Source organism: Papaver somniferum, chromosome 8, assembly GCF_003573695.1.
Source record: "Papaver somniferum cultivar HN1 chromosome 8, ASM357369v1, whole genome shotgun sequence".
Lineage (NCBI taxonomy): Eukaryota > Viridiplantae > Streptophyta > Magnoliopsida > Ranunculales > Papaveraceae > Papaver > Papaver somniferum.
The window spans coordinates 922027-993733 of record NC_039365.1 but is presented as its reverse complement, the minus strand read 5'-3'; the positions used below and the strand labels follow the sequence as shown (position 1 = coordinate 993733).

Below are 71707 nucleotides of genomic sequence, written 5' to 3'. Positions count from 1 at the left end.
TTTTGGATTTGTTTGGACACGACCATACTAGGGCTTGGCGTCGGGCCAAAGGTTTCCATGTGTTAGCTGGTAACCTTTGACGGCTAAGATATGCATCTTATATGGAAATGCGACAGTTGATCTTCGCAAGCCTTTGTTTTGGTAGCCGAATAGGGAAGGACGGCATGGTATGGCGCGGCAAGGTGGTTGGCATGCCATTGGCACATGTCACATGACTGGCATGCCTTAGCGCGGTTAGGGCGTGGCCAAAACAAAGGTTTTAGCGTTGGGACAAAGGTTACCATGCGTTGGTTGGCGACCTTGGACGACTAAGATTTGCATCTGAGATGGAAGTATGGTCGTTGATCGTCGCCAGCCTTTGTTTGGGTAACCGCATAGGGAAGGCCGGGAAGGTATGGCGCGACAAGGTGGCTGGCATGCCATTGGCACATGTGGCATGGCCGGAATGACTTGGCGCGGTTTGGGTGTGACCAAAACTAGGGTTTTGGCGTTGGGCCAAAGGTTACCATGTGTTGGTTGGTGACCTTGGACGGCTGAGATTTGCATCTAAGATGGAAGGAAGGCCGTTTATTGTCGCACGCCTTCGTTTTGGTAGCCGTGAAGGGAACGTCGGCATGGTATGGCGTGGCAAGGTGGTTGGCATGCCATTGGAACATGTGGCATGGCATGCCTTGGCGCGGTTTGGCGTGGCCAAAACTAGGGTTTGGCGTTGGGCCAAAGGTTACCATGCGTTGGTTGGTGACCTTGGACGGTTAAGATTTGCATCTAAGATGGAAGGGTGGCTATTGATTGTCGCACGCCTTCGTTTTGGCAGCCGTGAGGGAAGGCCGGCATGGTATGGTTTAGGCGCGGCAAGGTGGCTGGCACGGCATGCCATTGGCACATGTGGCATGGTTGGCATGCCTTGGCGCGGTTTAGGCATGGCCAAAACTAGGGTTTTGGCGTTGGGCCAAAGGTTACCATGCGTTGGCTGGCGACCTTGGACGGATAAGATCTGCATCTCAGATGGAAGGGTGGTCGTTGATTGTTGCAACCCTTCGTTTTCGCAGCCAGCGGCATGTAGCGGGGCCGGCATGGCTTTGGCATGGAATCGTGGCTGGCATGGTTTTCCATTGGCACGGTGGCGCGGCTGACATGGTTGGAATGCCTTGGCGCGGAGGTATGGCTGGCACGGCATGTCATTGGCACATGTGGTGCGGCTGGAATGGTTGGCATTCCTTGGCGCAGAGACGTGGCTGGCATGGTTTACCATTGGCACGGTGGCGCGGCTGGCATGGTTGGCATGCTTTGGCGCAGAGACGTGGCTGGCATGGCTTGCCATTGACACGGTGGTGCGGCTGGCATGGTTGGCATGCCTTGACGCGGAGACGTGGCTGGCATGGTTTTCCATTGGCACGGTGGTGCGGATAGCATGGTTGACATGCCTTGGCGCAGAGATGTGGCTGGCACGGCTTTCCATTGGCGCGGTGGTGCGGCTGGCATGGTTGGCATGCTTTGGCGCGGAGACGTCGATGGCATGGTTTGCCATTGGCACGGTGGTGCGGCTGGCATGGTTGGCATGACTTGGCGCGGATATGTGGCTGGAACGGCAGCGCGGCTGGCATGGTCGGCATGCTTTGGCACGGAGACGTGGCTGGAATGGTTTTCCATTGGCACGGTGGTGTGGCTGGCATGGTTGGCATGCCTTGGTGCGGAGATGTGGATGGCACGGCATGCCATTGGCACATGCGGCTGGCATGGTTGGCATGCCTTTGCGCGGAGACGTGGCTGGCATGGTTTGCCATTGACACAGTGGTGTAAGAATTTAGGGTTTGGTGTACGAAGGTGATGTCGGTCAATACTAAGGGTTCTAACGTGGAACATGACACATATATATGTGAAAAAAAAAGATACCCTGGTAATTCTTACGTAGGCGTGTTGAATGATTCGATAAATGCGATAGTGGTCCTAGTGATGTCATGTCAGATGTAAGGTTTTACGATTTTAACCCTAAGCTAAAAACCACCATCAACAGTAGCACTTTGATTGATTTTTATGTTATCACCATGATTTTCTATTTTTCCCAATATATACTTACCGAGGGAATACTCAAAAGAATAATGAAATTAAAAGTATATACTTGCCTCTTATTCTTTTGTGTGTTTCCGAGGTAGGGTGCACAGTTAATCGATACCTCCCCAGTGGTGCCTCGACCTTGCTAAATCCTTCACGAAGTATCTCGTCGCATCTTATCTTGTATTTCGTCTGCATCTCTCACGTTGTCTTCATCATCGGATTTCTTATTTCGTTTGCCCTTTCCTTTGCCTCTTGTCTTTCCCTTCGCTGTTGTTCTTGTTGAGCATTAGCTGATCAAGACGAAGCCACACAAGTTGGACTATAGCTTTGCCTTTATCACTTCATTGTGACCTCACAAGCTTTGAATCTCGCCAGATTTTTCATGTACCTTCTTTTCTTTTGGAATCCATGAAGCATCTCACCGTATTTAGTTCTTATTCACTTTCTGACTGTTATGTGTTACTTTATACAAGGTCTTAGTGCGCCTCCTAGTTAAGGTCTTATTTTGCCTCATCCTTTTTGAAGGATTTTATTCGAAGAAGTCTCAGGCGCTTATTACTCATTCAAATAACAATCCATCAACCTCGTCTTAACATTTGTTTTGACCCCATCTCGCGACAATGCGACAGGTCTAGCCATTCCCATGAATGTTAGTCCCATGGCATTGCCGTCTTTTTGGGTCACACAGCTCCCTAATCTGGAGGGTGTCATCCCTTTATAGTCCCCCTGATTTCCCCTTCAAGGAGGTTAACCCTAATATGCATGTTGGTCTCCTCCCATCTAGTTATTACGATAGTCAGTTGTTTTCGTGACTTCTTATCACCTTCGCCGATATGGCTTGGGGTTACGAAGTCACACCCTAAGTGAGGTTTCATTGGGATCGAGTGCATCGTAGCCAATACTTTCCATACGGACATGGACGGTAACGCTCCAGACGTCCCAGGCACCCGCAGCTCAACCGAATACGTCGGCACCTTAGTCATATTTCTGCACCCCATACTGAAGGCCATCATAAAAGGGACCCTTAGCAGATAGGTATTATCATTTTCCCTAGATTATCTTTCTGAGAGTTGTTCACCACATGCGTTAGGTCTTGACGCTTGCACTTTCATGCGAACTAGGGTGCATGCCGTGGATTCTCATCCTTCCTAGGGCGAAGGTTTTAAGTTTCTCTAGAAACTTCTTATTTCATGAATCTTATTTGAACTCCTAATGTGAAGTCTTACCTTGCTCTTGTGAAATTCATATTCGTGATACGATTTATCAAAATTCATAAAAATTTCATTGCTATCTTTTTGAAATTTGATATATTATCAATTATATTGATAGGCTGAATTAAGTACATCCATATGGTTTCTATCATTCTTCCTTATCAGTATTCTTCTTCCATGTGAATGTGATCAGACTGATATATTTTCAATTCCTGCATCTTTACTTCGTTTTTGATCTTCAACAACGTCGTGAATAATGGCTGCCTAGTTGACAACGCGTAGATGAATGAGCGCACTAAATCTTCCTATGAAATCCTTCCTTTTAGTTCTCTGCAGATCGCGTCCCATCTCGCCACTAGACTTCGCAGATTTTCATTTTCTCTTTGCCTTAACGAAAACAGTGCTGCTATTTCTGGTTTGCATGGTTCGCTTCTTGCGTATTTGTTCATTAGTTTGGGTTGCATCCCGGTTGGCTTTTATATTATTTGAGTATTGTTTCCTCTCCTGCCGTCCATACTCTTTTTCTCTGAATTCCTTCCTGCTATTCTCTATGGCTCTCTTTAAGTCTTATCGTTCGTTTTATTCCCCTCGTCCCTTGTTATCTCGCCGATAGTCGCGACTTCCTTCAGCTATCCCTTTTAGAGCATATTCTCCTCTTCGCGCACTACTCCCCTCTCGCTTCCTTTTTAAATGATTGTTCTTAATTATAAGCTTCTAATTTTGTCTTTCCAACCTTATGTGTTCCCTCACTAAGTCTTTTTTCTTTCTTCTTTATTGATAGAGTTCCTCCTTCTATCGCTTCATTTCTTCTTCCTCGTAAGCCTTTTTCCCTTTACCTAGAGGATCATGCAATTCAACGCTTTCATCAGCCTCTTGTTTCAACGCCTTTTTACGCTTAGAAGTGTTTATCTTTGCTCCTCCTCGCGGGGCTCGTTTTTCTTTAATGGTAGGGGTTTCTTTGTCACTTCTCGATGCCTCGCTTCCTTCAGCCGTTTTTCCTTTCTTTGCTTTTCCAATTTGCTTTACCTCAGCTTGACCTCCCTTTTCTGGAGTCATCTCAAGTTCCTTCTCACCATCACTCGTCATTTTTTCCCTTTGTGTTGCGTCCAACTCTTCACATTTCTCGATTGTTAATACCATCAGTTGCTCCGCTCTTCTTTCTTCGCAGGCCTTCTTCCTTTGCTCAATTTTCTTTCTTTGTTTCTCCTCATAGTTATGGACATCCTTCTTGATGCAATCTTGCGTGTTCCGTAGGTCTCCTCTTATCTCGCCAATCTCACTTGGCATGGGAAATCGTATTGCCTGATGATATGTAGATGCAATCCCTTTTATCCCGTGTATCTATGGTCTCCCTATGAGAGCATTGTAAGGTGAGTCTATGTATATCACCCATACTGTGACTTTCGTTTCCAACTCGCCAGCGAAAGTTTTTACAACTAGTTCTCCTTTCGGCTTAGATGCAACTCCATTAAATCCATATATGTTGTACGTCTATGGCACGAGATCTGAGTCCTTGTACCCCATGGTTCTAAAGGTATGGTAAAAGAGTATATAGACCGAGCTCCCCGTATCTACCAGGATCCTGTCAATTGCCCATATTTTCTTCTTTTCATCTTGATCTTCTTCCCACTTTGAATATTTCCCAAAATTCAGGGTTAAAACCAATGGGTTTGTGTGAGAAATTTCCTCCTTAGGGTGCATCCTTTGTTGAGAACGTTATTTCTCTTTTCTGCCATTCCTCTAATGGTTCTCTTGTTGTAACGCTGAATATCTCGTTGCCTTCGAAGTCCCTCTTATGTACTCTTTTAAGTATGTTGTCATGTAAATTTTGGATGCTCTTCGCTGCATGTATTATCGTCTTACAATTCGGCTTTTGTGTTCCCCGATCTATTTCAATTCGGTATATCTGCTGATTGTCACGAAGTGGTGGGGGTGGTGGAGGCACATAGCCTTCCACAAAATGTGCGAGTTTTCCCTGTTCTATCAGATGAAGTATAATTCGTCAAATGTTTCAACAGTCCTTTGTGTGGTGCCCATGAAAACGATGGTATCTGCAGAACTCATGACTCCTGGTCCCTGGGGGTGGCTCTCTTCCCAAATTTGGGGGTGGTGGGATCTCTTCTGTTAATACTATTTCCTCATATACCTTTTCCACAGTCATGTTAAGCCTTGGGAGCTTCAAATCTTCGAAATCTGGTGCATTTGGTCTCCTCTCTCCAAATCTAGGTCCTTGATTATTCCTTTGTTGATACCCTGTATTGTAACTTCGTGGCTCGTAATTCCTTCGTCTTGACTCCTTATACCTTTGTTGATTGATCCATTCTTGATCTCCACTTGTTACGGCTACAAGCTTCGCTAGGAATGGAGTTGAAGGCTCTCCCTTTTCATGTTTCGAATCATTCTCCACGACATGCACTGTCCTTGTTAATAGCCTTGAATTTCCTTATTTAGGTGGAATCGATGCCACTTCGCTAACTTGCCTATGCTTTTCTTCCAAGTCTATGTACTCCTCTTGGTACTCTCTCAATTAATTCATCGTCGAAGAGTTTCGAATAATGAATATTTGAGTGTACAGCAGGTCAGTTGGGATTAAAGCGTTCACGAAAGCTAAGATGAAATTTTTCTCGTCAACTCTCCATGCAAGCTCGCTGCATACCGTTCTCCACCTCGTCACTAATCCTCGCAGGCTTTCTGTGGGTATCCTTCTCAAATTGAATAGAGTCTCAATTCCTGGCCTCAACATGTTGTTAGTTATATAAGTGGTCAGGAATATCCTTTGTAAGTCTTTGAATGACGAAATCGATCTTTCTGGTAGCCCGTCAAACCAGGCCAACGCTTCCCCGGCCAAGCTCGCGGGGAAGTATCGACAAAGTACCATATCATTTCGTCCCCATTGCATCAACGAAAGGGTGTATTGTTTCAAGTGATGCACAACACTTTCAGATCCGCTGAATATGCTTGGTACCGTTGGTAGCACGCATTTCGCAGGGATGTCCGCGTACATTATCTCATAGGTAAATGGAGATTTATCGGCCTCTTCTACTGCCTCTGCCAGCTGCACTTTGCTGCCTCTTCGCGAATTGTTTATCAGTGTTCTCATATCTCGCAGCTCATCCAAGACTTCCTGTTTCAGGTTCCCTCCGTTTCTCTTCCAAGGTCTCCTCTCATCACACTGAGCCTTCCTTCACCATGTCTCCTTTCTTCCTCATCCTTCCGGTTGAATTTGAGTTGTCTTTCATCTTCTCTTCTCCTCTCATTTATCTTCGCCTTTGATCTTCCCAACTTGATATTTCCAATGCTCTTCTTAGTCTTCTCTCTTCACTGTTTTCTCTTCGTCGCTTCCTTATTTGCTCTCCTCCGTCGTCCTCGCGGGTGTATCTCCTTCGTCGTAACTCTTCTTCTCCTGATGATATCACGTTCACCTCCGAATCTGTGGCGTCAACTGCCGCTTCTTCGTTCAGTTGACGATTCTGCAATATTAACCTGGCATTTTGCCTCGTCAATCGGGCATGCTGTAGATACCGTTGAAATCGGTTAGGATCTCTAAATATCCAAAATGGGAATCACGTGGAAAATTATTAATAAGGGAAGCCGCCACCCAACTTAGGGAGTTGGGACCCAAAATAAGCACTTGTCCTATATTCAGAAAAATGTCCGGAAATCAAGTTATGGGCTAGGAAGGTGTGAGGCACCCAGCCCGTCCAACCCGAAAATTGACCTCTACTTCATAATTGGGATTTTAGGGTTTAAGCGCAAAAATATACAAAAAAAAAAAATCAATTTCTATCACCTGGAAAATAGCAAAATATTAGATACCCTCAATTGAATAAATAAATCAATAATAAAGGAAAAATTGTTATTATTACCAATAAATAAATAAATTATTATTATTAACTACCAATTATTATTCTCAAATCTCTATTCTCATGAATCGGGAATCAAAGATATCAATACCTTGGATGCTATAAAAGAATGTACTAGTTCGGATTACTGACGACCACTACTAGCAAGGTCTCTTGATATTGTTGATTTCTCAAATGGTTAGTTAGCACCTCAAATATATATATCCAAACAAGCCAACTGATAATATTTTACTAATTAAATAGATCAATTTCTCTATTGAGCACCATGACGTCCATCAAGCATTAAACAAATATAATATTGCTATATATTATGAATGGATCAAAGCAGTTATCAACTAATGAACACAGTGAACACCAAGAGCTTGCTTTATCAGACGAAAAATAATCAATAGTTCGTACACAATTGTTCGCTCGGAATCACTTCAAAAAAACTAAAGGAAACTGTGTTTAGCCAAACCTGTTTTCGCAGATAAATGATTATTATGTTACTTAGCTTAATACAAGAAATCCAACAACGTTGCAGCAACATCGTGCCGTAAACACCGTCGACCCTTAAATTATTTATCCAAACTTCTTTTCTTTTCTGAAATTTTTTTCCTAGATTTCTACCCCAAATTTTCCCCCTTTTAAACTCACGACTTAGCTAGCTATTTATAGTTTCTCTCCATCAATTTCGACCCTCGGATTAAATGATTAAAAATCCGATGGTCCAAAACAAAAACCTAAATATCATTTTCCATTTAAAAAAAATATTATTCTCATATTATTAAAATTATCCGATAATATTATCAAATTCCAAACAAAACTAGGCATAAAAACCCAACGTGACCAAACTTATGGTACAAAAACCCCACTCAAATATTGGGATCCATTAAAACTCCATTGTAAACAAAATTGATATAAAAACTCCCGATTTTTAAAAATTGATACAAAAACTCCAAATTTAAATGTTGGCTTCATCAAATTTTTTACTTTGGTTTCATCATAAAATTTGATGAAGCCAACATTTAAATTTGGGGTTTTTGTGTTAATTTTATTTTGATGGGGTTTTTGTGTTACTTTTGTTTTGATGAGTTTTTTGTGGAAGGCTGGTGACACCTTTAGGGTTATAACTCGCGGACCGAATTCCAAAAGATTTTGTTTAAGCCTAGGATTTTAGTTAAATGAAAAGACTTGGGAGCAAAGCTAGAAATGGTGTCGACATTTTGTACTCATTTTATAGTCGGGTGGACAGTCTAATTTTGGTATAAGAAACGAATGGGACTTAGGGCACTAATGGGTGTACTGTTCGGGTGGACTTAGTTGGCATATAAGTGTAGCTGCCTAGTGCTATTTTTGATCGGTGGGCACCTATGCCAAAGTTGACACGTTTATTAAAGGTGGAAACTAAAGTGCATATGTCCAAGTGCGTCACTAGGATAGCATAGAACGGGCTGATTTGATAGTGGACTCTGGCTCACCAAATGTAGTTATTTTGGGCTCGCAACATACTTAATATCAAGGACCACTTCGGATACGATCCTGCCGCATACTAAGGTGACCCTGTAAAATTGGGGTGTCTACAGCTGCCCTCTTTGGCTGAGGTTTGCGTGCAACTGAATGCCAAAGACATACACACCAATTTTCCACATTTAAAATGTTGGATTCATTGTTCATAAATTATCCAGAATGATACTAGAAAGTTCATCCGAATTATTTTTAAATATTTTGATTTTGTACCAATACACATCGTCATGATAGAGATAATGACGAGGTGGTACTTGTGCTATACCAACTATTATGAAAACAGGTTGTGCTTTATTGCACTAATTCTTCTAACCACATGCTACGTCATCACATCGATTGCATTGTCCGAATAGCGTCTCTTCAATCTTTAAGACTTTGCTCAAATATTTTCATCATCTCTTGTCCTTTCAACGATCCATAATTTTCCCCGAGCATTCTTGATTGCCACAATATTTATGTAGAAAGTAAACCTCACTTTCCCTTCGAGCTCTGCGTCCAAAGTCTAGAGAAACCCTGTAATTGATGACCTTGCAAAGGAGCTATTAGTAGCACATCTTCCTAATAAATAGTAAGCAATCCAAAGTATTATTATTATTTTTTATTTTTTTATATTTAAATAAGAAAACAAATCCTAGAAAATAATTTTGAAAAACAAAATACTCAATACATACAAAGGTTTAGGAACCCTGACCTGCCACGTGTCTGATGCCACCAAATTATTACCGTTCCCATCCAAATTTTCAAATCTGTCAATCCTCCCAGCTATCTCCTAGCTATAATTAACTTCAACAATTGGCTTGAAACTGCAAAAACGATTCACGATCTTGCTGCTTTCCAGGGATGACGTTTGATGCTTCAAATCTTCAATTTTCTCCATTCAACTCTTCTTTTTCTCAATCTCTTTTAAGTGCTACTCAATTTTCCCAAGTTGCTATTTAATAACTTTTTTTTTCTTTTCTCTTTTTTGTTTCTTTTTCTTTTCTTTTCTCTTTTTTTAATTTTTTTTTTTGAATTTCATTTTTTTTAATCTATCTGTTTGGATTGGACGTCCGTTGCACATAGAACTTTAAGAGATGACATACAAGACTAGCGATGACATACAAGTGGACTGACATATCTCTCTAATATTAAAAGACTTTCAACACAGCAAACAAAGTAATAAACGACTGAAATACTCTAATGACATGGGCCCAGTATGATGATGGCGGTGCCCTTTTTGACTGAAAATAAAAAAAAAATTGATTGATTGACTGACTGAAGGGGCCAAACATGGTGATGAATCTGCCCCAATATTTATTTATTTTTTGACCAGGGCTTGACATGCTGACGACTTTGCCCCTAGTTTTTTTTTTCTAATTAAAGGGGCCAAACATAACGAGGACTCTGCCCCTAATTATTTCTATCTAATTTTCTTGAGAGAAAGATTGGACTTCTAAAAAATTCTCCTTAAGTTTTATAAGCGTTCGCCGTCTAAGATTTGAGAACTTACCTAGGTATGGTATTTCTTGGGTCGAGTAACACTTGCGGGGCCTGGATCATGTTAGCTGCCCCGATCAAATGGTTGAACAATTCTTCTATTCTTTATGATTCTTGGATCTTCTCGAAATTTTGCTTGCCTCATTTTCTTGAACCCTATGTCTGAGAAATCATTCATTACCTTCTGATTAATTGTATTCTTGAACCTTATAGTCGGAAAATCATTCATCATCTTCTCATTAGTAGCTTTCTTGAACCTAATGCTGGGAAAATCATTCATTGCCTTATGATTAATTGTTTTCTTGAACCTTCTGCTGGGAAAATCATTCATTGTCTTTTGATTAATTGTTTCCTCGAACCTTCTGCTCGGAATATTATTTATTGTCTTCTGATTAATTGTTTCTTTCTTGAATCTTCTGCTGGGAAAATCATTCACTTCCTTCTGATTAATTGTTTTCTTGAACTTTATGCTGGGAATATCATTCTTAGCCTTCAAATTATTTGCTCCATCATTTTTCAAATTTAATAACACGTCCTTGTAAGAAACCGTTTTCTTTGGTGGAGGATTCGTCGTCTTGCCTTTATATGGTGGAAAAATCTCATCTTCATGTGTTTTGAATCTCTCTTCCTTATTATCATTGGTCTTCCACATACATTATGGTCTTAACTGCAATGGTTTCTCTTCAATTAAATTCACTACTTTTGTCTTCTGTATTGGCATATTCTTGCACTGTATCAACAGTTTGGTCGTATTCATCTTCTTTTTTTGAGGTGCCCTTAAAGGTTGATTTTCCTTGTTCTGATTGACAAACTTTACTTCTATACCCGGTTCAGGTTTTTCTTTTTGGTGGTTCCACAGTTCCCATGGCTTGCTAGTGTTCTCAAACACTTTATTTATACCAAATATTTTGTTCTCTAAAACATTTTTCCTACAAACAAAATCTTTTTGGTTTTTTAGTTTTTCATTTTCTTTTTGGATTTTTTGAAATATTAGAAATAAAAGACGACTTATTTACAAATTCAAGTGATGTACTCTTAACCGGTATGATTGATTCAACAGAGTGAGTTAGATACTTACCTGACTCAGCCTCGATTTTTCTTACCACTTTTTGTTCATCCTTTTGTCTTGTAGACTTCAACCTGGGTGATGGTTGTGTAGGAGTGATAGCTAAGGAATTAAACCTAAAACTATGGTTATATTTACACCTGCAAGTGCACAGGATCTAAAGTAGAAAGTGAATAAGCAGGGGTTTGTCCACAGGGACTGGGAGGGAGCTATTGTTGTTTTCCTAAATTTCCTAACTAATTTCCTAAACTAAGTGACAGTGGGAATGAAGGTGTGATTCTAGGGTTAAGATTTCCCCTTCACCTAGCTAGTTCACCTAGGTTAAGTTTTTGTCATATGGCTAGTTAACTAACCTTACAGCCTTAGCTAACCCCTAGTATTGGCTGTCTGTTTAAGGCACAGACAATCACAGGTCAACTAGGCAGTGGATTACTAACTAATATAGTTGATTAACCCCTTAGAACCACCACTGACCCCTAGCATTAGTGGTCTTCTTACAGCACCACTAATCACAAGTCAGTTGGGCTTTTAGGAATCTAACTAGCCTAAGCGATTTTGAGTTCAACAAAAACTAACCTAATGGCTAACCATCATGGCTTAAGGGTCCTCTTACCCTAGTGGTGGATTTAGAACATAAATAACATTTGAAGATAACAATAGAATGAATTAGGCAGTAATTGAACTTGGAATTGAAAGTGAAACAAAGAACCGAACATAAAAAAACTACACAGTTGGGGAACTGGCTAGTCCAATTCTCCCAATTTGACACTGGCTAGTCCAGCATGAGTCTTTACATCACACCCACAGTCCCAATTTATACCCACAGACCCCATTTCCCCAAAATACAGAAAATTAGGTAAATTTGGTTTACCTAATTTTGATGAGATACTCACTCCATCTCGTCGACCCACTCTTCTTCTGCTTCTCCTGGGTCATCTCCTGCTCCAATTGCTGCTCTAACATCAACTTATATCTTCAATTTCTCACCTAGGGTTTCAGTGATGAGAGATGAGAAATTGAGGAGATTAGTTGATGAAAAAGAGGTAAAACGTGATAGTGATGATGGGTTTTTGGTTATAGGTAGAGTAGAGTGATTTGGTGGCATAGGGAGTGGTGGTAGCGATGGGCAGAGCAGGTGTAGAAGGTGGTGGTGGTCTGCAACAGGGTATGGAGGAGAAGAGGTCGAGTGATTTTGGGTTAGGGGGCATTTGGCTAGGGGTATAGGGTGTTCGATACTTGGGTGCTAGGCGGGTGCAGCGAGGTTTGATGATCTGCGACAAGGAGCGATGGATGGGAAGATGGTAGGTGGATCTGACGGCGATGCGGAGGCAGGCGATGAGCGACCGTCGGATGAAGAGATACAACGAAACGAACGGTACTTGATGGAGTTAGGTACTGTAGTGTAAGGCGGAGATATCAAACTTCGATGCACAGCAAGGGAGCGACCGTCGGATGCTTCTGAGAACTGATCTGACGGCTGAAGACGCAAGCGGGTATGGATTTGGGTTTTAGGCTTTTGGGTATAGAATATGGGTTTGGGAAATGAGTTTGGGAGATAAGTTGGGCTTGGGATAATTCTGAGCCCATTTCTTCTTTAAGAACAATTTCTTCCTCTTCAAGCCCACTTCTAGCCTTTTGGTCTTGTGCACAACATTCTTCGCGGCTTCCTTGTGTAATTCCTCCCGGCTTTTCACCACTCTTCAGCTCTTTTCCGCTCCGCAAGTTATCCAGACTTTATTTATTACCTAAAAATGCAAAATTAAGTAAGAAAAATATTTATTCTTGAAAACAATGAAAATACAGAATATGGGATAAAATGTAGAATTAATGCACAAAAGATGAGTTAAATGCCAAGAAAAATATATAGAAATATGCACTTTTTAGCACTCATCAAATACCCCCAAACCTGAATTTTACTTGTCCTCAAGTAAAACAAAACTAAGGAAATCCTACCTATACCACTGTCGCTGGTCTCTCGAATGCATTTAGCGTATGCACTAAGCCTTTTAAACCACTAAGTGTCCCTAGTGGACGAGTTGAAGTCTCGTGAAGGTTTGCTTAGAACGTACCTACAAAGTTCTAGGTCAAAATATAAGCTCAGATTCCATCAAATGTGACATGTGCAAAACAGTTTAAGCTCACAGCAAAATGGAGATGTCAATCTAGCTATCAAAGGCACAATCCTAGCACTGATAACAAAAAAAGACATGTGATAAGAGTGTAAAGTGTATCTACACATGTGTAAAGAAAGATCTGAAGTTATGACTACTAATCACCAAGAGATAGTTTCTCAGGCTAAGAACTGAGGTCGAAATCTAGCTAGCTGTCCGGACTTTACGAGAATTGTGAATGAGTTGGAGGTATTTCACAATTACTCGCGTTGTACATCAATGGCATACACCCTCCTTGCTTATTACAATGAAACAACAAAATGACTCTTTACATGACTCGTATTTACATTGACTACTCTCTTTTATTTTTGGAACAAGAGAGATGGAATTGATAATACTTGATTTTTTTTTTTTTTTTTTTTTTTTTTTTTTTGAACAAGGAACACTTTTGATACATAACAAAAGAAACAAAAGATTACATGACACTTTGCAAGAGGTAGCCCTTTTTGATGCACCCAGTTAAATTCGATGGTTGTCTTTCTTAATGTAACCTCCACCTTCTATCCCAACCAACCAAAGAACAAGCTAGTCAAGTTTCGTTCAGTATTCTAAAGTGATTGGCAATCGTAACTTCCTATCAAACACCTTGAAGATCGAGGCCATACATGTATTGGTAGATCGTGCGCGTGCAAATTTCTTATCACTATGTGAATTGTGCTAGAATCAGGGTGCCTAAATATCTAGACTAAGACTCCTAATAAAATACATATTTGCACAAGAGTCAACATTTCAAGGTAAATGAGCTCCATTTTTATGATTTTTTCAATTTTTAATTTTTTTTTTGATTTCAATTTTTTGGAATTTTTTTTTCAAAAGAGGAGTTCGTTTTCAATTATGGCAAATTATCAGTATCTACTCTATACCCCCAAACCTAAACTAAACATTGTCCTCAATGTTTCAAAATATGGAAAGAATTAAAATGCAACATATGGAAAGGGACATGCTGAGTAGAGTAAAAGGAGAGAGAATACCCGATTTCGGCGAAAGCAGAATTAAAACTCCGTTATTCAAGGCAAAAAATCCAACATATTTCAGCCGAGATCATATTGGATTAGCAAAATATATACAAAAGGAACAAAAGGGTTTTTAAGAAATTTTATCTACTGGATTATATACAAAAAAATTCACCATACACTAACAATCTAAAGAGTTGAGGATCAACCCAAAAGACAAAGTGTAAAGGTTTCAACAGCTTCACACAATAATAATATGGTAGGCATGCAAGTGAAGCTGTGAAACAAAATGAGCTACCCCCAAACCTGGATTTTACAGAAGATATAATTTTGAAAACAAAATCTCGCAGTTTCGGGGGTTCATCATGCAAAAGGTCTAGCTCAAAGTGAACTGTGCTAGGGACGGGCAAACATGCAATTTCCAACTGTGGTTCCTCAAAGTATTATATTGAAGCAAAATGGTCCAAGAGGACTTGGGAAGCACACAGTTCCAAACCTAGATTAGGCATTCTCAGAAAATTGGTTTTACAATATTGGTACAACCAAATCTAGGTTGGGTGGAAGGCCATCAGATTGTGACTCATGTAGGAGATAGGCACATCATTATTAATCAAATCAAAATCTCCTAAATCATCTACACATGTCACATCATGCTCACAATCATCAATCAAATTAGCAAGTTCACACTCAGAATCATCAACATCATCAACAGATTTGTCCTCATGCATCGGCAATTCAATGGAAATACCACAATGTGACCTAGGTAGAGAATCAGACACATCACTTATATTTTCATGCATAATAACATTAGTGTCTACAGAAGATTCAACTATTCCTATGTCATGCTCATCTTCACAGAATAATTGTACGAATCCCATGTCAATATCAAAATCATATGAATTACAATGAGTATTAGAAAAAACAACATTCACGAAGGTCGAGGGCGAGAAGCCATGTGTTATTGAACCAACAGGTTCCACAATATTTTCATGTTCTTCTAACACATCATCATAATCATCATAATCATCATCATGGTAGCATGCATATTGGTCCTCATTAAAAGTGGTGGTGTCGTTAGTCGATTCACGTTCCTCTAAATTAGGTTCATATTCAACATCATTTACATGAATGGGACTAGACACCTCATTAGGGACAACATACATTTCCTCATGAATTTCCTCCTTTTGTAGGTGAAGCAAAATCTGATCTAAATATGCCTGAATTCGTGATGTAGATCTATCGAAGTTTTGCTCACTGAGTCTGAAAGCTTCTGTGGTGGAGTCTAAATTCATGGGAGTACAAAATTCTTCATGTTCAAATTGTGGTGATTGGTACATGTGTGCATGGTCATTAGGGTTTATAAAAGATTGATCGCAACCCTCAAAGGATTGATTATGGTCCCAATGACTACCATTCTCACAATTTATGGGCATTTCATACCTTGGATTTTCTCTAGATTGCCTAAAATTATGCAAAATATGACAATTCTCAACAGGGTGGTCTAAACTACCACATGCGGGACATGCATAGATTTCAGGTTGCCTAAGAAAATTAGATGTGACAGATTCCTCATGTGATTGCATTTCTAAAGCTGCGATTCGAGCTTCTAATTGATCCACAAGCGATGATTGTGTGAGTGAGGCATTAGAAAAATGTTCATTTTCACGTTGTGGCAAACGATGCATGTGCGAATAGTCAGTAGGGTTCATGTATTGAAGCTCGGGACTTTGAAAATGTCCATAATAATTCCTATAACTATTGACATCATGGTCTATGGGAGGTTCATAACGTGAAGTTTGTCCACACGCAAGTTCTCTAAGGGATTTGTTGTATTCCCCAACTGTAGAAAAAGATCTAGACATGATTGGGCTCAAAGGCTAAGTAAAGAGTTTACAAAGCTCAAAATTTGGTTTTTAAGGGATTGGACTTTTTGGAAAAATTTGGTTTTGTTGGGAAAAATTTGGTTTTGGCGGGAGACATTTGGTTTTGATGGGAAAAAGAAAAATTTTGGTTTTTAGGGAAAGATTTGGAAAACTTTTTGGTTTTTATGGGAGAATTTTGGTTTTGTCGGGATAAGGAGGAAGAAGAAAAATTTGGTTGTTAATGTGGGAGCAAAATAAAATTTGGTTTTAGAATTTGGGAGCAAGTAAAGTAATTTTTTTTTTTTTTTTTTAACTTAGCCTAGCATAAGTTGGGCTTGGGATAATTCTGAGCCCATTTCTTCTTTAAGAACAATTTCTTCCTCTTCAAGCCCACTTCTAGCCTTTTGGTCTTGTGCACAACATTCTTCGCGGCTTCCTTGTGTAATTCCTCCCGGCTTTTCACCACTCTTCAGCTCTTTTCCACTCCGCAAGTTATCCAGACTTTATTTATTACCTAAAAATGCAAAATTAAGTAAGAAAAATATTTATTCTTGAAAACAATGAAAATACAGAATATGGGATAAAATGTAGAATTAATGCACAAAAGATGAGTTAAATGCCAAGAAAAATATATAGAAATATGCACTTTTTAGCACTCATCAAGGAGGCATTGTATTTTTATCCCTGAGATGAGGTGGCTTGTAAATGTTTTTGGTTCTTGCTACATTTTGAACTTCATCACCACCCTCACTTTTGAAAGGATCCACCCACCTAGATGAAGATTTATTCGTTGGATGTACCGGATCAGGCAAGATATCTGAGAGGTAGACTGGACTCGCGGGTGGTTGAACGGGATAAGACAAGATCTATGAAATATGAAAAGGCCTAATGGGTGCCTCCCGCTTTGGTAGAAGGTCAGAGATATGCACCGGCTTTGCTAGGAACCAGTTGGAATTTGGCACGTTCCTCGGTTGCTCCACTCCATAATAATCTGCCATTAATTCAGAAAAAATAACAGGACGATTAGTTGTTGAATTAAATGAGTTCACATTTTGTACCTGATCCGTGAAGAGTTCACTGATGTGGACAGGATGATTCACCGCAGTTTCTTGCTTGTAGATTGAGTCGGCTAAATTGGTTTCATTTTCGGCCAAGACAAAATTGATCATGGGTTTGCCCATGGTATGGCCCTACGGGTGATGCATTCAGCTGCTTTCTTTCTACAAAATTCCTTTATGGACGTCCATATCTTCCCTGATTCCAACTATGGCTCTGCCCCTGGTATGGCCCTACGGGTGATGCAATGACTGATGCAACTGGCTCATTATTCACCTGATTTTCATCTGTAAATGTGTCCCTTCCGTAATTATTTCCATTAGAGTCCTCCGGGTTGGTCAACCTTGTCATTCTTCATGTGTCCAATGTATTTTCAATCTGTGAACCCGCCTTCCATAAAGAGTGTAACGTTGGATGGTAAGATGATATCAGCCGAGTTCCAATATTCATGGTTCAAACAATTCATTATAACATCTACCATCTCTTCTTATGTTAATTTCTCATCGAGCTCTAACGACTTAGTCCTCCAACGTGGAAAGAATTTTGTAAATGCCTCGTTGGGTTCTTGTCTGACCGCCTCTAAGTGTTTGTGAGTAAACTGAATTTCAGTGACCAACATAAACCGTCTCACAAACATATTAACCATATCCTGCCAAGTCGACACTAAACTTGATTTTGTCTTCATCAACCACTTCAATGCCGGTCCGGTCAAACTTCTTTGGAACAATTGCAGTAACAAACCATCACAAATACTCAATGGTTTTAAGTACCCAACATACATACGAATATGGGATTTCGGGCACCCAGTTCCATCATATCTATCCATATCCAGAAATTTGAAGCTATGAGGTAAACGAATATCGGGATAAGGATATAGTCCACCTATATCTACTGTACTCTCATCAATTTTCTGTAAGGTCCTTTCAACCTCTTTGAGCCTCCGTGATAATTGTCGTTCATGTGCAGTGGTTTCTCCAAATTCCACAAAATTTTCCTCTTTTACCTTTTCATTATTATGGTTACTAGTTGGTCACCCGTGCGATGCACGGGTATTTTCATTGCTTATGGAAAATTGAATGTTCTTTTTATATAGTCATCATCAAAATTATTTTGATAAGGGTTTTCGTATTACTTCATTCTTTTTTCTTTTTTTTGAAGTATCTATCAATTTGTGGGAGTATCCTGGAGTAACAATCAAATAATCCTAATAAGTGTGCAAAAAATAAGTGTGCAAAAAAAACCAAAGTAATCCCAATAAGTGTGCCAAAAAAAAAATGAACCAAAAAGGGCCAAAATTATTTGTAGTAATAAAATTTTATTATTTTTTTAGTTGTATTCTTATCAAATCTAAGAATACCATTCTTACCAAATGGAAGATGATTAAAGTTGTTTTGGTTAGATAAATAAAACCATACCATTCTTATCAAATCGAAGATTCACATCCCTTTCACCTATGGTTTCTTTGCGGTCTTTGTATGTTTCTTCGTTTTTTTCTCTTTTGTTGTGAAGTTTTTCAAGGTAGAGGTAAATATACTTTGCCTTTTCATATTGTAAAGTCTTTCATGTTCTTGTTTTTGTGAATTTGTTGTTTTTAGCCATTTTTTGTTCTTTTTGATTACCGCGTGTAGGTAGTGATACTCGTTTAAGAAAATTTTCTTACTTCATCATGTGGATTTTTTTGGGCTAAAGGAAGTAAAATCGATCATAGATTACCGCGTGTAGGTAGTGATACTTATATACATAGAGTATAATTAGGGTTGTAATTATTATTTTTTATTTTCCATATTTTGTTTCCATATTTTATCTAAATTATGGGTTTATTATGAAGATATCTTATTTTGTTTCCACATTGTTATCCAAATTGAGAAACCCTAATTCTTATTTAGGGTAAGTAAGCCATTTTTTTTGGCATGAAATTCTATTTGGAAAATGTAGCTATTGAAATTTACAACAACAAATATCTAAATTAATATGGTAATAATGCCATACCATGTAAAGGACGATGGGAAGATTGATAACCCTACGATGGGTAGCCTTCGTTGGACCATTTCTTCATTAGCCCGTACTTTCCACGGTTAGTGCTCCCAATTTCCATGATCGGCCTCAAAACCTTTTACTGCACAATCCCAGCTGCCCCGGCTAAATGCCATTTCATGATACAACACCAACTTAATGGTATATGAAATGCTGACACCCCGAATGAAATCCATGTCATTGCCCATACTTTAATTTGATCTTGTAAAAATCTTTGCATCGGAAAATTTAATGCATACATAAACAATTGGGTATCACAGCTGGCTGCAATATTTATATTTTGACTTATCAATGACAGTAATGGTGTTGCAAATATAGAGATTAAGGTTAGTGGTACTGCTGTTCCAAGTAAAATCAGCCCTGATCTTTGTAAGTAAATCCCTAACATTCTTATTTTCCCTGCTCCTTACGCTTGTCCACATAATGTTTCCAAGGCTGTTTCCATCCCTGGCTGCGTACAACTAAGTGGGCCAAGGTATAATCTCTACCATCCGTGTTTTCTGATTGATCAACAGCAAGAGAGACCAAAAAAGGGAAGGGAAAAGGCTTGAAGTTGATATGAAGCTTTGAAAAACCAACAGAAAGTTGTTCTTTAACTTTGAGTTTCATAACAGAGATGTCTCAGCCATTAGCCGTGAATGGAGAAACCTGAATTAAACCTCCTAGCTTTGCACCAATAGTTTGAAAAAAAGGAACCCCTTGGATCAATGCCCAAGACCCAGAAGAAACCTCATTATTGGACTGAGTATAGAGATTTTCTTTAGAAGACCAGTTTACAAATTTAAAGGCATAAGAGTTGTAGGACCCAGAAGAAACCTCATTATTAATCAAAATCTTATCTAAACAAATTTATTCCTAATGAGGTTGCAATTACTGCATTGAGAAACTCATTCTCAGTGGACATAAATATATAGGACTTTGTCCGGGAAGTAATCACTGCTTGAGCTCTTCCGTTAATGGTACTTAAAATGTTTCTCAAATACTGATTTTCTTCCATACCTGTGGTTCAATAAATAGTATGCTATTAATATGATTAACTCATGCGGAAACTTTAAAACATATCATGCTTATTAAACGATCGACTATATACTATAAGCCATTGATATGATTACATCATGTGAAAGGAAAGTAAGCCATTAACATGATTAACTCTCTCAAAACTTCAAAACACATCATCTTATTAAAAGAACGATTATATATTGTATGCAATTGATATTGATATGATTAAATCATGTGAAAAGAAGGTACATCTAAACAGATCGATCATGCTTATTAAACGATCAAGAAGGTAAATCTCACAAGAAAATGACTAACCTTGTGTTGTATTTAGAGAACGAAATTAATTTTGAAAAACCTGTAAGGAACTTATACATAAGATGTATCACTCATGTCCTACTTATATATAGTATAATTTTTGAAACAGGGTTATATATGGTTTATTCTATACATGGAATAGTTATTTATACTTTTCTAGAAATAAATAAAACTGAATTTGTAATTTTGCCATAAGAATTTCAATAAATATTTTATATGCATTTATTTTCCTAGCAATAGATATTTTTAGTATATATACCTAATATGTTAAGAGGAAGTAATTATATTATCCTATATATGTAAATTACGTGAGCAACACCTACTAAAAAAAGTTTTTTTTGTCTTTTTTCTTTTTGAGAAAGCAAGATATTCTGGATGATCTATACTTAAATTTTTTTATTTTTTTATTTTTGAAAAAGACAAGATATTTTGGATGGACAGATATGTGTAAATTATGTGGGCAATACCTAGAGGAAAAAAGAAATTGTTTGGTATTAAGAAAATTTTCAATTTTTTGCGACGTAACCGATTAAGTTAGGTTATCCAAATTTATGACCAAAAACGAACTTAATGATTAGTGATTAGTATGATTAGTAATGATTAGTTACCAGTGAGAAGTTCGGTTACAAAAATTTGAAATTTTTCCTTGCGATCAAACCGAACTATATATTTGGTGTGACCATTAAATAGTTCGGTTACAAAATAATTTAAAACTTTTTATAATCAAATCGAACTTAAAGTTCGGTTAAGAAACATTTTTCGCGACGTAACCGAACTAAAGTTCGATTGGGAAATGTTATTTGCGACGTAACCGAATAGTTAGGAAATATTTGTTGCGACGTTTTCGGTTAGGAATTTTTTTTGCGACGTAACCGAACTATTGTTCGGTTGGGAAATGTTTTCTGTGCAGTTCGGTTTGGGAAATGTTTTATGTGACGTAACCTAACTGACCAGTTCGGTTGGGAAATGTTTTTTTACAACGTAACCGAACTGATGTTCGGTTGGGAGTTATTTTTGCGAAATCGCCAAACTGTTCTTCATGTTCATCATTTCCATTAGGTTCGGTTAGTTCGACAAAGTTTTTTACATAATTCCTAGCCGAACTTTTCTCTGCAACTTCCATTTTCAACTCATTTTGATGATACTCATTTTTTCAACCAAAAACGAATGACAAATAATGAGTTTGTGAGAATACCTTTGTTAATGATTTAAATTAAGTTATATATATATATATAATGGTGGTGGTGGTGGGCGGAGTTGGTAGTGGTGGGCGGAAGTGATGGTTATATATAGGTGGTTATTAGGTTAATTTTAAATTAAATTAGGTTAAGAGTAGATTGGTCATTTCCACAATTTAGGACACTCTTATAATTATAGGAAAGGTGGCCTAATAAGACCATGGTCCAAAAATAAAAACCATGGTCCAAAAAAAAAAAAAAAAAAAGGTTCTTCGAGAAGGATTCGTGAGGGCCCAACACCAAAGAAGTGAGAGTACCTGCTTACAAGTTATGGTTAAGAGTCTATTGAATAAAGTTAAGTTTTATCCTCGGAAGCAAATCTCAAGCCTTTGTCGATCTCCCCTCGGAAGCGATTAACAGAAGACAATGATGAGATTAAAATACGCATCTTCTTCTCTGATCTACTCTATATGTCGCCATCATATTCCTCCTCCGATCCCCAACCAAAGTGCCCTAATTTGTCTTCTCCAACTCCATCGAGATATTTCTCCACAGATTCATCCAGTTTTCCTCCTCCCCCTCATCGTCCTACTAATAATACTTCTGATAAGTCCAGCTTAATCCCTGCACCAGAGAATTCTTTTTCCGGCCAAGATGTGGATGACACACAGGGGTGGAAGTATCAAGGAATTCCTGTTACGAGTTATATTGGAAACTGGAGAAACGAAGAAAACCCTATAATAAATAGAATATTGGTGGTATTCCGAAGAAAAAGCGAAAGAGATTGAGGACTTCAACAAATTCGATATTGATCGTTTCCGTAAGGAGTGTAACACCGAACTCTGGGAAATGTACAAGCGTGAACAGGTGTTACAGAAAGGTACCTATCCCGAACACGAGTCGGATGCGACTAGTGAGGAGAAGAAAAATAAATCTGGATGTTTAATCATTCCGGGTTTTTATTTTGGGATATTTAGATTTTAGGTCTCAGTTTTATTGTGACAAGTGTGGCATTTAAGTTCCAAAGATTGCCTAAAATAATAATAAGTTAGGTTATCATGGCCTAAAATGTGTATAAGGGTATTTTCTGTCCCATAAAATTTAGTGAGTTGAGTCGGGTCTGACTCAAAGCAAAAACAAACACATTTTCTGAGTCAGATCCAAATGAGTCACATCCAGACGAATCAGATGAGTCCGCTACAAACAAGTGGTCCAACAAGGAGAAACAACAGACTAAATTGATAATAACTAAGACCAAAGAAGCAGAACTTAGGGAGGGGTTTCTGCAGTTGACAAGCCTGCACTCCTCAAGAAGATAACCTTTCCAAAGCACAATTTTCCCACACAATGAAATACAAATTCTATTCTTCTATTTATCTAAAGTGCAAGAGAGCTTCCCAGAGAAACAAGATAAGGAAAATACAAAGCATCACATTTTCAGGACATCAAGAGCAAATATAGTTTGAAAAGTACAATAGTAGAAGGGCGCTCGCTAACCTGGAAGAGTTCACACACATTCAACTTAATGCACTTTTCATACTGCACAAATTTTCGTCTTGTCCACTTTCTTTGTCTTCAACCTGGAAGATTCAAATTTGCTGGTTTCTGGAGTCATTTGGATGTCCTCTTTCTTTGTCTTGTCGCCCATATTGTTCATCTTCATAACCACTTTCATTTTCCTCATTATCCACATTGCGTACTGCATTCCTTTAGGATAACCCCATATCCAAAAGTAAGACTGCAATATGGAGATAGCTTTTTCACTTCTCTCCAACCCTGCTTCACTGTAATCTGCACTGCAGGGTAATATTTATCATTACATTCAGCATCTTCTTACCTGAAAGTAAAGTCAAGAATACCATGAGCTGTGACCACAAATAACCTATAAAATGAAAAACCCAGCACATGGACTAGTATATCTATTGAAAAGTAAACTTAGTAAATTCGCTATGTAATCCAAATGCGAGATTGTTTGACAAATGGAAGACAGTGGAAACAGTTAATAGGTTTACGTAAGAATTGAGGGATGAAAATGTGAATTTAAGGATGTATACATTTAACACCTACTTAAGTTAAGAATTTAGGCAAATTGAATTGGTAACACAGATTTGGCCAACTTCAGGTATCTTAAGAACAAACTGGAACACAAACGCTAAAAATACAGTAATGGTGTTCATACCCTAAGGTTAATGCCCAAACTCATGCTTCCATCCGTCGTGGCCCTTCAGCACCATCCAGTGCACTGCGAGCATTAGTGCCATCAATTAAAAGTCGTTTGAGAGCACCATCGCCCAGCAACTGAGTACTACTAGTATTTGCAAAAAAGATAGTTCTACAAAATAGTAAAGCAATCGATTACTTACAAGGTTTTACTTGCTGCAGGAATTCAGCATTTACAATCTGAAAACTTTCATCAGTGAAAGCACAGTGAAGGGCGATATGGTCAGTTACTGCAAGCAAGCCATTAGGGGTATCCATTCATCTTGCAGCAGGGGGGAAACTAACAGGTGCGCTTCCCTTTCCCTACACAAAATTACACAGTAGTATACCAAACAATCAATGGGAAGCTCATTAAAGGAAAGTAAGATGCTCTTAACTAGATTTAAATAGAACTGAACACAAGAAACTGTTGAAAGAGAACCAAATTGATGAGAATTCCATGGCACCTAGTGAGACAGTTCTCTAAAGGTTAAGCCCGATTCGACAAAACTTGACAGAACAACCATAATAATCGTATTCTAGATTATCACAAAAAGTCTTCAATTGGTTCCCTAACTCTTCCATTTTTTAATGTACGCGAGAAAGACACTGATGAACAAAATTCACTTGATTTAAGACCAAGTCGACAAAGGATTACTAAATCAGAACTCAAAAAACAAACTACATTCCCCTATAAACTTTTCCTAAAACAGATGATATCAACAAAATCCCATGTTTCTTAAAGCCATTTCCCCCAAATGTCCCAATCCCCCAACTTCAACATGCCTAACCATCAATACAAGCAACAAAAAATCGAAATTTACCCAATGATTATTCCAACTGTAACAGATATAAGTGACCATCCATACAGGAAACAAAATCCCCAAAATGTCAACTTCCAAAATCACCAAATTTCACGATACAAATTTGACCAAAGCCTCATAACATTTAAAAAATTATCACATTTCATTAACCCACACTAGATCCTACCTGAAATTAGACAAATCAAACAGAAAAGAACTCCAAAAACACTGGCAATAATAGAAGGTTACCTCAGGTACATTACAGTACAGCACACACATTTGAAAAGCCAAACTCCTATTAGCCAAAGACCTCGCACTTGCAGATCTCCCAACAACCCCAAGCACCAATGTTTTACATCCCTCTACATAAAGGATGCACACTGTCCAGTCAACCAGATGCCAAAAACGAATGACTAGTCAACAAATGAGTCCTTCCCAATTTTAGATGAAGAACTGTATTATGGAGTGCAAATGCTCTTAAATAAATTTTCCAATCACACTAAATTGTATTAGAAAATAGTTGTATATATATAATGAGAAGTTAAGACGAAGCTGAATGACACAATATTGGAACTACATGAAGAGGTATCTTCCTATTAACCGTGATTCCAAAACCTTCAGTCATGTCTAATTCCTCACTGTTAGCACCTCCAGGCAATTCCCAATTGAACTGGTACAGGAGGTTGGCAAGAACAAACTCCACAACTGCAATGCCAAAAGCCATTCCAGGGCACCCTCTTCTCCCAGACCCAAATGGGATGAATTCAAAATCATGACCTTTAAAATCAACAGGGTTGTTTCTAAATCTCTCAGGACAGAACTCCTCTGGCTTATCCCACAACTTGGGGTCTCTTTGAATTGCCCAGGCGTTAATGAAAACCCCAGTATTTGTTGGGATATCATAATCTCCAATTTTAGCAGCGGCAGTGGAAACTCTTCCAATCAAAAACGGTAAAGGCGGATGTAGCCGTAAACTTTCCTTGACAATACATTTCAAATACTCCATTTGATTAATGTCCTGCTCTTCCACTTTCAATTTGTTACCAACCACTCTTCTTACCTCTTCTTGTGCTTTCTTCATCAGCCTTGGATTCTGTATAAGCTCGGCCATAGACCACTCAACGGCTGTCGCAGTTGGTATCACTCCCACCAACAAACATGTCCGTTGTAATCCCCTTGATATTATCTCTGGACAAATTAAGATTGTCTTCTTCAGCATGTAGAAGAAGCAAATCAATGAAATTCATCTGCTTATCATCTCTGCAGCCGGGTCCCTCAAAACCAAGATGATCATCAATGACTTGATTAAAGAATGTATCTAATTCTTGAGATGTTCTATCAAGTCTCCCCTGTAATCCATTTACACATCAACCCATTTCAGAAATGGAAAGAAATCTTCAAAGCACATAGACTCCATTAATGTCGTCGCTTTCTTAATCAACCTACCAAAACTATCTACATGATCTTTGTTAAAATTGTCTCCAAGTGAAACACCTAAAGATAATTGTATTCAACATTGTAACATAATCTGTCAAATTAATTGACATACCTGGCTCTCTAGCTACACATTTATCCTCTCCATGACTCTATAACTCTTCTTCTCTTACAAACTGAAACGATTGAATCCTTTTGTGGCTCAGCAATTCAAGAACACAGAATTTTCTGACTTTCCTCCAGTAATCACCATATGGAGCTATAGCTATATCATTTCCACCACAGAAGATAACTTTAGAAGCTTTTGTACTGAACCTATTTGAGAAAATTACATCATTTGTCTTACAAATTTGAGTTGCCATCTCTGCTGATGAAACTACAAGTATGGGTTTTTGGCCTAAGTGTAAGAGAATTAATGGACCATACTTTCTGGATAGATTGTAAAAAGATTGGTGAAGCATTGGACCTAATTGATGAATATTTCCGATGATTGGCATCTTTGGTGGAGAAGGAGGTAGATTGAGCTTGGACCCATGATCATCAAATCTCTTCTTAACCTTACTTAACAGAATGAAAATAGCAGAGAAGAAGAGAATTGTTAAGATTGAGAGTGAGATTGGGTGCAACATACTTGATCTTGCTCTAACAGTTATGCGGGAGTGTGATGAACAGAACTTTCTTTTTCTAGATCTGACTGTTGGAGCATTTTTAAGTCAACCATGGCCAGGGCCAGGGGGCTAAGGTCACATTATTATTATACTATTATTATATAGTTTTTTTTTTTTTTTGAAAAAGAAGGTTATATTAAGAAAAAATATTTACATCCCAGGGACTACTTCAATAGGGCTGCACATAACCGACTCGACCCGCCGACCCGACCCACACCCGTCGAAAAATACTCGTACCCGAACCGACCCATCTAGGTATGGGTCGACTATGGGTGAGGCACGTGAAAACCCACCGTATGTTGGGTCGGTTGCGGGTAGGAACTTCCTTCACCCGACCCGACCACCAACCCGCCCAATATTCCCTAGCATGCTACCCCTTAGATTTTCTATCCTAGAATGAATCTCAGCCATTGGATTGAAAAAATAAAATACCTAACCCTAACTAAGCATCGCACTCGCAGCCCACACCTATCACTTCGGCCTCTTCTTCTCTCCTTCTCAGAGACAGAGTCACGGAGACTCTTCTTCCTTCGTCAATTCGTTGTTCTTGAATCTTGATTAGTGAACTGAAGGTATGAATCAACTTAAAACTTGTTCCCAACTAGTTGAACTCTATGTATTGTTGATTGTTCTTGACTTTCTAAATAAATCTAGGGATTCATTTGAAATTGATTTCAATTTCCCGCAAAATATAAAATATGACGGGTAACCCACCACCCGACCCGACCCAACCCGCCTTATTGTGGGTCGGGTGAAAAGCGACCCATTGTTATGGTGGGTCGGTTGCGGGTGAAAAGTTCAATTACCCACCAGCAGTGGGTCGGGTGGTGGGTGAGGCCAAACCCGACCCAACCCGACCCATGTGCAGCCCTATACTTCAACACTATATTAAGAGTGAAGAATAGTTTCTCAGTTAAACAATACAGAGTTTACAGAGATACTTTCTATGTAGACTTTTCATGAAGCCACAACACAGCATTTTGCTTTATAAGCAAGATCAGTTTATCCGCAGTCTTATGTCTCGCTCCAAAAGACCTGCCACAACGTTCTTTCCAAAGAATCCAAACAATGATATAGTGAATCTTCTCCCAAACATCTTTACTTCTCCCTCCCAATCTACACTGAGTCCAAACATCAAACAAACCCATCAAAGTAGATGGCATAACCCAATCCATTCTGAATGCTTTAATAAAGTGCATCCAAATTTCATGAGAAAATTTACATCTTACTAAAAGATATTGATCTGAATCTTCATCCTCCTCCTGACAAAAATGGCATCTGACTGAAGCAACATTGTTTCCTCTGTGTTGAAGCATAGTAAGGGTAGGAACAGAATCATGCATATAAGCCCACAGAAGAAAACTCACCTTAGATGGCACTTGCTTCTTCCAAAGATATTTCTGAAACCTATGTTCACCATCAGTCTCCAGCTGCCTTTCATAACATCTCTTTACAGTAAAATCACCTTCATAAGAAATGCCATCTTCCTCATCAACAAACTCAGGTACTGGTCCAAATTCATTACACAGTAGATTCCATTCCACCTGCTCAACATCTGACATACTTCTTTTAGTATTACAATGCAGTCTACCATTACAAATCATCTCAGAAATTGAAGCATTTTTGTCCTTACAAACTTTATATGTTGCTGGATATCTGTCATTTAAAGGTCCATTAGTACTCCAAGAGTCCAACTAAAATCTCACTGCCTTCCCATTTTTCACCTGAAAAACACAATTGTCTTGAACTAATGAAGTTGTCTTCAAAATGTTCTTCCAAAAACTCCTTCCTTGAGGCAAGCTATCATTCACAGGAAAAAAACATCCTTATTGCATTTGAATTTTTCTTGCACTATTCTTCTCCAAAGTGCATTTTTTTCCTTAGTGTATCTCCACACCCACTTAGAAAGAGCCAAATTGGTCAATTTCAGATTCTTGACCCCTAAACCACCACTCTTCATTGGTGTACGAAATTTTCTTCCATGACACCCAACACATCTTCCTCCTATCTTCAGCTGAATCACAAAGAAAATTTCTCATAATTCTAGTAAGCTTCATCTCCACAGCGGCAGGCAAGTGAATTAAGGACAAATAATATAAAGGTAAGCTTGAAATAACACTTTTTAACAAAGTCAATCTTCCAGCTTTATTCAAAAATATTCTTTTCCACAATGACAACTTACTCTCCATTCTCTGAATAACATCATCCCATATAGACAAACTTCTTGTTGTCACACCCAAATGAAGACCCAGATATTTAATTGGCATAGCCTCAACTTTACAACCTAACTCCAAAGCCAGCTCCTCAGTGTTTACATCCACCAACACTTATCATTGAACTTTTATCCAAAATCAATTTTATTCCAGTTAACATTTCAAAAGTAGAAAGAATAAGTAAAAGTCTTCTCATCTCCACTTTCTCTGCATTGAGAGAAATAAGAGTGTCATCTGCAAATTGCAGATGAGAAATCTGAATACCATTCTCTGCAACCACAAACCCATGAATTTGTCTTCTCTGAATTGCATCTTCCAACAGTTTTGACAACACTTCCACAACCAAAAAAAAAGAAAAGGAGACAATGAATCTCTCTGTCTCAACCCTTTTGTAGGAGAAAACTTTTCACTAGAACTCCATTAACCAGCACAGAAATATTAGAAGAAGTAATGCACCAATGTAGCCAATCAATCCACTTTTCCCAAAACCATGTTTCTTTAAGATACAGAACAATGCATTCCACTTAACATTATCAAACGCCTTTTCCATATCTATCTTACACAATCACCTGGAATTTTAGACTTTAGTCTACTATCAATGCATTCCCCAGCCACAAGAACACCATCCAATATTTGTTTCTCCTTTATGAAAGCACCCTGAAAGTCAGAAATCAAGACTGACATTGCAATTTTCATTCTATTTGCCAACATTATTATATAGTTGTTTGATAACTGTTGTAATATTTCTATTTTATTTTATTATAATAAAAAATTATTCATCGCTGCAGTTTTCTGGGAAGGCAGTGAAATCTCGACCCTCCTACAGTCGGGACACTCTTTGGTCCAAATTTGGGAGATAAGGTGGCACAATCTTATTGGTTAGCATTGAAATTAATAACGGGCTGGATGGGGAGTGTTCAAGGGTCCAGATTCATTGTCCTATATGGACCATAACAGTTGTCCCTCTTCTATTGTTTTTCGTGGAATCTATAGCATCTCCTAACTTATCTCATGTATCCTTTCGAGGACCTTGTTAGGCCTATTCATATGCACAAGGGTAGAAACAGCTTTTGACGTACCAGGTGGCATAAAAAATGAGGTGTGCTACTATGGGAAAACCACTGAGGGACACATTTACTATCAACAGTGCTGGCGATATCACTGACGTCATGGACCGTATTGCACAATTTACGTAATATCGTTGGCGATATTATGATATCGATCAACGCCTTTTTTATAACGGCTATATATGCCCTTGTACTTCTTCAAATTACTGACACCTGCTTCTCTATATATTTTACTAATTTCTCTATTTGTATTCTCAATTTTAAACTTTATTTGTATTCTCAATTTTTATACTTTTTTAACTTTATTTGCTCTATTTGTATTCTCAATTTTATACTTTTCTAGAAATAAATAAACTGAATTTGTAATTTTGCCATAAGAATTTCAATAAATATTTTATATGCATTTTTTTCCTAGCAATAGATATTTTTAGTATATATACCTAATGTTAAGAGGAAGTAATTATATTATCCTATATATGTAAATTACGTGAGCAACACCTACTAAAAAAAGTTTTTTTTCTTTTTTTTTTTTAGAAAGCAAGATATTCTGGATGATCTATACTTAAATTTTTTTATTTTTTATTTTTGAAAAAGACAAGATATTTTGGATGGACAGATATGTGTAAATTATGTGGGCAATACCTAGAGGAAAAAAGAAATTGTTTGGTATTAAGAAAATTTTCAATTTTTTGCGACGTAACCGATTAAGTTAGGTTATCCAAATTTATGACCAAAAACGAACTTAATGATTAGTGATTAGTATGATTAGTAATGATTAGTTACCAGTGAGAAGTTCGGTTACAAAAATTTGAAATTTTTCCTTGCGATCAAACCGAACTATATATTTGGTGTGACCATTAAATAGTTCGGTTACAAAATAATTTAAAACTTTTTATAATCAAATCGAACTTAAAGTTCGGTTAAGAAACATTTTTCGCGACGTAACCGAACTAAAGTTCGATTGGGAAATGTTATTTGCGACGTAACCGAATAGTTAGGAAATATTTGTTGCGACGTTTTCGGTTAGGAATTTTTTTTGCGACGTAACCGAACTATTGTTCGGTTGGGAAATGTTTTCTGTGCAGTTCGGTTTGGGAAATGTTTTATGTGACGTAACCTAACTGACCAGTTCGGTTGGGAAATGTTTTTTTACAACGTAACCGAACTGATGTTCGGTTGGGAGTTATTTTGCGAAATCGCCAAACTGTTCTTCATGTTCATCATTTCCATTAGGTTCGGTTAGTTCGACAAAGTTTTTTACATAATTCCTAGCCGAACTTTTCTCTGCAACTTCCATTTTCAACTCATTTTGATGATACTCATTTTTTCAACCAAAAAACGAATGACAAATAATGAGTTTGTGAGAATACCTTTGTTAATGATTTAAATTAATATATATATAATAATGGTGGTGGTGGTGGGCGGAGTTGGTAGTGGTGGGCGGAAGTGATGGTTATATATAGGTGGTTATTAGGTTAATTTTAAATTAAATTAGGTTAAGAGTAGATTGGTCATTTCCACAATTTAGGACACTCTTATAATTATAGGAAAGGTGGCCTAATAAGACCATGGTCCAAAAATAAAAACCATGGTCCAAAAAAAAAAAAAAAAAAGGTTCTTCGAGAAGGATTCGTGAGGGCCCAACACCAAAGAAGTGAGAGTACCTGCTTACAAGTTATGGTTAAGAGTCTATTGAATAAAGTTAAGTTTTATCCTCGGAAGCAAATCTCAAGCCTTTGTCGATCTCCCCTCGGAAGCGATTAACAGAAGACAATGATGAGATTAAAATACGCATCTTCTTCTCTGATCTACTCTATATGTCGCCATCATATTCCTCCTCCGATCCCCAACCAAAGTGCCCTAATTTGTCTTCTCCAACTCCATCGAGATATTTCTCCACAGATTCATCCAGTTTTCCTCCTCCCCCTCATCGTCCTACTAATAATACTACTTCTGATAAGTCCAGCTTAATCCCTGCACCAGAGAATTCTTTTTCCGGCCAAGATGTGGATGACACACAGGGGTGGAAGTATCAAGGAATTCCTGTTACGAGTTATATTGGAAACTGGAGAAACGAAGAAAACCCTATAATAAATAGAATATTGGTGGTATTCCGAAGAAAAAGCGAAAGAGATTGAGGACTTCAACAAATTCGATATTGATCGTTTCCGTAAGGAGTGTAACACCGAACTCTGGGAAATGTACAAGCGTGAACAGGTGTTACAGAAAGGTACCTATCCCGAACACGAGTCGGATGCGACTAGTGAGGAGAAGAAAAATAAATCTGGATGTTTAATCATTCCGGGTTTTTATTTTGGGATATTTAGATTTTAGGTCTCAGTTTTATTGTGACAAGTGTGGCATTTAAGTTCCAAAGATTGCCTAAAATAATAATAATAAGTTAGGTTATCATGGCCTAAAATGTGTATAAGGGTATTTTCTGTCCCATAAAATTTAGTGAGTTGAGTCGGGTCTGACTCAAAGCAAAAACAAACACATTTTCTGAGTCAGATCCAAATGAGTCACATCCAGACGAATCAGATGAGTCCGCTACAAACAAGTGGTCCAACAAGGAGAAACAACAGACTAAATTGATAATAACTAAGACCAAAGAAGCAGAACTTAGGGAGGGGTTTCTGCAGTTGACAAGCCTGCACTCCTCAAGAAGATAACCTTTCCAAAGCACAATTTTCCCACACAATGAAATACAAATTCTATTCTTCTATTTATCTAAAGTGCAAGAGAGCTTCCCAGAGAAACAAGATAAGGAAAATACAAAGCATCACATTTTCAGGACATCAAGAGCAAATATAGTTTGAAAAGTACAATAGTAGAAGGGCGCTCGCTAACCTGGAAGAGTTCACACACATTCAACTTAATGCACTTTTCATACTGCACAAATTTTCGTCTTGTCCACTTTCTTTGTCTTCAACCTGGAAGATTCAAATTTGCTGGTTTCTGGAGTCATTTGGATGTCCTCTTTCTTTGTCTTGTCGCCCATATTGTTCATCTTCATAACCACTTTCATTTTCCTCATTATCCACATTGCGTACTGCATTCCTTTAGGATAACCCCATATCCAAAAGTAAGACTGCAATATGGAGATAGCTTTTTCACTTCTCTCCAACCCTGCTTCACTGTAATCTGCACTGCAGGGTAATATTATCATTACATTCAGCATCTTCTTACCTGAAAGTAAAGTCAAGAATACCATGAGCTGTGACCACAAATAACCTATAAAATGAAAAACCCCACATGGACTAGTATATCTATTGAAAAGTAAACTTAGTAAATTCGCTATGTAATCCAAATGCGAGATTGTTTGACAAATGGAAGACAGTGGAAACAGTTAATAGGTTTACGTAAGAATTGAGGGATGAAAATGTGAATTTAAGGATGTATACATTTAACACCTACTTAAGTTAAGAATTTAGGCAAATTGAATTGGTAACACAGATTTGGCCAACTTCAGGTATCTTAAGAACAAACTGGAACACAAACGCTAAAATACAGTAATGGTGTTCATACCCTAAGGTTAATGCCCAAACTCATGCTTCCATCCGTCGTGGCCCTTCAGCACCATCCAGTGCACTGCGAGCATTAGTGCCATCAATTAAAAGTCGTTTGAGAGCACCATCGCCCAGCAACTGAGTACTACTAGTATTTGCAAAAAAGATAGTTCTACAAAATAGTAAAGCAATCGATTACTTACAAGGTTTTACTTGCTGCAGGAATTCAGCATTTACAATCTGAAAACTTTCATCAGTGAAAGCACAGTGAAGGGCGATATGGTCAGTTACTGCAAGCAAGCCATTAGGGGTATCCATTCATCTTGCAGCAGGGGGGAAACTAACAGGTGCGCTTCCCTTTCCCTACACAAAATTACACAGTATTACCAAACAATCAATGGGAAGCTCATTAAAGGAAAGTAAGATGCTCTTAACTAGATTTAAATAGAACTGAACACAAGAAACTGTTGAAAGAGAACCAAATTGATGAGAATTCCATGGCACCTAGTGAGACAGTTCTCTAAAGGTTAAGCCCGATTCGACAAAACTTGACAGAACAACCATAATAATCGTATTCTAGATTATCACAAAAAGTCTTCAATTGGTTCCCTAACTCTTCCATTTTTTAATGTACGCGAGAAAGACACTGATGAACAAAATTCACTTGATTTAAGACCAAGTCGACAAAGGATTACTAAATCAGAACTCAAAAAACAAACTACATTCCCCTATAAACTTTTCCTAAAACAGATGATATCAACAAAATCCCATGTTTCTTAAAGCCATTTCCCCCAAATGTCCCAATCCCCCAACTTCAACATGCCTAACCATCAATACAAGCAACAAAAAATCGAAATTTACCCAATGATTATTCCAACTGTAACAGATATAAGTGACCATCCATACAGGAAACAAAATCCCCAAAATGTCAACTTCCAAAATCACCAAATTTCACGATACAAATTTGACCAAAGCCTCATAACATTTAAAAAATTATCACATTTCATTAACCCACACTAGATCCTACCTGAAATTAGACAAATCAAACAGAAAAGAACTCCAAAAACACACTGGCAATAATAGAAGGTTACCTCAGGTACATTACAGTACAGCACACACATTTGAAAAGCCAAACTCCTATTAGCCAAAGACCTCGCACTTGCAGATCTCCCAACAACCCCAAGCACCAATGTTTTACATCCCTCTACATAAAGGATGCACACTGTCCAGTCAACCAGATGCCAAAAACGAATGACTAGTCAACAAATGAGTCCTTCCCAATTTTAGATGAAGAACTGTATTATGGAGTGCAAATGCTCTTAAATAAATTTTCCAATCACACTAAATTGTATTAGAAAATAGTTGTATATATATAATGAGAAGTTAAGACGAAGCTGAATGACACAATATTGGAACTACATGAAGAGGTATCTTCCTATTAACCGTGATTCCAAAACCTTCAGTCATGTCTAATTCCTCACTGTTAGCACCTCCAGGCAATTCCCAATTGAACTGGTACAGGAGGTTGGCAAGAACAAACTCCACAACTGCAATGCCAAAAGCCATTCCAGGGCACCCTCTTCTCCCAGACCCAAATGGGATGAATTCAAAATCATGACCTTTAAAATCAACAGGGTTGTTTCTAAATCTCTCAGGACAGAACTCCTCTGGCTTATCCCACAACTTGGGGTCTCTTTGAATTGCCCAGGCGTTAATGAAAACCCCAGTATTTGTTGGGATATCATAATCTCCAATTTTAGCAGCGGCAGTGGAAACTCTTCCAATCAAAAACGGTAAAGGCGGATGTAGCCGTAAACTTTCCTTGACAATACATTTCAAATACTCCATTTGATTAATGTCCTGCTCTTCCACTTTCAATTTGTTACCAACCACTCTTCTTACCTCTTCTTGTGCTTTCTTCATCAGCCTTGGATTCTGTATAAGCTCGGCCATAGACCACTCAACGGCTGTCGCAGTGGTATCACTCCCACCAACAAACATGTCCGTTGTAATCCCCTTGATATTATCTCTGGACAAATTAAGATTGTCTTCTTCAGCATGTAGAAGAAGCAAATCAATGAAATTCATCTGCTTATCATCTCTGCAGCCGGGTCCCTCAAAACCAAGATGATCATCAATGACTTGATTAAAGAATGTATCTAATTCTTGAGATGTTCTATCAAGTCTCCCCTGTAATCCATTTACAACATCAACCCATTTCAGAAATGGAAAGAAATCTTCAAAGCACATAGACTCCATTAATGTCGTCGCTTTCTTAATCAACCTACCAAAACTATCTACATGATCTTTGTTAAAATTGTCTCCAAGTGAACACCTAAAGATAATTGTATTCAACATTGTAAACATAATCTCTGTCAAATTAATTGACATACCTGGCTCTCTAGCTACACAATTTATCCTCTCCATGACTCTATTAACTTCTTCTTCTCTTACAAACTGAAACGATTGAATCCTTTTGTGGCTCAGCAATTCAAGAACACAGAATTTTCTGACTTTCCTCCAGTAATCACCATATGGAGCTATAGCTATATCATTTCCACCACAGAAGATAACTTTAGAAGCTTTTGTACTGAACCTATTTGAGAAAATTACATCATTTGTCTTACAAATTTGAGTTGCCATCTCTGCTGATGAAACTACAAGTATGGGTTTTTGGCCTAAGTGTAAGAGAATTAATGGACCATACTTTCTGGATAGATTGTAAAAAGATTGGTGAAGCATTGGACCTAATTGATGAATATTTCCGATGATTGGCATCTTTGGTGGAGAAGGAGGTAGATTGAGCTTGGACCCATGATCATCAAATCTCTTCTTAACCTTACTTAACAGAATGAAAATAGCAGAGAAGAAGAGAATTGTTAAGATTGAGAGTGAGATTGGGTGCAACATACTTGATCTTGCTCTAACAGTTATGCGGGAGTGTGATGAACAGAACTTTCTTTTTCTAGATCTGACTGTTGGAGCATTTTTAAGTCAACCATGGCCAGGGCCAGGGGGCTAAGGTCACATTATTATTATACTATTATTATATAGTTTTTTTTTTTTTTTTTGAAAAAAGAAGGTTATATTAAGAAAAAAATATTTACATCCCAGGGACTACTTCAATAGGGCTGCACATAACCGACTCGACCCGCCGACCCGACCCACACCCGTCGAAAAATACTCGTACCCGAACCGACCCATCTAGGTATGGGTCGACTATGGGTGAGGCACGTGAAAACCCACCGTATGTTGGGTCGGTTGCGGGTAGGAACTTCCTTCACCCGACCCGACCCACCAACCCGCCCAATATTCCCTAGCATGCTACCCCTTAGATTTTCTATCCTAGAATGAATCTCAGCCATTGGATTGAAAAAATAAAATACCTAACCCTAACTAAGCATCGCACTCGCAGCCCACACCTATCACTTCGGCCTCTTCTTCTCTCCTTCTCAGAGACAGAGTCACGGAGACTCTTCTTCCTTCGTCAATTCGTTGTTCTTGAATCTTGATTAGTGAACTGAAGGTATGAATCAACTTAAAACTTGTTCCCAACTAGTTGAACTCTATGTATTGTTGATTGTTCTTGACTTTCTAAATAAATCTAGGGATTCATTTGAAATTGATTTCAATTTCCCGCAAAATATAAAATATGACGGGTAACCCACCACCCGACCCGACCCAACCCGCCTTATTGTGGGTCGGGTGAAAAGCGACCCATTGTTATGGTGGGTCGGTTGCGGGTGAAAAGTTCAATTACCCACCAGCAGTGGGTCGGGTGGTGGGTGAGGCCAAACCCGACCCAACCCGACCCATGTGCAGCCCTATACTTCAACACTATATTAAGAGTGAAGAATAGTTTCTCAGTTAAACAATACAGAGTTTACAGAGATACTTTCTATGTAGACTTTTCATGAAGCCACAACACAGCATTTTGCTTTATAAGCAAGATCAGTTTATCCGCAGTCTTATGTCTCGCTCCAAAAGACCTGCCACAACGTTCTTTCCAAAGAATCCAAACAATGATATAGTGAATCTTCTCCCAAACATCTTTACTTCTCCCTCCCAATCTACACTGAGTCCAAACATCAAACAAACCCATCAAAGTAGATGGCATAACCCAATCCATTCTGAATGCTTTAATAAAGTGCATCCAAATTTCATGAGAAAATTTACATCTTACTAAAAGATATTGATCTGAATCTTCATCCTCCTCCTGACAAAAATGGCATCTGACTGAAGCAACATTGTTTCCTCTGTGTTGAAGCATAGTAAGGGTAGGAACAGAATCATGCATATAAGCCCACAGAAGAAAACTCACCTTAGATGGCACTTGCTTCTTCCAAAGATATTTCTGAAACCTATGTTCACCATCAGTCTCCAGCTGCCTTTCATAACATCTCTTTACAGTAAAATCACCTTCATAAGAAATGCCATCTTCCTCATCAACAAACTCAGGTACTGGTCCAAATTCATTACACAGTAGATTCCATTCCACCTGCTCAACATCTGACATACTTCTTTTAGTATTACAATGCAGTCTACCATTACAAATCATCTCAGAAATTGAAGCATTTTTGTCCTTACAAACTTTATATGTTGCTGGATATCTGTCATTTAAAGGTCCATTAGTACTCCAAGAGTCCAACTAAAATCTCACTGCCTTCCCATTTTTCACCTGAAAAACACAATTGTCTTGAACTAATGAAGTTGTCTTCAAAATGTTCTTCCAAAAACTCCTTCCTTGAGGCAAGCTATCATTCACAGGTAAAAAAACATCCTTATTGCATTTGAATTTTTCTTGCACTATTCTTCTCCAAAGTGCATTTTTTTCCTTAGTGTATCTCCACACCCACTTAGATAAAAGAGCCAAATTGGTCAATTTCAGATTCTTGACCCCTAAACCACCACTCTTCATTGGTGTACGAAATTTTCTTCCATGACACCCAACACATCTTCCTCCTATCTTCAGCTGAATCACAAAGAAAATTTCTCATAATTCTAGTAAGCTTCATCTCCACAGCGGCAGGCAAGTGAATTAAGGACAAATAATATAAAGGTAAGCTTGAAATAACACTTTTTAACAAAGTCAATCTTCCAGCTTTATTCAAAAATATTCTTTTCCACAATGACAACTTACTCTCCATTCTCTGAATAACATCATCCCATATAGACAAACTTCTTGTTGTCACACCCAAATGAAGACCCAGATATTTAATTGGCATAGCCTCAACTTTACAACCTAACTCCAAAGCCAGCTCCTCAGTGTTTACATCAGCACCAACACTTATCATTGAACTTTTATCCAAAATCAATTTTATTCCAGTTAACATTTCAAAAGTAGAAAGAATAAGTAAAAGTCTTCTCATCTCCACTTTCTCTGCATTGAGAGAAATAAGAGTGTCATCTGCAAATTGCAGATGAGAAATCTGAATACCATTCTCTGCAACCACAAACCCATGAATTTGTCTTCTCTGAATTGCATCTTCCAACAGTTTTGACAACACTTCCACAACCAAAAGAAAAAGAAAAGGAGACAATGAATCTCTCTGTCTCAACCCTTTTGTAGGAGAAAACTTTTCACTAGAACTCCCATTAACCAGCACAGAAATATTAGAAGAAGTAATGCACCAATGTAGCCAATCAATCCACTTTTCCCCAAAACCATGTTTCTTTAAGATACAGAACAATGCATTCCACTTAACATTATCAAACGCCTTTTCCATATCTATCTTACACAATACACCTGGAATTTTAGACTTTAGTCTACTATCAATGCATTCCCCAGCCACAAGAACACCATCCAATATTTGTTTCTCCTTTATGAAAGCACCCTGAAAGTCAGAAATCAAGACTGACATTGCAATTTTCATTCTATTTGCCAACATTATTATATAGTTGTTTGATAACTGTTGTAATATTTCTATTTTATTTTATTATAATAAAAAATTATTCATCGCTGCAGTTTTCTGGGAAGGCAGTGAAATCTCGACCCTCCTACAGTCGGGACACTCTTTGGTCCAAATTTGGGAGATAAGGTGGCACAATCTTATTGGTTAGCATTGAAATTAATAACGGGCTGGATAGGGGAGTGTTCAAGGGTCCAGATTCATTGTCCTATATATGGACCATAACAGTTGTCCCTCTTCTATTGTTTTTCGTGGAATCTATAGCATCTCCTAACTTATCTCATGTATCCTTTCGAGGACCTTGTTAGGCCTATTCATATGCACAAGGGTAGAAAACAGCTTTTGACGTACCAGGTGGCATAAAAAATGAGGTGTGCTACTATGGGAAAACCACTGAGGGACACATTTACTATCAACAGTGCTGGCGATATCACTGACGTCATGGACCGTATTGCACAATTTACGTAATATCGTTGGCGATATTATGAATATCGATCAACGCCTTTTTTATAACGGCTATATATATGCCCTTGTACTTCTTCAAATTACTGACACCTGCTTCTCTATATATTTTACTAATTTCTCTATTTGTATTCTCAATTTTAAACTTTATTTGTATTCTCAATTTTATACTTTATTTTAAACTTTATTTGTATTTCTCTATTTGTATTCTCAATTTTATACTTTTCTAGAAATAAATAAAACTGAATTTGTAATTTTGCCATAAGAATTTCAATAAATATTTTATATGCATTTATTTTCCTAGCAATAGATATTTTTAGTATATATACCTAATATGTTAAGAGGAAGTAATTATATTATCCTATATATGTAAATTACGTGAGCAACACCTACTAAAAAAAAGTTTTTTTTGTCTTTTTTCTTTTTGAGAAAGCAAGATATTCTGGATGATCTATACTTAAATTTTTTTATTTTTTTATTTTTGAAAAAGACAAGATATTTTGGATGGACAGATATGTGTAAATTATGTGGGCAATACCTAGAGGAAAAAAGAAATTGTTTGGTATTAAGAAAATTTTCAATTTTTTGCGACGTAACCGATTAAGTTAGGTTATCCAAATTTATGACCAAAAACGAACTTAATGATTAGTGATTAGTATGATTAGTAATGATTAGTTACCAGTGAGAAGTTCGGTTACAAAAATTTGAAATTTTTCCTTGCGATCAAACCGAACTATATATTGGTGTGACCATTAAATAGTTCGGTTACAAAATAATTTAAAACTTTTTATAATCAAATCGAACTTAAAGTTCGGTTAAGAAACATTTTTCGCGACGTAACCGAACTAAAGTTCGATTGGGAAATGTTATTTGCGACGTAACCGAATAGTTAGGAAATATTTGTTGCGACGTTTTCGGTTAGGAATTTTTTTTGCGACGTAACCGAACTATTGTTCGGTTGGGAAATGTTTTCTGTGCAGTTCGGTTTGGGAAATGTTTTATGTGACGTAACCTAACTGACCAGTTCGGTTGGGAAATGTTTTTTTACAACGTAACCGAACTGATGTTCGGTTGGGAGTTATTTTGCGAAATCGCCAAACTGTTCTTCATGTTCATCATTTCCATTAGGTTCGGTTAGTTCGACAAAGTTTTTTACATAATTCCTAGCCGAACTTTTCTCTGCAACTTCCATTTTCAACTCATTTTGATGATACTCATTTTTTCAACCAAAAACGAATGACAAATAATGAGTTTGTGAGAATACCTTTGTTAATGATTTAAATTAAGTTATATATATATATATAATGGTGGTGGTGGTGGGCGGAGTTGGTAGTGGTGGGCGGAAGTGATGGTTATATATATAGGTGGTTATTAGGTTAATTTTAAATTAAATTAGGTTAAGAGTAGATTGGTCATTTCCACAATTTAGGACACTCTTATAATTATAGGAAAGGTGGCCTAATAAGACCATGGTCCAAAAATAAAAACCATGGTCCAAAAAAAAAAAAAAAAAAAAGGTTCTTCGAGAAGGATTCGTGAGGGCCCAACACCAAAGAAGTGAGAGTACCTGCTTACAAGTTATGGTTAAGAGTCTATTGAATAAAGTTAAGTTTTATCCTCGGAAGCAAATCTCAAGCCTTTGTCGATCTCCCCTCGGAAGCGATTAACAGAAGACAATGATGAGATTAAAATACGCATCTTCTTCTCTGATCTACTCTATATGTCGCCATCATATTCCTCCTCCGATCCCCAACCAAAGTGCCCTAATTTGTCTTCTCCAACTCCATCGAGATATTTCTCCACAGATTCATCCAGTTTTCCTCCTCCCCCTCATCGTCCTACTAATAATACTACTTCTGATAAGTCCAGCTTAATCCCTGCACCAGAGAATTCTTTTTCCGGCCAAGATGTGGATGACACACAGGGGTGGAAGTATCAAGGAATTCCTGTTACGAGTTATATTGGAAACTGGAGAAACGAAGAAAACCCTATAATAAATAGAATATTGGTGGTATTCCGAAGAAAAAGCGAAAGAGATTGAGGACTTCAACAAATTCGATATTGATCGTTTCCGTAAGGAGTGTAACACCGAACTCTGGGAAATGTACAAGCGTGAACAGGTGTTACAGAAAGGTACCTATCCCGAACACGAGTCGGATGCGACTAGTGAGGAGAAGAAAAATAAATCTGGATGTTTAATCATTCCGGGTTTTTATTTTGGGATATTTAGATTTTAGGTCTCAGTTTTATTGTGACAAGTGTGGCATTTAAGTTCCAAAGATTGCCTAAAATAATAATAATAAGTTAGGTTATCATGGCCTAAAATGTGTATAAGGGTATTTTCTGTCCCATAAAATTTAGTGAGTTGAGTCGGGTCTGACTCAAAGCAAAAACAAACACATTTTCTGAGTCAGATCCAAATGAGTCACATCCAGACGAATCAGATGAGTCCGCTACAAACAAGTGGTCCAACAAGGAGAAACAACAGACTAAATTGATAATAACTAAGACCAAAGAAGCAGAACTTAGGGAGGGGTTTCTGCAGTTGACAAGCCTGCACTCCTCAAGAAGATAACCTTTCCAAAGCACAATTTTCCCACACAATGAAATACAAATTCTATTCTTCTATTTATCTAAAGTGCAAGAGAGCTTCCCAGAGAAACAAGATAAGGAAAATACAAAGCATCACATTTTCAGGACATCAAGAGCAAATATAGTTTGAAAAGTACAATAGTAGAAGGGCGCTCGCTAACCTGGAAGAGTTCACACACATTCAACTTAATGCACTTTTCATACTGCACAAATTTTCGTCTTGTCCACTTTCTTTGTCTTCAACCTGGAAGATTCAAATTTGCTGGTTTCTGGAGTCATTTGGATGTCCTCTTTCTTTGTCTTGTCGCCCATATTGTTCATCTTCATAACCACTTTCATTTTCCTCATTATCCACATTGCGTACTGCATTCCTTTAGGATAACCCCATATCCAAAAGTAAGACTGCAATATGGAGATAGCTTTTTCACTTCTCTCCAACCCTGCTTCACTGTAATCTGCACTGCAGGGTAATATTTATCATTACATTCAGCATCTTCTTACCTGAAAGTAAAGTCAAGAATACCATGAGCTGTGACCACAAATAACCTATAAAATGAAAAACCCAGCACATGGACTAGTATATCTATTGAAAAGTAAACTTAGTAAATTCGCTATGTAATCCAAATGCGAGATTGTTTGACAAATGGAAGACAGTGGAAACAGTTAATAGGTTTACGTAAGAATTGAGGGATGAAAATGTGAATTTAAGGATGTATACATTTAACACCTACTTAAGTTAAGAATTTAGGCAAATTGAATTGGTAACACAGATTTGGCCAACTTCAGGTATCTTAAGAACAAACTGGAACACAAACGCTAAAAATACAGTAATGGTGTTCATACCCTAAGGTTAATGCCCAAACTCATGCTTCCATCCGTCGTGGCCCTTCAGCACCATCCAGTGCACTGCGAGCATTAGTGCCATCAATTAAAAGTCGTTTGAGAGCACCATCGCCCAGCAACTGAGTACTACTAGTATTTGCAAAAAAGATAGTTCTACAAAATAGTAAAGCAATCGATTACTTACAAGGTTTTACTTGCTGCAGGAATTCAGCATTTACAATCTGAAAACTTTCATCAGTGAAAGCACAGTGAAGGGCGATATGGTCAGTTACTGCAAGCAAGCCATTAGGGGTATCCATTCATCTTGCAGTAGGGGGGAAAACTAACAGGTGCGTTCCCTTTCCCTACACAAAATTACACAGTAGTATACCAAACAATCAATGGGAAGCTCATTAAAGGAAAGTAAGATGCTCTTAACTAGATTTAAATAGAACTGAACACAAGAAACTGTTGAAAGAGAACCAAATTGATGAGAATTCCATGGCACCTAGTGAGACAGTTCTCTAAAGGTTAAGCCCGATTCGACAAAACTTGACAGAACAACCATAATAATCGTATTCTAGATTATCACAAAAAGTCTTCAATTGGTTCCCTAACTCTTCCATTTTTTAATGTACGCGAGAAAGACACTGATGAACAAAATTCACTTGATTTAAGACCAAGTCGACAAAGGATTACTAAATCAGAACTCAAAAAACAAACTACATTCCCCTATAAACTTTTCCTAAAACAGATGATATCAACAAAATCCCATGTTTCTTAAAGCCATTTCCCCCAAATGTCCCAATCCCCCAACTTCAACATGCCTAACCATCAATACAAGCAACAAAAAATCGAAATTTACCCAATGATTATTCCAACTGTAACAGATATAAGTGACCATCCATACAGGAAACAAAATCCCCAAAATGTCAACTTCCAAAATCACCAAATTTCACGATACAAATTTGACCAAAGCCTCATAACATTTAAAAAATTATCACATTTCATTAACCCACACTAGATCCTACCTGAAATTAGACAAATCAAACAGAAAAGAACTCCAAAAACACTGGCAATAATAGAAGGTTACCTCAGGTACATTACAGTACAGCACACACATTTGAAAAGCCAAACTCCTATTAGCCAAAGACCTCGCACTTGCAGATCTCCCAACAACCCCAAGCACCAATGTTTTACATCCCTCTACATAAAGGATGCACACTGTCCAGTCAACCAGATGCCAAAAACGAATGACTAGTCAACAAATGAGTCCTTCCCAATTTTAGATGAAGAACTGTATTATGGAGTGCAAATGCTCTTAAATAAATTTTCCAATCACACTAAATTGTATTAGAAAATAGTTGTATATATAATGAGAAGTTAAGACGAAGCTGAATGACACAATATTGGAACTACATGAAGAGGTATCTTCCTATTAACCGTGATTCCAAAACCTTCAGTCATGTCTAATTCCTCACTGTTAGCACCTCCAGGCAATTCCCAATTGAACTGGTACAGGAGGTTGGCAAGAACAAACTCCACAACTGCAATGCCAAAAGCCATTCCAGGGCACCCTCTTCTCCCAGACCCAAATGGGATTGAATTCAAAATCAGACCTTTAAAATCAACGGGTTGTTTCTAAATCTCTCAGGACAGAACTCCTCTGGCTTATCCCACAACTTGGGGTCTCTTTGAATTGCCCAGGCGTTAATGAAAAACCCAGTATTTGTTGGGATATCAATCTCCAATTTTAGCAGCGGCAGTGGAAACTCTCCAATCAAAAACGGTAAAGGCGGATGTAGCCGTAAACTTTCCTTGACAATACATTCAAATACTCCATTTGATTAATGTCCTGCTCTTCCACTTTCAATTTGTTACCAACCACTCTTCTTACCTCTTCTTGTGCTTTCTTCATCAGCCTTGGATTCTGTATAAGCTCGGCCATAGACCACTCAACGGCTGTCGCAGTGGTATCACTCCCACCAACAAACATGTCCGTTGTAATCCCCTTGATATTATCTCTGGACAAATTAGATTGTCTTCTTCAGCATGTAGAAGAAGCAAATCAATGAAATTCATCTGCTTATCATCTCTGCAGCCGGGTCCCTCAAAACCAAGATGATCATCAATGACTTGATTAAAGAATGTATCTAATTCTTGAGATGTTCTATCAAGTCTCCCCTGTAATCCATTTACAACATCAACCCATTTCAGAAATGGAAAGAAATCTTCAAAGCACATAGACTCCATTAATGTCGTCGCTTTCTTAATCAACCTACCAAAACTATCTACATGATCTTTGTTAAAATTGTCTCCAAGTGAACACCTAAAGATAATTGTATTCAACATTGTAAACATAATCTCTGTCAAATTAATTGACATACCTGGCTCTCTAGCTACACAATTTATCCTCTCCATGACTCTATTAACTTCTTCTTCTCTTACAAACTGAAACGATTGAATCCTTTTGTGGCTCAGCAATTCAAGAACACAGAATTTTCTGACTTTCCTCCAGTAATCACCATATGGAGCTATAGCTATATCATTTCCACCACAGAAGATAACTTTAGAAGCTTTTGTACTGAACCTATTTGAGAAAATTACATCATTTGTCTTACAAATTTGAGTTGCCATCTCTGCTGATGAAACTACAAGTATGGGTTTTTGGCCTAAGTGTAAGAGAATTAATGGACCATACTTTCTGGATAGATTGTAAAAAGATTGGTGAAGCATTGGACCTAATTGATGAATATTTCCGATGATTGGCATCTTTGGTGGAGAAGGAGGTAGATTGAGCTTGGACCCATGATCATCAAATCTCTTCTTAACCTTACTTAACAGAATGAAAATAGCAGAGAAGAAGAGAATTGTTAAGATTGAGAGTGAGATTGGGTGCAACATACTTGATCTTGCTCTAACAGTTATGCGGGAGTGTGATGAACAGAACTTTCTTTTTCTAGATCTGACTGTTGGAGCATTTTTAAGTCAACCATGGCCAGGGCCAGGGGGCTAAGGTCACATTATTATTATACTATTATTATATAGTTTTTTTTTTTTTTTTTGAAAAAAGATTATATTAACAAGGGGTTAGTCCTCGAATGATTTCGGGGGAGTTGAATGTATTTTAAATCTCAAGAATTTTGAGAGAGTGTAAGGAGTTTGAGAGAGTTTTGTGTTTTTGAGTTCAGGGAGTTTGGGGGAGTGTAGGGAGTTTGATAGAGTTTATTAGAGGGAGTTTGGGGGAGTTTGAAAGAGTTCACTCCTAACTCATTCTCTTTTAAGAAACAATAAATCCTTATTTGCAAATAACATTGATCTTTAATCAAAAGAAAAAAAAATAAATGAAAATGATCATATCTCTGTATCAATAGTATGTTATTTTGTGCAACGAGATAATTTTTTTTCCCTTCAATTTAACGGTCTCCATACAATTCTAACTCCCTTTGTTCACGAACATTTTCCCACAGATCATCCGCTATACTCTTTCTCCATGCATTAGCTTCCCACAACTCAATATTCCACAACACACTCAAAAAATCATAGCATTCCAACGGTTCATTAAAAAGATACATTACTCAGAACCCGACTACTTTCAATACGTGCATAAAGAATTCAGTTCCGGATTTCTCACACTTTGGTGTACCTAAAGTGATCAGAACTTCATGAAATTTCTACAGTAGGAAACTTTCATATATACAAACATCATACTAAAATTTCAGCTTTGTCCGATAAGCGGAGAATGAGATAAATAGGAACCAGTCCCCTATTCGGGATTTAAACTCAACAGACCATAGTCATATATTGTGCAAGCTTTGCAGTAGCAAACGTGACCTGATCCGCGTGAAAATTTTATTGTACTTCTATAACAAGTAAACTACGACATACTCAAATTTCATCATATTCCAACGGTTGAATTTAAAGATATCACTATAACAAAAGCACCGTATGAATTGGCTAAAACACGCCAATACGGAATGAAGTACGCCACTGTATTGAACTTTGGCATATAGAATAGAAGAGAAGTATGTGTCTAAATAAGATGACTTAACAAGCGATAGTGATTCTCAATGACACCCATGCAAAGTAGCAAGCCAATTAATGCATGATGACATAACAAATTATGAAGATATCTGTAAAGGAATTCTGTTTCACCGAAACACAGTTTCAGATTGTCCAATCTTTGCAGTACTAATACTTACCTGATCCTCTTTAAATTTTTATGGTACACTTACAACTCAATATTCCACAACACACTCAAAAATCATAGCATTCCAAAGGTTCATTAAAAAGATACATTACTCAGAACCCGACTACTTTCAATACGTGCATACAGAATTCAGTTCCGGATTTCTCACACTTTGGTGTACCTAAAGTGATCAGAACTTCATGAAATTTCTACAGTAGGTAACCTTCATATATACAAACATCATACTAAAATTTCACCTTTGTCCGATAAGCGGAGAATGAGATAAATAGGAATCAGTCCCCTATTCGGGATTTAAACTCAGCAGACCATAGTCATATATTGTGCAAGCTTTGCAGTAGCAAACGTGACCTGATCCGCGTGAAAATTTTATTGTACTTCTATAACAAGGTAAACTACGACCTACTCAAATTTCATCATATTCCAACGGTTGAATTTAAATATATCATTATAACAAAAGCACCGTATGAATTGGCTAAAAGACGCCAATACGGAATGAAGTACGCCACTGTATTGAACTTTGGCATATAGAATAGAAGAGAAGTATGTGTCTAAATAATATGACTTAAAAAGTTATAGTGATTCTCAATGACACCCATGCAAAGTAGCAAGCCAATTAATGCATGATGACATAACAAATTATGAAGATAGCTGTAAAGGAATTCTGTTTCACCGAAACACAGTTTCAGATTGTCCAATCTTTGCAGTACTAGTAATTACCTGATCATCTTTAAATTTTTATGGTACACTTACAACTCAATATTCCACAAGTCACTCAAAAATCATAGCATTCCAAAGGTTCATTAAAAAGATACATTACTCAGAACCCGACTACTTTCAATACGTGCATACAGAATTCAGTTCCGGATTTCTCACACTTTGGTGTACCTAAAGTGATCAGAACTTCATGAAATTTCTACAGTAGGTAACCTTCATATATTCAAACATCATACTAAAATTTCACCTTTGTCAGATAAGCGGAGAATGAGATAAATAGGAATCAGTCCCCTATTCGGGATTTAAACTCAGCAGACCATAGTCATATATTGTGCAAGCTTTACAGTAGCAAACGTGACCTGATCCTTGTGAAAATTTTAATGTACTTCTATAACAAGGTAAACTACGACATACTCAAATTTCATCATATTCCAACGGTTGAATTTAAAGATATCATTATAATCAAAATCCTTTGAACCACAAATTAGGGTTTTGACAGAGAGAGTACCCACAAAAAAAAAACTATACACACAATCAAAATAAACAATCATGGAGATCAAAGATATGAAAAACAATCAAAATATTACACAAATCAAACTATTATAAACAATCATGGAGATCAAAGAAGAAAAAAACATACCTGGAAAAAAACGTTTCCTCTTCTTTCTCCTATGGTTTTCTACGCACCATACTCCTTCCCAAATCTCTACTCTTTTGAGAGATTTGTTGTGAGACCAAAATACACTAAAAACTCCTTCGAACTCCCCAAAGCAACCAACTCCCTAGTATTGTATGGTTTTATGACTAACAGGGAGTTCAAGAGCTTTTTTAAACTCCCCAGCGACTAACAGGTGTTTCTAGAGAGTTTACGAGACTCCTCTAAACTCCCCCACGACTAACGCATATTTGGAGAGACTCCCTCAAACTCCCTCAGGACTAACAGGAGAAAACCTAAATACATTAAAATCTCTCGAACTCTCCCACGACTAACCCCCTGTAAGAAAAAAAAATATTTACATCCCAGGGACTACTTCAACACTATATTAAGATTGAAGAATAGTTTCTCAGTTAAACAATACAGAGTTTACCGAGATACTTTCTATGTAGACTTTTCATGAAGCCACAACACAGCATTTTGCTTTATAAGCAAGATCAGTTTATCCGCAGTCTTATGTCTCGCTCCAAAAGACCTGCCACAACGTTCTTTCCAAAGAATCCAAAAAATGATATAGTGAATCTTCTCCCAAACATCTATACTTCTCCCTCCCAATCTACACTGAGTCCAAACATCAAACAAACCCATCAAAGTAGATGGCATAACCTAATGCATTCTGAATGCTTTAATAAAGTGCATCCAAATTTCATGAGAAAATTTACATCTTACAAAAAGATGATCTGAATCTTCATCCTCCTCCTGACAAAAATGGCATCTGACAGAAGCAACATTGTTTCCTCTGTGTTGAAGCATAGTAAGGGTAGGAACAGAATCATGCATATAAGCCCACAGAAGAAAACTCACCTTAGATGGCACTTGCTTCTTCCAAAGATATTTCTGAAACCTATGTTCACCATCAGTCTCCAGCTGCCTTTCATAACATCTCTTTACAGTAAAAGCATCTTCATAAGAAATGCCATCTTCCTCATCAACAAACTCAGGTACTGGTCCTAATTCATTACACAGTAGGTTCCATTCCACCTGCTCAACATCTGACATACTTCTTTTAGTATTACAATGCAGTCTACCATTACAAATCATCTCAGAAATTGAAGCATTTTTGTCCTTACAAACTTTATATGTTGCTGGATATCTGTCATTTAAAGGTCCATTAGTACTCCAAGAGTCCAACTAAAATCTCACTGCCTTCCCATTTTTCACCTGAAAAACAATATTGTCTTGAACTAATGAAGTTGTCTTCAAAATGTTCTTCCAAAAACTCCTTCCTTGAGGCAAGCTATCATTCACAGGTAAAAAAACATCCTTATTGCATTTGAATTTTTCTTGCACTATTCTTATCCAAAGTGCATTCTTTTCCTTAGTGTATCTCCACACCCACTTAGATAAAAGAGCCAAATTGGTGAATTTCAGATTCTTGACCCCTAAACCACCACTCTTCATTGGTGTACAAAATTTTCTTCCATGAGACCCGACACATCTTCCTTCTATCTTCAGCTGAATCACAAAGAAAATTTCTCATAATTCTAGTAAGCTTCATCTCCACATCTGCAGGCAAGTGAATTAAGGACAAATAATATAAAGGTAAGCTTGAAATAACACTTTTTAACAAAGTCAATATTCCAGCTTTATTCAAAAATATTCTTTTCCACAATGACAACTTACTCTTCATTCTCTGAATAACATCATCCCATATAGACAAACTTCTTGTTGTCACACCCAAATGAAGACCCAGATATTTAATTGGCATAGCCTCAGCTTTACAACCTAACTCCAAAACCAGCTCCTCAGTGTTTACATCAGCACCAACACTTATCATTGAACTTTTATCCAAAATCAATTTTATTCCAGTTAACATTTCAAAAGTAGAAAGAATAAGTAAAAGTCTTCTCACCTCCACTTTCTCTGCATTGAGAGAAATAAGAGTGTCATCTGCAAATTGCAGATGAGAAATATGAATACCATTCTCTGCAACCACAAACCCATGAATTTGTCTTCTCTGAACTGCATCTTCCAACATTTTTGACAACACTTCCACAACCAAAAGAAAAAGAAAAGGAGACAATGAATCTCCCTGTCTCGACCCATTTGTAGGAGAAAACTTTTCACTAGAACTCCCATTAACCAACACAGAAATATTAGAAGAAGTGAAATGTAGCCGATCAATCCACTTTTCCCCAAAACCATGTTTATTTAAGATACACAACAATGCATTCCACTTAACATTATCAAACGCCTTTTCCATATCTATCTTACACAATATACCTGGAATTTTAGACTTTAGTCTACTATCAATGCATTCCCAGCCACAAGAACACCATCCAATATCTGTTTCTCCTTTATGAAAGCACCCTGAAAGTCAGAAATCAAGACTGACATTGCAATTTTCATTCTATTTGCCAACACTATTATTATATAGTTGTTTGATAACTGTTGTAATATTTCTATTTTATTTTATTATAATAAAAAATTATTCATCGCTGCAGTTTTCTGGGAAGGCAGTGAAATCTCGACCCTCCTACAGTCGGGACACTCCTTGGTCCAAATTTGGGAGATAAGGTGGCACAATCTTATTGGTTAGCATTGAAATTAATAACAGGCTGGATAGGGGAGTGTTCAAGGGTCCAGATTCATTGTCCTATATATGGACCATAATAGTTGTCCCTCTTCTATTGTTTTTCGTGGAATCTATAGCACCTCCTAACTTATCTCATGTATCCTTTCGAGTACCTTGTTAGGCCTATTCATATGCACAAGGGTAGAAAACAGCTTTTGACGTACCAGGTGGCATAAAAAAATGAGGTGTGCTACTATGGGAAAATCGCTGAGGGACACATTTACTATCAACAGTGCTGGCGATATTACTGGCGTCATGGACCGTATTGCACAATTTACTTAATATCATTGGCGATATTATGAATATCGTTCAACACCTTTTTTATAACGGCTATATATATGCCCTTTTACTTCTTTAAATTACTGACACCTGCTTATCTATATATTTTACCAATTTCTCTATTTGTATTCTCAATTTTAAACTTCATAATCATTAATGGTGAGATCCAATGAAGAGAGGAATGTTATTTATGAATCGTTTTGGATTACACTAAGAAATGCATCAACGGAGGTTGAAACAACTTGATGAGGAGGAAGATGAAGATAAACAATTAATCGACGCTCTGATGCTTTTAAATTCGGGCCAAATACCTAGAGTTTCAGATCCACAAGAAGTATTCTCAAGAAGATATAGTATCGAGGGAGGGAATTTTACCACCAGAAGTTGATGCACGATTATTTTCTTCCCAATTGTGTGTATTTTGATCAAGATTTCCAACGTCGATTCTTCATGCCTCAACACCTGGTGAAAAGATTTTTTATGAGCTTTGTCGAGTAGAAACCTCAATTTAGCTACTAATTTGGTGCACTAAATATTAGAGGACATAGTCCTGAAGAAATAGTTACTTCGGCTCGAACGATTTTAGGTTATGGCAAGCCAGCGTATGCGAACAATGATGAGTACCTTCTTATGGATAAAACAACTTCATTCACTTACCTTTCATTGTTTTTCGAAGTAATAATTAATCATTTTGGTCCAACGTATTTATAAAAACCAACCGAAGAAGATGTTAGAAAAATTTTGAGGGAGGGTGAGGATAGGGGATTCCCAGGAATATTAGGTAGTCTTGATTGTATGCATTGGATATGGCAGGATGCGCTGTTTATTGGGCCGGTTAATATAAGGGTCATTATCCGAAACTAACCATTATCCTTGAAGATGATGCTTCTTATGATTGTTGTATATGACACGCTTTTTTTGGTCTTCCGGGTTCACAAAATGATATCAAAGTTTTGCACAAGTCGCCTCTGTTTGGAGATCTAAAGTATGAAATTTCTCTCCAACTTCGTTTTACAATCAACGGCCATCAGTACACTCATGGGTATTATCTTGCGGATGGTATCTATCCAAAATGGCCAACCTTGGTTCAATGTTAACGTCAGCCCGCTTCCAGCGCAATGAGTCATTCATACTGGGAAAATGACTAATTACATTCATAACTAGAATATGTATGACAGTTTAAGAGAAGATCTGAGAGTGAATCTTTAGGAAGAGTATGGAAGAGATGGTCGGCGTAATTATAAGTTATGTATTTTAGTTAAACATTTAACTGTTAATTTGTTGCTAATTTTTTTTATTTAATATTAAGTTAATGAGTGAAACTTATTAATTAAATTTCAAATTAATCAACTTTTCATATTTCAAACTAATATTAAGTAAGATGTAACAACAACATTTCAAATTAAAATGCAACATTAATACATCAATTATCTAGAGGTTCTACAACATTGAACTCATTATCATCACCACTATCTGGGTTGTTATTAAATCCTTATTGTTGTTCAATTTGTGCTTGAAGCCTGTCAAATTCGATTTGACACACATGGTTTTGCTGGGGGATCATAATTGAAGTGTCAGCTTGAAGATTGTTATGCTTGTCATAATCATTCACAATTTTTTTTTTTGAAACAAGCGACTTTTTTAGTCTCCCTATTTTGAAATTTCTTGTCAACTGCTCTTTGCTTCTCGATGGTCTTCTGATGTTCCCATAAACAATGTCATGTTAAATCTGTCGGAGCTTCCCCTTTCTTGAGATAATTTTCTAGCAAGTCTTGTTATGTTTCTTCATGAATTTTTTTATTACCATCATCATTGTTGAGAACTAAGTTGACATTTTGGTTTCTTGAGATACTCAGTGAATAATTTGATGCACCTGGTGAAAATGGTAAAGAATTTGTTGTTGACGAAGAAGAGTTATATCGCGACCTTTCAAGTACTTGTCGATTCGCTTCTAACACTTCTGGAATATATTTGTTCAATACCTTTGAAATATGATAACTACTTTCTAATTGGAAAATTTTTCCATTTTTACGCTGTCATTCAGTATGAACATGTCTTTCAACATCAACCTCCACAACACCCCTCTCCTGGCCTCTCTTGGTCTACATTATTAATGCAACATAATATGAGACTTCCTTATTGATTACAATGAAGCGTGGTGACAAACCAGAAGCATCACGATCATTGATGTTCATGGTTTTCTCTTGATATCTCAAAAAAAAATGTTATTCCACATGGTGTTACCATGTTGTTGTGCACCGTTGATACAATCATGGGTAAAATAAACATAATTACGACAAATACATTCATCTTCAGCAAAGTTGAATTATGCACCCCGAACTTTGACCTTATTACCTTTACCTTTATTTTTGGCTTGACTTTAAGAGTGTGAATGCATATTATAAAAAAATTGACAAATTAAGAAGTGCAGAAAATGTGTGATTAGTTACTCTTGTTTTAGATCAAAGGAATATTGAGAGATAAAGAAATTCTAGAGATATTTAGAAATTCTGGTGTGATTTGAAATGAATTTGAACTTGGTCATTTATAGAGGAGTAAATTGTAGCCATTGGATGAGGAGCTGCTAAGCGTCGCTGGCGCTAGAGAGACCAATGAACGATCACTTGACCATATGGTGATGGACATTTTGTTGCTCGGCAGGCTATCTGTCGTGTATGCATAAGTGTCAAAATGAGGAACTTGACATGTGCATAGGAATAAGCCTCAGTGATCTTGATCTAATAATTTTGATAAACAAAGTTTTTTTTTAACAATGTAACAAATTGGACACCTCTAAGGTTTATGAGAAAACCACGTTACCAGCTGATGCATTGTGGATGTTGCCAATCAACACCTTAAATTGTTTCTTTTTTGATCCAACGATAGAAGAAGCTTCAATTGAAGCTTGGTTATTTGTGTTTTATTGTGTTTGTTTACAATTTTATATTTCGTTTCAATTGTAATCTTCCCTTTACATTATCAGGACCTTTATCACTTCTAGTAAAGAATGTTGCCTTTACTTGATTGAACCTTACGAATCTGGATACACCTTAAAGTTCAGTTTTTAACTGGTCGACTCTCTTTTACTTGAAGTAGAGTCGGTCTTTAGTGGAAAAACCATTCACTGTCGTTAACATCTTGTTTCTTTTTTTTCTTTTTTTTCCTAACTCAACCGATTCGTCTGAATTTGATTTATCTGAACCTGACCTATTTGTCTCAAAAATATTAAAAAACTAAGATTATAGATATAAAACCGATTAAAAAAAGCAATAGGATCATAGAAATATTTTGAACAGTTTTTTGTAGAAATATTTTCAACAAGATTTTCAAACCCATGCAAAATCGAAAGAATGATAAATGTAATTCATCCTTGATGGACACAAACTTTGTCATGCATCGTAATGTCAAAGGGTGCACGAAGATAACATAAAAATGTTAGAATAATTTAGAAGCCTATATATTAGAATTGTGGTGGTTATTTGTGCCTAGAAAATGCATATACAATGTTAATTACATTAATTGTGATCCGACGAAAAACTCCGATATAAAGTAAGACTTAAACCGTGGTGGAATGGATAGAGAGACAATCAATCATTGTATACATAAGATTCTCATTATACCCAATGTACGCAATCTCGTCCGATATGGCCGAGATCTCGCTGAAAATATCGATTTTGGCACTCAAGGCAGTAGAATGCTTGATTTTGCCGATACGAAATTTGGCCCGAATTGACCGGAATCAGGCGGGAATTTTGGTTGAATCTTTGTTGACTCGGCCGAATTCGGCTGAAATTGGCTTTGAATTATGATTGAAGTTTTTGAAATTTGTATGGATTTTGAGTTTTCTACTCTTTTGAATGAAGAATTGGCTCTAGTTATAAAAGTTGATGATATTTCATTATATCATATATAATTATGTGTGAAAATGTTTGAGAAGTGCTTAAATATACATTTACACATATGAAATTCGAAAACGCGATTTCAATAATTATTCTGAGATTTTCACCGAGAATCTTCCCGAAATTAAATTGTCCAAGAGATCCGAGACAAACCAAATTAACCGCATTGTTTATACCTTCGATTAAAAATATAGTGTTGGTTATGATTAAACCATCAGTATCTATCCGGCGGACATGCAACAAACACCACATTCTTAAGTTATAAATGTCCAACTATATATACCCATCTCTCTAGAATTTAAAACATGCCGTAAAAATATTCGAGTTCATAACTTTAGACCACCATTTCATACTGTAGTAAACTTAGTAAGTCCATGATTTTCTAAAAAGTATTTCTACCAAATTCACTTAGGGAGGGTAATTAGGCTTCATATAAACATTAACGAAATGCCACCCATATTAGACTTAGTTAAGAATTGTTGGAGAAATAGATGATCCATAACTGAACATTTACAATGTAAGTTATATATCCACTCCGTTAGGAAAAAGTTATCTTATTCACTGCCCCAATCACTTATAATCACAACTGAGTCCGGTATGGGGAGGGTATGGCAATCCAAATCATTGCCTCGTTAGTAAAAAAATATTCATGAATTCGGATAGGATGGGTATGGGAAATACCCATATGCGACGGATTTTCTATTGGTTACCCGTAATACTGAGCTAATACATAAATTTTCTTATAATCACAACTTATATTTGATTCAAACAAAAATACTAACGTAAGAAAAATGCATTCTAAATCTGAAATTCAATAATTTATCTTAAAGTGAAGAAAAGAATTCATTAATGGCTTATTAGTTTTTCAACTTTTTCCTTTCTCTTTTTATCTTCGTCCACTTTAACTATTTCATTAGCTACTTCATTTTATTTATTTTAATATTTAGAGAATGCATACGAAAAAAACCAAAATGATGAATGTACAAAAACGATCAAAAATATATAATAAACAAAAGAAAACTCGACGAAGTGGCGGAAGTATAAAAATTCATACAAACTCTTACATAACAGTCCAATCCCCTATAATATGAAACGTACGGGAAGGATATGGAGCGGGCATCTTGAATCCCGTCCCCACCCCATCCCGTAGTTTAGGTTCTAGATATTATCCATACCCAACCCCATCCCCATTTATACGGGTAAAACTCAATCCAAATGGAGCGGGTATCCACAGGGATGGATTTGGATGGGACAAATAACCATCCCGTATTCTCGTCAGACACAAAATCTAGCAGAAACAGACAACCCAAAAAATGCACTAAACAGCAATTTCATGTTAACTTCCACATCTTCTTCTTAATGTTCTGAAGGAAATCATTATCAAGTACTGTTGTTCCCCTAAATCATCTATCTTTAATCGTCCCCAGTGAACAACTTGAAAAAAATGTGCCATAAAAGATTACTGGAACTTACGTGTTTGTGATATTTCACCAAACAATTAGGTTTCAGTCTTCCCTGCACATCATTACTCAATGTGTTGAGCGAGTCAGTCACAGAATTATACCCGAGTCAAATGTATGAAACGACTCAGACCTTGAGTCAGACATCAAATTCGATAAAGTAACGGTTATTAGAGCAATACTACTGCAATTTTCGCTCAACATATGTAGTTAAACTGAACAGTCCTGAATGCGGCAAGAAGAAAAGTTTTAAAGAGATTCAGTTCAATTAAATGGAAAATTTACCTTTCGAAATCACGGAAACATACTTTCTCGCTTGGCTATTGCCTCCAAATCACAAGCCAGAGAAGTATGCAAAACATGGCGAACTTTGATACGTAAATCCAAGAGGGGTTTACTTTATGGGGTTTCAAGCCGCTGGGTAACTAAACTGGAAGAGCTCCACTTCTCAGAACAATATATTAATAAGGTTGATGATAACTACTGCGGAGCACTTACAAAGTTAGACCACAGTATGGCCTTGCGTTCCTTGCCATCCTTCTCCTCGTTTAAAACTTTCATGGTTGGTTCATATCACTGCTTAGTTTGTTATGCGGCTTATGCCAATTACACCACATCAAAATCATGTGACAGAATAACAGTCTGCATTTGCAATCCTTTCACTGGAGAGCAAATTGAACTTCCGACTGCTCACAAACGGGTAACTTACGCTGAACAGGAGATTGGATTCGGTTACAATCATTTGAGCAACAAGTACAAGGTTGTTAGGATTCTTCTGGATAGAGATGATCACCGGGATGGAACCATTAAGGTGTATACCCTCCAGGGTGGTACTGCTTGGAGGAACAGCAAATCGTTATCAACAGCTATTGTTCCAAAATTCTTTAAACCCCACTTCGGTCGTGTTGGACAAATACCATCAGTGGGTGTTTTTGCAGGTGGAGCTCTTCACTGTCTAGATAAGTCTAGGACTGTAATATTAGCTTTTGGTTTGGAACATGAGACGTAAATTTTACCTTTCGGTGTTTGTGACGATATTGTCGAACTCATGGAATTGGGAGGGAATTTGTGTGTTCTACAAGTAGCTCTCAGTAAACATTTCAAGATAAGGAAATTTAGGAATAAGAAGACTGTCAGCTATATACAGAAAGGCTCTCCCTGGGTTACGAAGTTCACCATACCATGGAATGACTGGAGCTGGTTAGAGCACTATATGCTACCACTCGAGCAACTCCTTTCATGCCTAGCCGTGTTTGGCTGAAAGCGAATACGAAGGAAAGAGTTGGAAAGAAGAGAAAAGCTCCTTAGGAAAAACAAAAGCAAAACTTACTTGCTGAGCCTACTAGGTAACAAATAATCACATTATCTTCTATTTTTATTTTATTGTTCTTTTTTCTTGTCAAATTAGCAATTTGGGTTCAGTTGTAACCCAAGATATTTACACCAATGAGATTTCTTTTTTTCCGTCTTCCGCAGAGGAAATAAATGCTTGAATTCTTCTATGAAACCTACTTTAGTGCAGCAAGTCAATCTATCGAGAATCTACATGAATGTGCCTCTGCCTTCCGATTGTAGAATCAAAGCCAATTTTCGAAGTAAAATGTTGCACTTTATTTATATGGCCTGGCTTCAGGTTAATCATGGGTACTATCTTCCGTTGAGTGATCTAAGCACACAGTTTTTAGTGGCATTCTTTGCACACTTTTGTTTTTTTTTTATCAATCTTGCCTTTCAATTACCAGGTTTTAGCTTCATCTGTTGATAATGTTAATCTAGAATTTTATCATGGACGTCAAAGGCAGTCTTAGATTATATTGTTGATAAGGGTTTCGTATATCTCAATGATTATATTGTTTGTTCTCTTTTTACCAAGTAGTTCGCATTTAGAAATTTGGTTATTAAGGAAAACAAAGTAGCAATTAGGAAACCATTATGTAGCCAACTTGGTTTATAGGAAACCTCAAACCTCTTCCTTGCATTATTTCAGAAGCTGCTTTGTTTTTGAAAGTTTCCAGATTCCAAGTTTTCATATGTTCTAAATAGAGACCGAGTGGTGAACCTCTCTTGTCATTCTTCAAAACCAATAAAGTTTTCTTAATTCCACGGCTATTACAAGCTTTAAGGATCTATTTTAAGATGATTTAGTGGCTAGTTGGGATAGGAAAGTGTACAATATATATAGTCTTCTGCTCTTTTTGTGGTCCTCCTTTTCAGGCCTATACACCCTGAGGATTGTATTCTTTTGTGCCTTCTTGGCACCTTGATATCTATTTTCATCTTTTTCAAGAAAAAACTACAACTTTTGCAATATGTTAAAATATATGAGTCCTCAGATTGCCTTCTGCCAATTTGACTGTACCCCTTCTCTTTTTAAGGCAGAAGAAAACAACCCATCACTCACTAAACTAAAGTATCCCGATATTCAGTTGCTGTGTCTCCTGCCATATTTAGAGAAATAGTAGATTATATGGCGACAGAAGAAGGAATATGGATCAACTAATTATTTCTGTTAAATGCACTTCTACGACCAAATTGTTTGATGATTTTTCTCTTAGTACTCTCGTTTGTAACTGCGATGCTGTTGTTGGCAGTAGCAACAGTAGCTGAATGCTTTGTATATTGCCTCTTTAGATGTCACCACTTTGGTGACGTCTGTTGGTTTTAATCAAATTTTCCATTTTCTTGACGTTTGTAACTGTGTCTGGTCGATTTAATATGGAAATGAGCGTGATTATGGGTTTTAGATCGCCACACTTAGTTGAAGACGAGATAGTTAGTCTGCCTTCTAGTTTGGGTGCTCCTCCATGTTGTTATGAACATGTACTGCAGAAAACAGACATTATCTAATCGCTAACAGTCTAACCAAAAAAATAAAACAGTTACTTAGGGAAACAACCCATCCCTCTCTAAACATTGTATCTCCATATTCGGTTGCTCTATTACAATACTCGATATTCGGTTCCTCTATTGCAATAATAATAAATAATAATTAATGGTCTGGCTATGAAACCCTAAAATGTCGCGAAAGAACTCTTTAATATGGTCCCGACAAGTGAATAGATCTGTTTCTCAAAAACAGATATATGAAAGGGTAGTTTGGCCTTCAAGAAAAATACAAACAAAGTAATTAGGGTAAATTAGGGTAATGATAAACCTATCGATATATATATTTAAACTGAAGATTCCTGACTCCTGAATGCGGCAAGAAGAATAGTTTTAAAGATATTCAGTTCAATTCAATGGAAAGCTTACCTTTAGAAATCACAGAAAACATACTTTCTCGCTTGCCTATTGCCTTAAAATCGCAATCCAGAGAAGTATGCAAAACATGGCGAACTTTGATACCTAAACCCAAGAGGGGTTTACTTTATGGGATTTCGCACCACGAGGAAACCAAACTGGAAGCACAATTCTACTTCTCAGAACAAAATACTGATAAGGTTGATGAGAACTACGTAGGAACACTTGCAAAGTTAGACCACGCGATAAACTTTAACTTTTTTCAGCAGCCTGCTCAAGTCCAAGACATTTGGACCTTGCCATCATCATCCTTCGAAACTTTCATGGTTGGTTCATGTCATGGATTAGTTTGTTATGCGGCTTATGCTAGTTACACAAACCAAAGTGAAAGAATAACAGTCTACATTTGCAATCCTTTCACTGGAGAGAAAATTCAACTTCCGACTGCTTACAGTCGGGTCACTTCCGCAGAAAAGGCGATTGGATTTGGTTATAATCATTCAAGGAACGGGTACAAGGTTGTTAGGATTCTTCTGGATGCAAATTATCACCAGGATGGCACCATTAAGGTGTATACCCTCCAGGGTGGTACTGCTTGGAGAAAGCAAATCACTATCAACTACTTTTGTAAAACATTCTTTAAACCCCACTTAGGTCGTGGTAAACCAACACCATCAGTGGGTGTTTTTGCAGGTGGAGCTCTTCACTGGATAGGTACGTCTAACACTGTAATATTATCTTTTGATTTGGAACATGAGACGTTAAATTTGCTTCCATCATCAATCTTATGGTGTTTCTAACACTAATGTTGGACTCATGGTATTGGGAGGGAATTTTTGTGTTCTACAAGTAGCTCACTATAAACATTTCAAGATAAGAGAATTTAGGAATAGGAAGACTGTCGGATACAAACAGAAAGGCTCTCGTTGGGTTACGAAGTTCACCATACCATGGAATGACTTGATCTGGGTAGAGCACTTTAGGCTACCAATGAGCACCAAATATTCATTGTGGTACAATGTTGTTCTCTCTTGTTGTGACCCTGAAACTAAGACTTTGAGAAATGTAGAGGAGACTTTAGAGAAGTTCTTGGAAGATGGTATCCCTTCGATGTATACAACCACTCGAGCAACTAGTTGCATGCGTAGCCTTGTTTCTCTGAAAGAGAATACGGAAAGAATTGGAAAGAAAAGAAAAGCTCCTTAGGAAACAGAAAAGGCAAAACTTGCTGCGCCTACTAGGTAATGAATGACCTAATTACCTTCTATTGCTATTTTTATTTTTTTCCTTTTAGCAAATTAGCATTTTAAGTTCAATTGTAATCCACGATATACATACTATGAGATGAGAAACAGTGTTTTCTTACAGTGATCTCCAAAGGTAGTGCTTCAACTCTTTTATGAACCCACTTTAACGGTAAGTCAATGTGTCATGAATCCACATGAATGTGACTCTCCCTTTCCATTGCAAAACCAGAGTCAAATTTTGAAGCATACTGTTCAACTTTAGCACTCTGAACTTTTAAGGACTGGCTTCGGGTAGAGCGTGGGTTACCATCTCACATTAAGTCTAAGCACAGTTTTTAATTGCATTTTTTTAAGCTATTTTGTCAATCTTTCTCGCATTCTGTTGAGAATGTCGTCTTATCTGTCTTAGATTGTCTTGTTGTTCATGGAACTTTTGAGGTACTTTTGATAGGCTTGCTTCATATTTCATTTCTCTTCATATCATATTTAGAGATTTGGTTAATGTTAATAAAATCACAATTAGCAAACCATTATGTATCAGAAGGGTCCAATGACATTACACATTGGATTCAAAAGTCGAGAGTTTTAAGTTACAAATTTTTCTTTAGGAAGCGTAGTTAAGCTGCGACACTAATGCCAGAACAGAAAATGAATGTTCAACACACACACGAAGAAAACTGGATCATGGCTAACAAAATTTATTTCAAGATGTTTAATATATGATAACCAATTTTTATTTCTGATTCTGTATAGAAAACCATCAGTAGTTGGAAGAGGAATCCACCAAGATACAGATTAATCATTATTAGAGAACTACAGGGTCTATGAAAGGAGTTATTTTATCTGATTACATTCCAACACTATGAAACTCATTCTTAACCGCTTCTACATCCACAATAACCTCATTGATGCTGCTTCTGTTTGAATGAAATTCTGAAGAACATTTCACTCCAATCTTAATTATAGTAGAAATCATTTGTCTTATCGTATCTCTTGTGCTCTCATCATGATGTTCTCCTTCTACATCCAATAACAAACGTGAATCGATTATCTTCTCAATGTGCTCTGGCAACGAATACATCTTACAGAAATTATGAATGTTTAGACCACCCGTAAACATGTTATCAGTGGGTCTCCTTCCTGTAAACATCTCTAGCAAAAGAATCCCATAACTGTACACACTTCGCTTCCCATTCCGTATTCTGTTTAAACCAGAGAGAAAAATCAACTTTAGATAAGAACAGATAATCAATTGTAACTGGACTACTTACACGTGATAGTAATGTTGGCGCAATGCGGAAATGTGATGAGTTTATGGAAATGAATTTAGGAAGAGAGGTTGCTTAATTGAAAGGTGAGGCTTATATTAATATTAATATGAAAATGAAAACATTACAAGAGGCTTGTGTAACAACTTTGGCATACACTAGTTGTTTACAAAGAGGCACTTTGGCTCTTACTCTAAACTCTAGCTCTCACTCTAACTCTTGTTTATTCTCTTGAGTTTTTGATTGTTGTTGGATGATCCCAAATGAATCCATCCTATGCCTATTTATAGGCTTCATGACCAACTACTTACTTCTCTAGATAGTTCTATCTAGACTCTTCTTTACACTCTCAACTTAGATATTACAAGAAAATTCTAGAGAAAAGAATTCTCTAGGTAATACTTGATGTAAAGAAGGCCTAGAAGATTCTAGTATTGGGCTTTACTTAGTGTAGATGATTATTTGGGCTTTACTTATTGGGTTTTCACAAATTATGTTTTTAACACCCCCTCTTAATTTGTAATGTTAAGTTTTTCTCTAAAATGATTGAATTTGTCCACTGTGACTGCTTTTGTGAAGATGTCAGCATTTTGTTCTTGTGTTGGACAAAATTGGAGCTCAATTTCCTTGTTTTCGACCAGCTCTCTGATAAAGTGATGTCGTAGCTCTATGTGCTTCGTCCTTCCGTGGAAGACTGTATTTTTTGTCATTGCAATTGTAGACATGTTGTCACAGTAGATAGTTGTCGGTTGCTTTTGCCTTTGTTGTAGGTCGGTCATTATTCTTCTCAACCGTACTGCTTCATATGCTTCACTTGTTGATGCTATGTACTCTGCTTCGGATGACGATAGTGCCACCGTACTTTGTTTTTTAGAACTCCAAGAGATAACTTTTGTTCCCATACACAAAACATAGCCTGATGTGCTCTTTTGGTCTTCAATAGAACCTGCCCAATCGCTATATGTGAATCCAATTAAATCATTATCTTTTTCTCTTGTATATTTGATGCCAAAATCTTTTGTTCCCTTGATATATCGAAGAATTCTTTTTGCGGCTGCATAGTGTAACTTGCTTGGCTCGCTCATAAACCGAGAAACAATACTGGTAGCATTGACGATGTCTGGCCTTGTATTTGTTAAGAAGATCAGTGAGCCGAATAGACTTCTGAATAAGGTTGGATCAACTTTTATCGCTCCATCATTTTTTACCAATTTCTCATTGGTACCCATCGGAGTTGCAATTGGTTTGCAATCCATCATGTTGAACCTTTTCAGTAAGTCTTCTGCATATTTTTCTTGGGAAATGAATATTTCTTCTGGAGATTGTTTTACTTGAATCACAAGAAAATATCGCATAAGTCCTAAGTCTGTCATCTCATATTCTTTCATCATCTCCTTCTTAAATTTTTCTGCCATCTCTTGTTTTGTACTGGCATAAATTAAATCATCGACGTAGAGACAGACGATTAGAAAATCTGTACCTTGTTTTTTGATGTAGAGTGATGGCTCACTTGGACTTTTCTCAAATCCATTATCTCGGAAATACTTGTCGATTTTGCTGTTCCATGCACGCGGTGCTTGCTTAAGACCGTATAGTGCTTTGCGGAGACGATATACCATTTTTTCTTTTCCTTTTCGGATATATCCTTGAGGTTGTTCAACGTACACCTCTTCTTCAAGTTCACCGTTTAGGAACGCCAACTTTACGTCCAATTGGTAGACTTTCATTTTGAGTTGACCTGCCAAATCTAACACCATCCGGATTTTTTCCATGCGAGCGACTGGGGCGAACGTCTCGTTGTAGTCAATTCCTGGTTGTTGGGAATATCCTTTTGCAACTAGCCTTGATTTGTGCTTTTGAATTTACCCATCTTCATTATATTTTGTCTTGTAGACCCATTTCAGACCAATTATTTCTTTGCCAATTGGCTGATTAACGAGCTCCCATGTCTTATTTTTCTCGATTACTCGCATTTCTTCATCCATGGCGTTTCTCCATTTTTCTTCTTTTGCCGCTTCCTCATATTTTTGAGGTTCTAGTGCTATAAAAGCACAATTAGATACATTATAAATATATCTTAGGGAACACACCTTTCTAGGTGGGGCACTTGATTCAGATGAACTTGGACTTTGTTGTGTCGAACTAGGAGATCTCGGGCTTGCTGGTGGAGTGTTTTCTTCTTGGTGTGACAAATATGGCTCTTCTTCGATGAGTAGTGGAGACTCGTGGTTATCTGGTTCATCATTCCAATCCCAAGCTTTTTAATTCATCAAAGATTACATCTCTTGATATTACCAGTTCCTTTGTATCTGGCTTTAGAAGTATATAGGCTTTAGACTCCTCGCTATATCCGATGAATATTATCTTTTCTCCTTTTTCATCAAACTTTTCTCTGTGTTGAGATGGAATATGTGAATATGAAACGCAACCAAAAATTCTGAAAGAAGTTACCTCGGGCTTTTTCTTATGCCACGCCTCGTATGGAGTTTTGTTGTGAACCTCTTTTCTTGGAGAGCGATTAAGGATGTAGACTGCTGTGTTGACTGCTTCCGCCCAGTAGGTGTTGGGTAGCTTCCTTGATTTTAGCATACTGCGAGCCATTTCCACGATCGTACGATTTTTCCTTTCCGCGACACCGTTTTGTTGCGGAGTGTATCGGACAGTGAGCTCCTTTTTAATTCCATTTTCTTTAAAGTAGTTGATAAACTCTTTTGAAGTAAATTCTCCACCACGGTCTGTACGGGAGACTTTCAATTGATGGCCACTTTTCTTCTCTGCCAGCGCCTTGAATTCTAGGAATTTAGTGAATGCCTCGGACTTTTGCTCGAGAATGTACATGGCGCAGCGTATCAACGGTGATTCAGCTCAATCTAGAAATATAGGTTAAATTTCTAGAGACCTGACTTCTTGAATCGAAGAGTTCAATCAAATTCGATGCAAGGCTCTTGAATTGATGACAGAATCAAATCAATGCAAGGCTTTAGAGAAAACTCTAGTGTATTATCTCTTAAAACTGAATGAATAAAACTATCTTACAATCCCTTATTTATATGAACCTATCTTTCCTAAAAATCAAACATCTAAGAAAAGGAATTATAAAAGAAAAAAAGGAAATCTAAAAAGACCAAAATTAGGAAAGGTATCAAGATGCTGCATCAGGTCCCGCCGGGGAAGAAGGATTCGACCACGAATCTGGAACTGGGTCTGGTGGAACAAAACGTGATAAATAACGAACATTGAAGACATCCGAAGTGCTGATGTTTGCTGGAAGTTGTAGGCGATAAGCATTGTCATTAATTCGTTCCACAACTGTGACAGGACCTATTTTCTTTGCCTTGAGTTTATTATAAGCATGAGCCGGCATTCGATCTTTAGTGAGAAATACCCAAACTTGATCACCTACTTCGAAGAGAACACGACGGCGACGAGAATCAGACGCAGCTTTGTACTTTGAGGAGGATGACTCGAGATTGGTAATAACCTTCGTATGAATCGTATGAATGTTGTCTACAAAATCATCAGCTACACCATGAAGACGTGTACGGTCTGGAAGAGTAGATAAATCCAAAGGACCACGAGGGAGAAGACCATAAACGACCTGAAATGGACTGAACCCTGAACTTCTATTAAGTGAATGATTATGAGCAAACTCTGCTTGAGGAAGCTTTGAGTCCCAAGTTTTAATAGAATCTCCCACAAGGCAGCGAAGCAAATTCCCCAAAGATCTATTGGTCACTTCTGTTTGACCGTCCGTTTGAGGATGATAAGCGGAACTCATGTCAAGGCTGGTTCCTAGTAATTTCCATAAAGACCTCCAAAAATGTCCTAAGAATCGAGAATCCCGATCAGAAACGATGGAAGTTGGCAATCCATGGAGTCTGTAAACCTCTCGAAAAAAAAGTGTTGCGACTTGGACTGCATCTGAAGTCTTTTTACATGGAATGAAGTGCACCATCTTGGAGAAACGATCAACAATGACAAAGATTGAATCGAAACCCTTTTGTGTACGAGGAAGACCCATCACAAAGTCCATACTGATGTCCGTCCATGGTTGTGTTGGAATAGGGAGAGGAAGGTATAGACCGGCATTCGTGGAATGACCTTTTGATGTCTGACACACTGTGCAACGTTCGACAAAACGCTCAACATCACGTCTCAATGCAGGCCAAAAATAAGACTGAGAAAGTAAATACAACGTCCGGTCGCGACCAATGTGTCCTTCATTATGTGTTTCAGCAACAAGTTTAAGACGGAGGCTGCAGTCTGGAATGCAAAGACGACTGTCTCGAAAAAGAAAGCCATCGTGCATAGTGAAATCTCGAGAAAGACCATTCTGTACGTCAAGAAGAACTCGACCAAAGAAGTCATCAGACTCAATAAATCAGCAAAGGTGGAAAATCCCGGAACTGATACATGAAGAACGCTCAGCAAAGAATGGCGACGACTCAGGGCATCAGCAACTCGATTAGAAACACCTGACGTGTGTTTGATAACAAACGTAAATTGTTGCAAGTAAGATATCCATGATGCGTGACGAGCTGAGATTTTATCTTGACTGTTCAGGTGTTTTAAAGCATCATGATCTGTGTAAAGAACAAATTCTTTATGGAAAAGATAATGTCTCCAGTGTTTGATTGCTTGAACCACTGCATAAAATTCCACATCGTAAGTACTATAACGTAGACGAGCTCCAGCCAGTTTTTCACTGAAGAAGGCAATAGGTTTGTTGTTTGGCTCAAGACAGCACCAATGCCCAACTTAGAAGCATCACTATGAAGTTCAAAAACTTGAGTAAAATCTGGAAGAGCTAGAATAGGTGCTGATAACAATTTCGTCTTAATGATCTCAAAAGCTGTAGTTGCTTCGGCAGTCCAAGTGAAGACACTATCATGACGAATACAATCAGTGATAGGTGCCATCAAACTGCTAAATTGCGGCACAAATCTTCGATAAAAAGATGCTAGACCATGAAAACTTCGAGTTTCAGATAAAGTAGTAGGAGTAGGCCAAGATTTTATTGCTTCTACCTTGCTCGGATCGACGGCTAGACCTTGTGCTGAGACGATGTATCCAAGGAAGTGAACCTCAGGAGAGCCAAACTCACACTTTTTTGTGTGGCAAATAGTCGATCTCGACGGAGAACAAGAAGTACTTCTCTTAAGTGTGCAAGATGTTCAGTGAAGGACTTACTAAATATGAGAATATCATCAAAATAAACAACTACAAACTTACCTATGAAGGGCCGAAGAGATTGATTCATAACACGCATGAAAGTGCTTGGTGCATTGGACAAGCCAAAGGGCATGACAAGCCATTCAAAAAGTCCTTCGCGAGTTTTAAAAGCCGTCTTCCATTCATCTCCTGGGCGGATCCGTATCTGATGATAACCACTTCGAAGATCCAGTTTAGAGAAAATCGTTGCAGCTCCAATTTGATCTAATAGATCGTCGAGACGGGGAATGGGAAATCTATAGCGTACTGTAATTTTATTTATAGCACGGCTGTCGACACACATCCTCCAAGATCCATCCTTCTTTGGTATAAGCAAAGCTGGGACTGCACACGGACTCAAGCTTTCACGTAAATATCCCTTCAACACAAGTTCCTCAACCTGTCGTCTAAGTTCTTCATGCTCACTCGGACTCATACGATAATGAGCTCTATTAGGAAGAACAGCATCTGGAATTAGATCAATATGGTGTTGAATATCTCTGAGTGGAGGAAGGCCGGGTGGTAACTCATTAGGAAAAACATCCTGAAACTCTTGCAATAGTCTTTGAAAATGTTCTGGAGGTGACGGCAAAGACTTTCTGACAACCGAATTGATCAATATTAGAACATATCTTTCTTCGCGAAGTGTTTCTTCAAAAGATTTTTGCTGCAAGAAAAGGACTGGAGCTGATGGTGTATGTTGTTTCTCGGGCAAAGAAGGTTGTAGAGTGAAATTGCGATTATTGTAACGAAAACTGTAGGTATTACGATAGCCATCATGTTGTACTCGAAGATCAGATAACCAAGGACGTCCTAAAAGTAGATGGCAAGCATCCATTGGAGCAATATCACAATGAATTTGATCCTTATACGAATCTCCCACCGAAAAAGAAATCAATGCTCGTCGAGTTATGAGTACATCAGTATTCCGATCCAACCATGCCAACTTGTAGGGGTTAGGATGTAGTTCTGTTGATAATTGAAGTTTGGTTACAACCTCCTCAGCAATGACGTTTTCACTACTACCAGAATCAATTATGAAGTTACACACCTTGCCTCCAATAGTACACTTTGAGTGAAAAAGATTATGTCGTTGAGGGTTGATATCTGTTCCACGCGGAGCTAAACACACACGTCGCAACATTAATGCTGGTCCGCTATCTGCTTTAAGAACCTCTACTTCATCCTGTGGCTCTGTAGTTTCCTCATCGTAAATTACTTCAACGTCATTACCAGCAGTGTCAAGGAGGAGGCCTCTTTTGTTTCTAGTGGGGCAGGAAGACTGTCGATGACCTAAATCTCCACAAGAAAAGCAACGAATTGAGTTTGGTCGAGTTTGTCGAGTGTCAAGAGCTGGAACAATGGGTGTGTCTGCTTTGACAGATATAGCGTCATCTGTCGCAGTCGGAGTCTGATTTGGTCGAGAAGAACGAACAGTAGACCATGATGAGAAGGATAATTTAGTTTGCGCCTCAATAGTCAAAGCTTGCTGATGTGCTTCTGACAGTGTTGATGGATGGAAGAGATTGATTGTGTGTTGGATCTGTTGTCGTAATCCTGCTGTAAACCGTGCCACCAGTTGACGCTCAGAGTCTTGTATATCAACTCGATTGAGAAGTAAAAAAAATTCAGTAGAGTAGTCAGCCACAGATCGATTTCCCTGACGGATGGTATGGAGACGCTGAAACATTAGCTGGTCATAATTGTAAGGAAAGAATGTTTTCTTAAGTTTTGATGAAAGTTTATCCCATGACATAATCTTTGGCTTTCCAATACGTGCACGAGTTGTCTTCAATTGTGTCCACCAGGCAGCTGCTCTGCCACGAAAACGCATTGTTAAGACAGGAACACATTGATCCATTGGAACTCGTTTGAATTCTAGGATTTCTTCTACCGTGACTATCCAATCGAGCAGTTCTTCAGCTGAAGAATTTCCATGAAACTCTGGTATCTCGGTTTTGAAACCCGATTCCCAATGAATATGAGCTGCTGCGTTTGGTACGTTATCTGGTGCTAGAGTACGGTTGGTGTGTAGAGGAGCAAAGGGATTAACGTCGTCTGCAAACGGGTTTTCTTCGTCATCAACATCGTCTCTGGTACTGTTAACGTGAGCAACATGCTCGCGTACGGCTGGTGCTGGTTGTTGAACCCGAAGGGTTTGGAGGGCAGTTGTGATGGAAGCCATCTGGGCTTGTAGCTCAGTAATGGCGTCACGATTGATTTCTGCTGCAGTACGAACTGGTGTTCGACGAGGTCTCACCATTGTAGTGACAGACAAAGAACGTAGCCTGTCTCTGATACCAACCTGGCGCAGCGTATCAACGGTGATTCAGCTCAATCTAGAAATATAGGTTAAATTTCTAGAGACCTGACTTCTTGAATCGAAGAGTTCAATCAAATTCGATGCAAGGCTCTTGAATTGATGACAGAATCAAATCAATGCAAGGATTTAGAGAAAACTCTAGTGTATTATCTCTTAAAACTGAATGAATAAAACTATCTTACAATCCCTTATTTATATGAACCTATCTTTCCTAAAAATCAAACATCTAAGAAAAGGAATTATAAAAGAAAAAAAGGAAATCTAAAAAGACCAAAATTAGGAAAGGTATCAAGATGCTGCATCAGTACACCCACATCATCCTGGTATAATCGTCCACGAATAACAGAAAATATCTTCTGTTGTTGAGTGAAGTTGTTCTTGTCGGACCGCAGATATCAGCGTGCACCAATTCGAGGGGCCTTCTTGCTCTCCACGATGTCTTGGTAAATGGAAGTCTGTGAAACTTCCCAAGAATACAACCTTCAAATACTTTATCTCCACCGTCGATATTGGGAAGACCAATTACCATGCCTTTTGATTTCAGAACCTTTAAGGATCTGTAGTTGAGATGCCCGTATCTCAAATGCCATAGCTTTCCTTCGTCAATATGGTTGGTGCTCATTGCACAATTTTCAATTGATGGCATAGATAAAGGAAAGACGAAATTTCCTGACATTTTTACTTTTGCCACCAATTGCTTGTTAATTTTATCATAAATTGTGCATTCTCCGTCTTCGAAATGTAGTGAGTACCCTTTTCTTATAAGTTGTCCAACACTTAATAAATTTTGAGCTAGGCCAGGAACATAAAGAACATCATATATGTATCGAGTTTTTCCTGACTTTGTACGTACGGATATAACTCCTTTTCCTTCAACATTCTGGAACTTTCCATCTCCGAGCTTGACCGGTGGAATCTCTTGTTCCTCCAATTTTACGAAATATTCTTTGTTTCCTGTCATATGGCTGCTGCATCCGCTTCGACGTACCATATACCTCGTGCTTCTTGTTGCGAGGTGAGGCAGGAATAAAATACTTGATTTTGAGAATTATTTGTCTCGGAATAGTTAGCTTCGTTAATCCAACAATCTTTTTCCATGTGATTTAATTTATCACATTTGGTGCACTTATATTTACAATTTTC

General features: G+C 37.6%; 6 protein-coding genes, 1 long non-coding RNA gene and 1 pseudogene across 8 annotated transcripts; all 8 read right to left on the bottom strand.

Annotated features, from left to right (window-relative positions):
* Window positions 1-4956: 4956 nt before the first annotated feature.
* On the bottom strand, window positions 4957-6366 carry LOC113304138. Its single transcript, XM_026553199.1, has 3 exons — window positions 5840-6366; window positions 5413-5698; window positions 4957-5241 (listed from the first exon to the last, which is right to left on the bottom strand). The coding sequence occupies exons 1-3, from the start codon at window positions 6364-6366 to the stop codon at window positions 4957-4959; spliced, it is 1098 nt and encodes a 365-aa protein (XP_026408984.1).
* Window positions 6367-22953: 16587 nt separating this feature from the next.
* Window positions 22954-26810, bottom strand: LOC113304137 (annotated as a pseudogene).
* A 5880-nt stretch (window positions 26811-32690) lies between these two features.
* LOC113304677 (cytochrome P450 71A1-like) lies at window positions 32691-36644 on the bottom strand. Of its 2 annotated transcripts, none has more exons than XM_026553817.1 (4): window positions 34730-36644; window positions 33842-34001; window positions 33658-33720; window positions 32691-33278 (listed from the first exon to the last, which is right to left on the bottom strand). In XM_026553817.1, the coding sequence occupies exon 1, from the start codon at window positions 36546-36548 to the stop codon at window positions 35022-35024; it is 1527 nt and encodes a 508-aa protein (XP_026409602.1). In that variant the 5' UTR covers window positions 36549-36644; the 3' UTR covers window positions 32691-33278; window positions 33658-33720; window positions 33842-34001; window positions 34730-35021. The 2 variants fall into 2 exon arrangements, with proteins under 2 accessions (XP_026409602.1, XP_026409603.1); XM_026553818.1 differs by having other exon boundaries at window positions 32691-33273.
* Window positions 36645-42473: 5829 nt separating this feature from the next.
* LOC113306573 lies at window positions 42474-43753 on the bottom strand. Its single transcript, XR_003338692.1, has 3 exons — window positions 43629-43753; window positions 43445-43507; window positions 42474-43102 (listed from the first exon to the last, which is right to left on the bottom strand). It is a non-coding gene; the product is annotated as an uncharacterized LOC113306573 (long non-coding RNA).
* Window positions 43754-44433: 680 nt separating this feature from the next.
* On the bottom strand, window positions 44434-45419 carry LOC113304134 (cytochrome P450 71A1-like). The gene is made up of 5 exons (XM_026553198.1): window positions 45321-45419; window positions 45043-45240; window positions 44881-44935; window positions 44517-44629; window positions 44434-44454 (listed from the first exon to the last, which is right to left on the bottom strand). Exons 1-5 carry the CDS (start codon window positions 45417-45419, stop codon window positions 44434-44436), a joined length of 486 nt encoding a protein of 161 aa, XP_026408983.1.
* Window positions 45420-45467: 48 nt separating this feature from the next.
* On the bottom strand, window positions 45468-46423 carry LOC113304807 (cytochrome P450 71A1-like). Its single transcript, XM_026553946.1, has 2 exons — window positions 45811-46423; window positions 45468-45607 (listed from the first exon to the last, which is right to left on the bottom strand). The coding sequence occupies exons 1-2, from the start codon at window positions 46325-46327 to the stop codon at window positions 45597-45599; spliced, it is 528 nt and encodes a 175-aa protein (XP_026409731.1). The 5' UTR covers window positions 46328-46423; the 3' UTR covers window positions 45468-45596.
* A 3023-nt stretch (window positions 46424-49446) lies between these two features.
* Window positions 49447-51265, bottom strand: LOC113304133. The gene is made up of 4 exons (XM_026553197.1): window positions 50686-51265; window positions 50472-50568; window positions 49732-50155; window positions 49447-49623 (listed from the first exon to the last, which is right to left on the bottom strand). Exons 1-4 carry the CDS (start codon window positions 51263-51265, stop codon window positions 49447-49449), a joined length of 1278 nt encoding a protein of 425 aa, XP_026408982.1.
* Window positions 51266-68663: 17398 nt separating this feature from the next.
* On the bottom strand, window positions 68664-70504 carry LOC113304132. Its single transcript, XM_026553196.1, has 2 exons — window positions 68783-70504; window positions 68664-68690 (listed from the first exon to the last, which is right to left on the bottom strand). The coding sequence occupies exons 1-2, from the start codon at window positions 70502-70504 to the stop codon at window positions 68664-68666; spliced, it is 1749 nt and encodes a 582-aa protein (XP_026408981.1).
* Between the last annotated feature and the right edge of the window lie 1203 nt (window positions 70505-71707).

What these genes read in the sequence shown, in the direction of transcription:
- LOC113304138 (XM_026553199.1), bottom strand. Translation starts at nt 6,366, where the DNA reads ATGAGAACACTGATAAACAATTCGCGAAGAGGCAGCAAAGTGCAGCTG. An exon ending in TTAATCCCAACTGACCTGCT is followed by an intron (nt 5,699 to 5,839) that starts GTACACTCAAAT and finishes AGGAAATTCAAG; the next exon opens with GCTATTAACAAGGACAGTGC. An exon ending in TTAACATGACTGTGGAAAAG is followed by an intron (nt 5,242 to 5,412) that starts GTATATGAGGAA and finishes CTGATAGAACAG; the next exon opens with GGAAAACTCGCACATTTTGT.
- LOC113304677 (XM_026553817.1), bottom strand. Translation starts at nt 36,548, where the DNA reads ATGTTGCACCCAATCTCACTCTCAATCTTAACAATTCTCTTCTTCTCT.
- LOC113304134 (XM_026553198.1), bottom strand. Translation starts at nt 45,419, where the DNA reads ATGTTTGTTGGTGGGAGTGATACCACTGCGACAGCCGTTGAGTGGTCT. An exon ending in TGAAGAAAGCACAAGAAGAG is followed by an intron (nt 45,241 to 45,320) that starts GTAAGAAGAGTG and finishes TGTATTGTCAAG; the next exon opens with GAAAGTTTACGGCTACATCC. An exon ending in GGAATTAGACATGACTGAAG is followed by an intron (nt 44,630 to 44,880) that starts GTTTTGGAATCA and finishes TCCTTTATGTAG; the next exon opens with AGGGATGTAAAACATTGGTG.
- LOC113304807 (XM_026553946.1), bottom strand. Translation starts at nt 46,327, where the DNA reads ATGTTGCACCCAATCTCACTCTCAATCTTAACAATTCTCTTCTTCTCT.
- LOC113304133 (XM_026553197.1), bottom strand. Translation starts at nt 51,265, where the DNA reads ATGGAAAAGGCGTTTGATAATGTTAAGTGGAATGCATTGTTGTGTATC. An exon ending in TGTTATTCAGAGAATGAAGA is followed by an intron (nt 50,569 to 50,685) that starts GTAAGTTGTCAT and finishes ACTTGCCTGCAG; the next exon opens with ATGTGGAGATGAAGCTTACT. An exon ending in AAGATTCAGATCATCTTTTT is followed by an intron (nt 49,624 to 49,731) that starts GTAAGATGTAAA and finishes GTTTGGACTCAG; the next exon opens with TGTAGATTGGGAGGGAGAAG.
- LOC113304132 (XM_026553196.1), bottom strand. Translation starts at nt 70,504, where the DNA reads ATGGTGAGACCTCGTCGAACACCAGTTCGTACTGCAGCAGAAATCAAT. An exon ending in TATTGCAAGAGTTTCAGGAT is followed by an intron (nt 68,691 to 68,782) that starts GTTTTTCCTAAT and finishes TCTTCCTAATAG; the next exon opens with AGCTCATTATCGTATGAGTC.